Raw genomic sequence first — 72,089 nt, 5'->3', positions numbered from 1 at the left:
TATTATAAACCCTAAATAACACAAATGTGCTCAGAACTAGGAAGTGTTAGGAGGTGAGATGTCATGCCTTTTCCTCTCATGCATGGTATGTAAATTATAGACTATTACCATATGCCTTATGATACAAGGATGATAAGTAGGTTCTAGGATTTAAATATGTCATGATTGGCCATCTTTCTTAGTGATATTGGACTTGAGATCTTAATTGAGACTGATATACATTGTAGACATTATTGTCATAAGTATCATATTCAAAATTTTATCAAGTTGATAAGCTAGGACCCTATGGAGTAAAGACTTGAGATGTTATAACTTAGAAACTATACCAATGGATCCATAGTATGTTGTGATCTATTAGGATAGTTATCTTAGGTGGCCATTGTGAAAAGATGAATAAACACACACCCTTGTGTGTACTAATAATAACTATAGACATAAATTATTATCAATTTAGATAAAGACCTACTCGGTAGAGCTCGACATAATGTGAATGTAATAAGTTAATTGTTATACAAGTAGTATTAGATGGATAGGCTACAGTGAATGATGATTAAGATTAAGATATAATATATTGACTAATAGATATAATGGGTTTGCCTAATGACTGATTTTGGACCTATGCAGACATGATTATGAAAACATCTTGATTTCCTGGCATTAGTGATTTTAGAGACATATGCCTTATCATGTAATATCTCATAATGATAATGAGATAGTTTTAGTAATCAAACTATATTTAATTGAACCAAGTATACTAGTTGTGATGATTACATTTTGGTAGTTTTGGTCTAAGATATGTAATCGAAACTAATTTTCATGTTGGCTAATTTAGCAATATAGATTCAACATTTCATGATTTTGATAGGAAATAGATTATGATGGGACGCGAAATGTTAAATTGATTATGATGATTTATGATTAAATGTGATTTGTAGTTTTTGATATTTTAGCATTTTGAATGTTGTATTTGAAATTATTAAGTAAAGCAATTCCATTGGATTATGTTATAGGGATTTTGTAACATTTAAATTCATATGCATTTATGATATGCATTTTATATGACCTCCTTGGATTACTGACACTCGAGTTTAGTGTGCAAGAAGTGGAACCATGGAAATCTTTGGGGGAAACAAGGTCCAAACCTATGTGAACACAGTTTAGCCAAGGTGAATCTTTGGAAGATTCAAAAGCCTCATTGTGATGCATTTTATTTCATAAATCTAAGCTCAAAGATGCATCAGAGACATGTCATGATGATGTGGAATGTGCCTTTATGTGTCACTTCACACATGAATTTTGTGTGTTAATGACATGTCACCTAGGGTTTTGCTCATGGTAGTATCTTACCCTAAAACTAATTACCCTATTGATGATTAAGTAAACCCACTCGAGAAAGGATAGGATGGATCATTATCATAAGAAAATTCGAATTTATACTTGGCCAAGGTTTTGAAGGGTCATTAGGTGGTCCCAAAGTGCCTCTTGGGTGAAAATAAGCTACCCATATGATAGTATAACATGTTAGAGGCCTGATTTTGACCATATTAATGCCTAGATAGCCTAGGGGGCCCTTTTACCAATGCATTCTTCCACCAATTCGAAAAATGGAGTTCTCACATAAGGTCTTTCCCATGTTCCCATTAAGTCACAATTAGCAAACTTAGGGGGAGACAAGTTTGTAAAAGGAAGTGGCTGGGTGTTTTTTCCAAAATAGTTAGTGGAAAGCCTTTTTAGGGAGTCTTGGACAAACTAGTGGGGTGTTCACCCACTCTCTAAGTTTAGAGATAGTTAGGGTTTTGAAGGCAGGCAAAGGGAGCTCTTCATCAACTATCATTGCCTTTAGCTTGGACCAAGGTTGGTACTCAAACCATGATCATTTTGTCTTTGCATTACATAATGAATCTATAAGTATGGATTGTTGTTATGGGAGCATGTATTGTCATTGTATTCTTTGTGTTGTGTCGTTATTGTGTATTGTGTTTCATGATTTTTTTGGTTTCTTACCTTGATCTCCTTGTTTTGTTTGAATGTTGAAATTTTTTCATCGGTGTGAAGGCTTCACTCACCCTTGGGAGGGAAGAGAAGCCTTGGGTGAAGGGGTTAGTTGGCCTCAACATTGAAGTTGAGAGATTCTCCTCTTGGAGGGGGTTTTATTGTTCATGGAGTATGGGCTCTATTGAAGCCATATGCCTTGTTAATAACCTCGAAGAGGAATTTTTATTATGGAGGTATAAGTCTATTGATGTGATGAGGAGGATGTATTTTTTAGTCTTGAAGAGGCATTATGCAATTGCAGATGTATATGTGTATATGGATATGGCATTCTCCTCTTTGGAGAGCCCACCTTAACCCATTGTTTCATGATTCCAATGGTGAATCATTTTGTTAAACCTTGGAGGGTTTCATGAATGTATTGTGATATTAAGTTTTCCATGAATTGTGACATGTTGGAGTGTAACCCATTTGAGTCTTGTTTCCCTTTCTTCGTGGGTGGCTTCATAGAAGCCTAGGATGGGAGGTGAGCCTCGATGGTTCTTGTGTGTTAGATATATTGGTAGATTTGTGCTCAATGGATTCATAGCAGAAAGATTGGATTACTCATGGGTTGAAGTAACATGGAAAGAAACTTTCCATTAGTGGATAGTATTGTAATGGAGAAATCTCCATCTTGTTCATTTTTTGTGAGGTATGATTGCATGCTGGCAATATAGAAATTTGTAGAGATGTAATTGTATTATTGAATAATAATGTGCATCTACAAGTAATCAATGAATATTTGAATATCATTGGAGATATAGTTGGAATGTAGAGAGAAATCATTTCAAATAGAGTACCCATGGTATCTAATGATAATTTGAAGTCATCAAGTATATATGAATTGTATCCATTTTCAAGCATGAAATAGTATGAATAATATGAGGGGATTTTTTTTCAAGTATGTTGACCATGAAAAGAAATTTTCATAATGTAACTAGTTCAATGAGAATTACCACTTAAATTTTCATTTTAGAAGATAATATTGGAATTAGTAGATTTCAAATAGATTCAAATAGATCTATTAGTTCATACTTGATTGTGTCCAAAAGCATTGCATGTATCAAACCTATTGTTAGAGTGAATTTGATAGGTTATTGATTTGAATAAATACATTAGAATGTTAGAACAACATCGAACTATTGCAAAAACAAGACTTATGTCATTACCTTTGAATATAGATAGTCAGCTAAATAGAAATATAGCACGAAAGGAAATGCTAAAGCAAACAAGCCTATAAGTGGATACAAATTCTCTAGATTTTGTATGAGTAGTGAAAATCAACAATGTATTACAGACTAATAAAACATTCAGAGTGAATATGTCATAGAATCTACTATACAGAATATTACAAAAATAACATGGCCAACTAAGAAATAAGACTTAAATATACTGAACAAATGCCTAGGAGACTAAGACATAGCTAGCACTCAATATAATAATCCAAGTCAAATGTACTTAGTAATTCATGTGCCTAGAGGAGGGTTAAGTCTCTTAATCCAAAATAAATAAAATAAAATAAAATCCCTTACAATTCCTTCTCCTAAGGAAATCGACCCTCTTAAGTGAAAAGGAATCCAATTATATATATATATATATATATATATATATATATATATATATATATATATATATATATATATATATATATATATATATATATATATATATATATATATATATATATATATATATATATATATATATATATATATATATATATATATATATATATATATATATATATATATATATATATATATATATATATATATATATATATATATATATATATATATATATATATATAATAGTCAATGAGGAACGGACCCCTTTGGGTCGGTGGTCCCTTCCACACCCCACCTTTTTTGCATTTCTAGGCGATTTGTGCTCGTAGAAGGGTCCCCCACCAAAACCCACATCTACTCTCCATCTTGTCATGTACCACCACCTTAGGATATGTTGGAGAGCAGTGCCTAGATTAGGCCACCACCAATAGGAAGTATAAGGTTGGATAGGGGAAGGAAAAAGGGATTGGTGGGATGGAAATTTAAGGAGTTATGGAAGACAACATGTAGGTTTAGGAGTTTTAAACAATGGTTAGTAAGTAGAGAAGCTTAGTATAAGGAAATTAGGAAGGTAAGTTTGGGGATTAGTGTATGATACATAATTGTGATAGGAGATGTATTAAAATATTAGTTGTAGAGTCAGTCAATAATATGGTTGTTAGAAGTTAGGTTAAGGGAAGTTAGTTATTACTATGACATAGTAGATGGATGAACAAAGATTAAACCTAAGCCATTCAGAGAGTATGTATATATTATAATTAATTAATTATTAGAGGTATGTTCTTTGAAAGTCATTAAATTTTGTGGAGGGGGTTACTTAAGGTAGTTAAAATGAATGTTTAGAGTTGTTGGTTGGGGGTTAGGAAGCTAAGCGAAGTTATTAATGAGGAAGGGATGGTGGGGAGGTGTTTGTGGATTATGGCCTCATTTTAATGTACTACTAAATAAACAAATAAAAAAATCTTTCCTTTTTGTATAATCATTTTATTGTATAACTTACAGATAATCCATTTAATATATACTGAATTTGTTGAAATTCATGCTACATATTTAATAATGAATAGTCATTTTTAGGGTATTTAATATATGTTGGGAATTAGTTCCAAATTATATAAATATTTCTTTAGAGGTATGAGTGACCTTTAGATGCATCATATTTAAGTTGTTAGTGATTTGTAAGAAGAATGTAAATACATTATATGGCATTCAATGAAAATAAGTAACAATTACTATTGGTCTTTTATATATTAGACCTTATAAAGTATGATATAAATGCATCTAATTATGTCTATAAGGAAACTATATTCTCATATAATAAATATTTAAAACTAAATGTACATTCATAAGAACTCTTAGGGAGTAGGTTTTGTATAAAATAGGCAAGGTAGTTAGTAACTATCGAATAGATTTTATAATTCATATTTGTGTAATACACACACACACACACACACACACACACACACACACACACACACACACACATAGAGACATATCATTGAGTTTTCCCACTTGATTCATGATGCCAACTAGGCTTGATTAATCAACCAAACTTTCAAGGGTCACTTCAAATAGTGAATTATAGTGTGTTGTAACTGTAGTCATCAGTCGATGACCTTGTAGGTTGTGTGCTAAAGTCCTAAGAAATTATAACCTAATAGATTAGATGTAGTTCCATTTATGTTACCCAATTTGTCCTTCACATTTTAAAAAAAAATAAAAAATAAAAATTAAACATAAAAAATCAATTTTGGTTGTGTTTTTGCCTTGTAATTCTTAGGCATGACATCATGAACAAACATATTTATCTTCAATTGAGAAGATTCCATTAGGTCACAAGATCACCCAAAACCTTGGAGTTGATCCCAAAGACTAACTTTTCAAGAAAGGATTTTGAAAGGATTCATGTTGTTAAGCATCATACAAAAGGACAACTCAACAATAACTCAGATAATCTCTTCAGTGCTTAGCCTGCATACAAATTTTCAAATTTTCAAAATTTTGCAAAACTTGACTTAACAGTCATACCTCAAAATTTTAATAACTCACCCTAAGTTGATTGTTCTATTTTGAATCTAAAAACTAAATACTCCTGCTAAGTAGATCTATTGTTTTGTTTCACCTTCTTTGTTTGGTCTCCCTCAAAACTTGTTCATTCTCTCCTTTCATTCTTATTCTCCCTCTTTGTTCATTCTCCCCCTTTTTGACACGTATGTCATGGGTGGTACATGAATTATGTGTTTGTCCAAGAAAGATTTATGGACCTCCATTATGATCTTTCATGCTACATCCCAATTGTCACACGCTACCTCCAATGATTTGATCTGAATGGCCAACTTGGCAGCAAGGTTAACTAAACCTTCATGAGTAGAAAGATTGGAATCTTTTTTCATCAATGTTTTTCCATAGGCTAGTTCCTTGTATAACACTTCCATTTGAGTCAACATGGACTGGATGTTGATAAGTGTAGCCCTAATGTTGGTATCTTGTGCTTGTAAAGCTACTAACTAACCTTGTGCTTACAGTAAACATCTGAAATGAGACTAACCTTGAGCAAGAGATTACTAGAGAATGTTACCTATTTTCTTCAAATCTCCCTCTAGATGGTCAATGTGTCTTTACAATTCTTGTGTGAACAGGGAAACATCACAAAAATTGGTGTAAAGAGAGAAAATGTTCTCCAACATCTTTATACACTCAATTCTTGTTTCTAACTCAACCTGGTGTAGTGCAATAGCACTAGATATCTTTTCATCAACCTTTGTTTGAAATTTATTCTCATACCATTCCAATAATTTGGCATTAGTATCAAGGTCTTCATCATTTACATTTTCCACAATATTGGCCAACTGCTCAATGATTGGATTTGTTTCATCAGCTGTAGATAGGTTGAATGCATCAAGAAATATGTCTTTGATGTCATGAATTTCTTGTTTCTACCTATGCTTCCTTCTAAGCAGTTCTTAGTGTTTCTTCTTTGCTAGAGAGTCCTAAAATATGCTTATTTTGTCTATTGTGTTTAATGTCAAATGAAACTTTGGTAATTCAATCACCTCATATAAGTTGATGTCACCATAGCATGTCACCTAATCAACCTTAGATGTGTTAGGATTGGGTCTTGATGTTTTCAAAGGTGCAGCTTCTATACTTAGCCTATGAAGTACTTGACTAGGAATAGGATTAGCAATATCTTGTAGGATAACTAGTGTTTAAATTTCTTATTATTCCTTAGGTTTCATAGCCATGATTGAATCTTAAGTCCTATCCTTCTCTTTTTCTGTCAACCTTGTCTCACCATGTGCATGTGTAGTAGGTGAAGGATTTGCTTCCTAACCTGTTTGGACTAGTGTCCCTTCTTGCTCAATTATTGTGACTATAGGTAATGAAACATGTTATACCAATGTTTTGGCATGTGAAGGCATAATTTCCTTTCTTTGGTACACTAAAAGAGACATTGTAGGTTGCACCTCTATGGATTGAGTGGGGCAATAGATACTTTTGATGTTTTCTCTATTATAGATTGCAATTATGGCTTCTCAATCTCATCCACACTCACCAAAATAGGATGACTGCATAGTTGTGCCTTGGTGGTGGAATTAGTCAATATATTATGTATATCCTCCTCTATTAGAGGATTGATATTTTGAATAGTGTTGTCAAAGAAATCCTTAATCTTTACTATATCTATTTGAGGACTGGCACTCAACATATGTACTTTTGGTACATTCTAGTCTTTTTGTTTCTCTTCCTCAGTTGGTGCCTCTGTAGTGCCTTCCTCTTGTACTTCAATTATAGATTCATCATTTTTTACTTCAACTTCCTCTTGTTCATCTTCATCTTCACCTACTTCCTTAGGTGCTTCCTCAATAGCCTTTTGTGTTCTCATCACATAGATCACTTTCCATAACTGTGTGCTCTGCTGAAAAACTTCTTCAATTTTGTTCTGTAAAATATTGAAGACTAGGTATTTTGGAACAAATCTCCCCTTATACTTGTTAATAGCCTTTTTCATTATAGACTTATCCAAGTCTACCATCACCATTGCAAGTTTAGTCTCTCTAATATTTCTCTTAGTTGTCAAATTATACTACCACCTTTGCTCAACTCTATCATATAGAATCTTGGGTAAAGAGTTGGAAAGCTCAAAATTGGCATTTTCTTAAATGTTGTCATCATGGCATACACAGATTCCTCTACTTTATTCATCTCAATATTTTCAAGTTTATCAAACTCAACATGTATAAATCCACTTAAATCAACATTATTCTTGATATTTTAACACAAGTTGTCCAAATTAGAAGAGGGACTATGACACACCACTTTGAATTGGTTTTTATTGGCTAACCTAGTCCTTTCTTCATCTAATTCATCTAGAGCAATGTATTTCTCCTCTTAGGTTGTTCTTGTTGATTCTTCTCTATTGTAGAACTTTTTCTTTTACCTTTTTGTTTTTCAGCTTCCCTTGTCTTTTTTGTAATAGCCCTTGTGCTAGCCCTGGTGACACAGGTACTACTAGCTTTTGTTGTTCTAGCTTCACAACCTTCCTTGGTTTCTACATTGCAACTTCCTTTGCCTTTCTCTTCTTCTTCTCTACAGGTTTGGGTGCTTTACTAACTTCTTCTTCCTCAACACCTTCATCTTTTTCTACTTCTTCTTATTGATCTTCTCCCTAACCTTGGGTCGAGTGGGGGTTGAGTAGGTTGCTCATCTTCTTCATCATTATCATCTTCTTCTTCCTCTTCTCCCCATTCACCAAATTTCTATTTAAGCTTCTTCACCATTTTATTTTTCTTTCTGATTACTAAAGCTATCTTCAAATTTATAGTGATTTTATATTTGGCTTCCTCGTAATTTCCAAATGAGGTTGCACCCTTGTAAACTTCTACTAATAATGTTTTGTTGTCTCTTGATGCCTCATCCACATTGATTTCATAAGGTAGTGGCCTAAGCCATCTAACCCTAGGAACAAATGCTTGAACATAAGTAAAATCAGCATCAACAAGAAAACAAATATCATCATACTATTTTTCCACCAGTGATACAGGTATTCTCAATCTCTCCTTCATAGAATTCTTAAAGTCTTCAAAATAGATGGTCATAACTGACTCAAAATTATCACCAAGTTGCTCAATATACTCTCCAATTTTCACTGCAATAGATCCACTGGTCTTCCAAGAAACTTTTCCAAATGAAGGAAAAGTGTTTCACACATAAACGAATATGAAAACTAGTAATGAAATGAATTTTCATTATACACTCTTACTCTTTCTTATGGCTCCCAAGTTTTCTAATAATTGCTGGAGTTGTAACTTGATAAGGTCATAAGAATGATCCTTCTTCACTATCTTATATCCTAGATCCATAGCCATGCATGAGACATTGTTCAATCTACTAGATTGGAAGAATTTGTGAGCAATAATTCTCACTACAAATGCAATTAGGGGATCTAAGATTGTGTCAATTATAATCTCTTGTTTGTTCCATACATCCCTTATGTTCTTTTCAATGGTCTCCTTTGCATCACTTTGCATGGTCTTAGTTCTGTCTAGGTTAGGAAAACTTGTTACTCTCTAAATGATTCTTTTGGTAATTCTTGTAGGGCCATTTTCTAGCCATACAAAGTGATCATGTATTCTACCCAACACTATTTTAATCCACTCTATTTTGAATATGTTTGGTAAATCTGGGACACAGGTTAACCCTTTTCTCTCAACAATTTTGTTTTCTTCCTTCAACACTCCATTTTCACACAATTTCCCATACGATTCTCTTATTTCCAATCACCAATGCTTCCAACCTTACAAGTGTAGCAACATCTTACATCTTGTATCATTAACACCTTTGTATGCAATCTCAAGATTAGCTCTAAATGTTGGTTGTTTAACTTTATTTCTTATCAATTGAACATTCAAAACTTTATTTCCTTCTGTAGTGCCTCTCATGTTTTCAGTCTATGTCTTGTCTATTTTGATTCAAGAGATACTTGTTACTCTTATTATTTTGTACCTTATGATGACCCGAGGATCAAATGTTATAATTGGATTTAGTACCATAGATGCTTTATTTCTATACTGTTTAGTTTATCACATTTGCATGTTGATGCCATTTTGACATGACAGTAGATCAATGATGGTATTTGGTTCTATGATGTATTGGACCTATTTGTTGATTATGTTATGAGATGGATTCTATGCTATGGTTATTTACTTCATTCTTGTATCTTTATGCTTTCTGTGAATGTGAGTGATGTAAATGGATTAAATAGGTATTTTAATACGTGTTTCTTTGGCTATGATATTATTTACCATTGCACTTGATCGTGTGTTTTAGTGTGTAGGAATTATATCCCTAGCAGTGGCACATGGAGTTAGTGATTCAGCTATTCATATTTACCCATGTTATTCCTATATGGTCGACATACCCTTATTGTTATTATTTAGATCAAAACCTTACGATGATTAGTAAATCTAAACTCATTTGCATTATGTGATTAGACCAATGAGTGTGTCTGTGCATTTAGAAGTTCGCATTTTTTGCGAAAGTGTTTAGTGTTTTTCTATGTTTTTGGGGTTTTGGGGTTTTAATCTTTTCAGATTTAATTTTTGGCAGCTTTGCCTTAGGTGAAATCCCATTGCGGATAATAACCTATTTTTGTTTGGGAATAAGTATTCACCCAAAAAGTGAATAAGTATTGGAAAAGTGATTTCATAAATCACTTATCACAATTTGAAAATTGAAATTTGGAGAGCAATTTGGAAATCCTCTTCTGTAGGATTCTTGTTTTGTTCATTCTAGGAGCTATGAGCATGGGATCTTTGCGAGGTTGGTCTCATTGGATTCAGCTTGAGGAGTTCTTGCTTTGCCGTTAGTTTCAGCAGTTTTGGCAAATTGATTATTTTATCGTGCGGGTTTTAGTTTTTGCCCCTTTTTCCATCAGGTAGGGCCTTCCCATTTTATTGGTTTTACTTTGTTTTTGCTTCTATTTCTTGTAGTTGTATGTTAGGAGGATGAGAACTAGTGTTCCCCTCCATTTTTGTTTGTTGGTTCTGATCGGTTGGTTGGGTATGAACGTTTTCCCTATTTTTGAAATGGGGGTTTCAATTTTTGGGCCGTTATGCTAGCCATTTTTGCATATGGTGCCTGATTTCTTTTATTTTGTTTTTGAACCCAAAGGCCAAATGGGTTTTAAGTTTTGAATTTTTATAAAATTTGGGGTTTTTACCTCATTTTGCATGCCACCCTGTTTTCTCAGGTTTTCTTGGCACATTGTGGTTCGTGGACCTGGGTGATCCATTTGGATACTAGTTAGACCACTTTTGCATCTTGGGTTGCATTGGGATGCATGAGCATCCATCATCCCGATTATGTTTTGGTTGATTGACTTCTGTTTGCATTCTCATCCTATCCTTGTGCATGATCTTTGTGATGGTGATGCGCCACACATGTGTACATCCGTCGGGTGACCTGCGGGGTCCAATCTTCCATGGTACTTCTGGAAGTTGTGCTCATTAGGGTCAGGTTGGGAGTTTGCATGCCTATGGGCACTTATCGTTGGATGAGCATGGGTAGGGTAGGGTAGCATATGGAGGGGGCTTCTACCTTGTAGCCTGGTGATCATTGTGCCCAAAGGGTTGGTGAAGGAAGCTTTAATTAAGTGAAAATTAAATAAATATTGGGTGGTAATAATCTTAAGATAATAAAATATTTGGGGTACAAGAGCCTTTCCGTTGAGGGATGTTGAATTTGCACAAGTCCTAGCTTGGGCTTTTTGATGCCAAACAACTCTCCATGATGTTAGTCCCTACATAGTAAGCCCATTGAGGTGTCTAACCAGGACCTGTAGTTTATGCATTGTCTATGTCTTGGTTTCAGTCATCATACTACTTGGCATGAGTGTTAGCCATGGTTGTGGTGTTTTTGTGTGTTTTTGGTTGGATCACTATCTCCATCAGCATGACGAGTGTGGACCTGCGGGTGCCATGTGGTTGGGAGGCATAGCTACCTTCACCACTACTAGGGACCAATGTACAGAGACAGTCTATTGTCCTAGTACGACTATAGCTGGATGTGTCACTTGGTACTTCAATATACAGAGTATGCTTCTTGTGATTTATGCTCTCATTATGATGTTATCATGTTTAGATGATGTTAGTTTTAACGCATTCCTCATTATGATGATTAGCATGTAGTAGATGATGTTATCTGATTACAATTTTATCTTATGCTTACTACTAGCATGTTAAATTTTATTTACTTACATTGTAGCATGTTTAGTAGTGACGTCCCTATTATGACAACACCAATGATTTGATCGGTGGCTTGGGATGTTATGCGCAGGGGATGGCTAGGGCCCACGATGGTCCTATGATGCCATTGACACTTGAGAGGAACCATGTACTTAGTTGGTTATTTTGCTCATTGCAATGTTTACTATGTTATTGCGATGTTTCTTTCAGTTGAATGTGAGGTTTCCTTTCTGTACATTTCCCTTCTCTAGTTGGTAGATGGTTAGATTCTAGTGTTCTATCCTTCAGTTACTTTATTATTGTTCGAGTGCTCTCGCCTCAAAATGTGTATCCGATACTCCTCAGTGTGGAGCTTTTTCTGTGTGTTTGGCCTTTTTTGAGTTTCTTGAAGTGTTTTTGTTTTCTATGGGTGACTTTTGTTCAGCATTGTGTGACACTGTTAAAGTATCGCACGCCCATAGAAAGAATGTCGTACAATACTATAAAGTATCGCATGCATTACTAGAGAAGTATCATACAACACTGGAAGAGTGTCACACGGCTTCATGAAAAATGTCATGCGACACTTTTCCAGTATCACACGCCTTCTTGAGAAGTGTCACACACACTAAGGGAGAAGTGTCGCCCTCCCTTAGTAAAAAGTGTCGCATGCCCTTTGGTTAAAACCCGTGCGTGCCAATAGTGGGCACTTTTTGTAGTGTTTCAATAATTTTGAGAGTTGATCTAGATACCCTTTTGGGTGTTCTTCAAGCCTATGTTGTTGCATATTGAATTCAGGAGGTTTCTTTTGAAATTTAGTTTTTGGGTATTTGTTGTAGTCCTTCGAGGTTTAAAATATATCGTTTAAGTATAAGTTGATGTATACTTAAGATATATTTTAATATATGTGACGATTCATTTGAGATGGGTTTCAGACCTCTACGAGCTAAGGTGTAGATTCTAGGAAAAATTAGGGCTTCAGAAATTCAGACTTAGCCAAATTTCAGGGCTTTAGGATTTCAGACTTAGCCATTTCCCAAGAGTCAGCTTATGTCTTTTAGCTTGGTAGGTCTTTGTGGCTTTTGTGGTTGTGTTCTGGTTGGTAGTGGCATTTGGAGATCCGTTGGTGCTTGGTTTTCTTTCAGTCTTCCGTTGCGACCTTTTGGTTTGTGTAGGTTGTATCATGTGCACTTACACTTGTTTTAAAAAAAAATTGTTCTGGTTTGTTTTTCATCCTTTTTTCCAAGGATCTCCAGGTGGGGCATTACACCTTCCTTCCTAACAATAGTGGAAGAACTAGATGCCATTTAAAATATCTAGGGTTTGTAATAATTTAGATAGTGTAAATCGACACATGATAAATATCTTTGAATTTGATGATTGATGATGAGTATTAGTTGAATCTAGTTCACAAATGCTTGAATCCATTAGCTCAATTCACCTTTAGTTCTTCATGCTCTCTTCAGTCTTGAATGATTACAAATGAGTAAAAAATGGCCATATAGCCCTTGAAGCTTCACAATAAATGCTTATTTCTTGCATAGTTGTAAGCTTAGCTCCAATAGAAATTTTGACTCACTTGGTTTCCATGTAGTTTCTATCACACACTTGGAAAAAATAGTGATCTCAACCAACACTATCACTTATGATAGCTTGACATCAACTAAATTTTCACTCGACAACAACAGTAAAACTTTTCTTGCTCGATAGTAACATGAAAACTAACAAAACTTATAGATTTCTTCCAGGTTCTAACCAATACTTTGCATCTTACTTCATGCATATATGATCTTTTCATAACTGAATTCTTGAAATTGGTGTGTAATTTAACTTTGAAATATCAGTCCCACACATACCTCTAGATTGCCTGATTGGGGGTGGTGTGATCACTTGATCCATTGTATGAAGTGATCCCATCTAAACTTGATGTGTTGCAATCTTCCTTTCTCTTTCATGTCTTGTTCATCTCCACTTTGACATTCTCAACATCAACCTTTCCTTTTCCTTTTTTGAATTCACTGTTAGGTGCTTTTGACCTTGTTGGACAATTTTTTCTTATGTGACCAATCTTCAAATAGCTAAAACATGTAGTTTGACTCAACCATATATTGTAATCACTTCTAAAATGTGTTCTAATGCAATTTTCAACAACATGTTCATACTCTTGATAGTAGTCACAACTATACCTTGTATTTTAATCTCAATTATAAGAGTTGTGAGTATGGTTTACCTTGGCTTTCTTGTTTGATGATCAATAAGGCCTGGATATGCATTTATATGCTTTGTGTCCATACTTCTTACAGTTGTAGTAGTAACCTTCAAATATTTGTGTGTTCATGGACTTAGTCTTGAATTCATGTGTCTGATGTCCTTGCTTCTTGTACTTATGATAGTTATCCATGAATTTCTTCTTAGGGTTATGATTTGCATTATTGCTCCTGCAAAAATTTGTTGTATGACCTATCTTTCCATAGTTTTGACAAGTAGTATTGTTGTTCTTTCCTTTGTTGTTCCTTTATTCACCACTTTTAGATGATTCTCCTTCCTTGGTATTGGTCTAACCCAATCCAATAGTATCACTACTAGATCTAGGAGATCTCATCAATTGCTCAAAATACTTGATGGCTTTACTACATTTGTTGAAACTTTCAGCAAATTCCTTCAATATTTTAAGATCATTCCGCATTTGTTCATTCTATAACTTCAATGTTGTGATTTCAATGTCCTTACCATTCAATTCATGATTGGAAATCATTAGTTGATTCATTTATCAAGTTTCATGCTAGCAATATTTTGAACCTCTGATGTCTTCTCTTCTATTTTTTTGGTCAATATCAATTTGTCATCTTCAATCATGACTTTTCTTCTTTAGCTTTCTTTTTCTACTTGATCACCTCACATAGAAATACTGATTGGACTTCTTGTTCTATCTTAAGATTTTTGACCTCTTCAATTCGGGCATAATTCTATTTCATCAAATCTACAACCATTGCATCATATTCACTCAAGTTTCCATTTGCAAACAATTCAGCAGTGTTTACCTCTTTGTAGTGTGTGGCATTCTCTTCAATAGCTATATCTTTCTTTCTCTTTAATGAGAGCTTCAATTCATCTCTTGCTTCATTCAGTTGATGTGCAAGATGTATTTCAATCATCTTCTTCTCAATGAATTTTCCCAACTTGTAGACTTCCATCTTCAAGATCTTTCCTCAAAGCTACAAAGATTTCCTTTCTAGAGAACAAGGCTCTAATTTCCTTCAAAACTTTAACCCATAAAAACATTCACCACACATCCATCTCACAATTTGTATGTAAACTAAAATACCAAATTAAGCATATACATTCATAACATGAAAACAATAAGCATTCAACACATATATGATACAAGATATTCAGTTACCCAGAAACTCTCAAATGAGAAGGTAAAACTGGGGTGGGGATGACACCCAAAAATCTTCACTACTGCAGTAATAAAGTATATCCAATGAAGGCTGCAATGTTTGACATAAACTATGATCTACCTAGTGAAAGGTCTACCTTGTTAAAGGCTTACAAGATTGTTAGATCTTACTCTGTTAAAGGATTTCAACACCCTATTAGAAGTGTGCTTGATTTAAAGGACTTAAGCTTAAAATGAAATAAGCACCCTATTAAAGGATTTACAATAGTTTGTTAGGACTACTCTATCAAGAGACTTAACTGATTCACTTGTTAGAATGTCTTTGTAGACACCTAAATTTGATTACACTATTTTAGTAATCCTATTTAATTATCTCTAAAGGAATCATTAATTAAATTCCTATTTAATTAATCCTTTGCCATCCCCTAGCTGATTAATCCTATTAAATCATCTATAGTCCTAATTGATAAATCAAATAACTTATCATTTATCAATTAAATCCTATTCTTCTATCTAATTCCAAAATCACCATTTATTAAATAATTCTATTTGATAAATAAAGCCCTCAATATAATAACCCCTAGCCTCTTCCTAAATTCTCCATTTTAGTCTAATCCACCCCATCCACCAATACTAACCAAGCTTAGCCACTAACTCACCCACCCTCATGAATACCATCCACTTGCACATCTCTAACATCCTTAATCTAATCCTAAACCATCTCTAATCCCACCCCTTAACCTTGTCACATTCCCTAAGTAAGCTTAAGACTTTCCTAAGCCAAGCAAAGTCAACAATCTCAACTCCCTCCAAAATATCCCAACCACCCAACAATGAATGCTCTTACAAGGTCATAAAGCCTCTTACAAGCCCATTCATTGCTCTTAAAAGCCATTTATGAGGGTCTTTAAGGCCTTGAGCCTCCTTTGTTGATTCATCCATCCCCTTTCCTCCATCCACTCACCCTGTGACATGTGTCACTCTCTGATTGGTGCTAAACAAGCACAATCCATGTGCTCCCCTTTGAGTGCATCCTAGCCCTCCTTAAGATTTCATCTCTCCTTGCATCTTAACCCTCCATCCCTCAAGCCCTTAGCCTATAAATTGAATCCCCTCCCAAGCCATTTAATCACAACCTTTGAGCTAAAGTTATAATGCTAGTTTGAGAAACAAAGCCTTTAAACCATACCCTTATAATGCCAAATTGAGAGCTCACAAGGCTACCAATTTGCCATTACCCATCCCCACCATTGAAGAAAATTTGAAGCTTGACCATACATCCCAAATCCTATCAAATAGACTCATCCCTAAATCAAGTGACCATCCTCATTGGGAGAGTCATTCCATGGCTCATATTCTCATTTGAGAGTTTCACTTTGTCTATCTCATATGTTATGGGATTTATGCTAGTTAATGATTTTCTTTTTTAATAGATTAGTATTACTTGCTAACATATTTCTCATATATAGTATCAACAATGATCCCATGGTTAGCTCTCTCCTACTAGATAATAGATCACCTCTTTGCATATATCCTTGATCCTCTCTCATCAAATGTATCAATATTGTCCTCTAATCTCTTTCCTTTGTTCTACTCTAACTAATTTTACAATGTATCTCAATTCACAACTCCTTAGCCACAATGAATACTCTTTTTGTGCATGCAAACTTGACTCTTCGCTCCTTCCACACTTATAATCTTTTAGGATTTTTCCACCTTAAGAAGACTTAGGTGACTTAGGGTTAGGTACAAATCATTGATTTTGATTCACCCATTTTGCCAATTAAAACATCTCTTTAACTAATTGGTTGCATGCATTACATAGGGATTCTCAATTTTCCTTCAAAAATATCTTCTAGGATCATAAAAAATCCTAAAGTCAACTCAAAAATAGTTTACATAGTAGTTTTTACCATTACAAAAGACTATGTCCAAAACTTTTTGCTCGATGCCTGAAGCATCTGATGCTTGGCATCCACTATATCTTTAATGTTGTAACTCTACTTTTGAATGACTTGGCATCCATTAATCACTCAAAATTTGAATTATTGAACATCATCTATGTACTTACCAATTGAGTGTCTCAGCACTTACTACTTACTCAGTATATACTGAATAGCTTTTCACTTGACATACACTATCTAATGACTTATTCTTAGCGCACACTACTTGTTTAGCATGAAAAAAGAAAATGACTTGAGTGTATTATCACTCATATGTCAAAACCAATCTAAGATTAATAGAGTCAATGTTGGATCTCTGATCTACAACTCAGTTTGTTGAATGAGATTTTGTTGAATAACAATGATCACCTGGTTGTGATAGATAAGTCTTTTTTTTCCCTTATACTACTTGTAGCCTTCTTTAATTTGTACTCATATACTTAATCTTCTTGGTCTCATCATTGATTATATTGTATATAAAAAGATATATTTCATATATATACCAATCCAATAAATTACCTTCTAGAGTTGGCTACAATACAAAATTCATCATAATTCACTAAGTCAGCTCACTTCTATAACTTGGGTTTTGAAGAAAACTCAATGATGTTATGATATGAAAAAAAATTTCAACACTCAACAGACTCTGACACTTGATTGACATTGAAGCACAGCCTATACTTATCACTTCGAGTAGTAGGAACTCAGACAACACTGTATGACTCAATGGACACTAAGAAACTTGGTAGATGTTGAATTACTTAGTTGAAACTAAATGGTTTGGTCAACATTGAATTTAATTTTTTAACATTGTGAGCTTAGTAGACACTGATATGCTTGGTTAACACTACAAAGCTTGGTTAACACTAAGATCTTCATCACTTACACTGGATATCTTAGTAGACTCCGCTATGCTTGTGTAACACTATACATGGCCTTTGAAGCTCGATAGATATTGTATAACTTGGTAGCAATGAAAATAACTGATTAAGTATTAAGTCACTAATAGACAAATGATTTGACCATAAGGTCAATAATCTCCCCCTTTAGCATTAGTGAAAAAACACTTATCATACCAAAATTTTGAATGCTCAAAATAAAAGTAAAAAATCCCTCTGTCCACAATCTGGGTCTGCAACTTGATTTTGATTGATGTCTATTGCTATAGCTCGGTAACCTCTTACTCTATTTTTTTTAATTTTTCAAAAAATCTTTTGTAAACATATTTTCTATTATTTTTACTTGTGTTTCCTTTCATATTACAACTCCCCTTTACACATATATCTCCCCCATAAATATATCTAGAGTATGATAATATTCTCCCCCTTTTTGGCATAAATGCCAAAGATGCAAAATATTTACAAGTTGATACCAAAATGTGAAAAGCATTATTTATCTTCAAAATGATTGTCATTGTCTTGTCCCAATTCTCTTGCAATACCTTTGATGCATCCAAGGCTATCTGCACTTGTGCTGAAAGTTCCATCATATGATCAACTATGGAGAAATTATTATCATGGACCAATGTCTTTGCATGTTCAATATGTTTTTGTATTGCATCCATGTTGGGAAGGATCATGCCTTAAATATCTACAAGTTTGGCCCTTATCTTGGTTTCTTCCCTTAACAATTCTACCTGAAGATCTGTCAAGTACCTGATCTTCACAAAATGTGTAGAGCTACAACTAGGATCAAGTGATAATTGTTGTGTACTTGCCTTCATGTCCTCATCTATCTTGGATGGTTTATCCTTTATTTCCTTATTGGAGATATGTGTATCACTTAACTTTACAAACAAAGAAAAAACATTATTTACATATACTTCAAGTGTAATAAGAATTGTAGATAATTCTACTTGGTCAATAGCTATCTTGTGTATTACCTTCTCCAAAAATTTGTTTTTAAACTTTATTTCTACCCTCTATAGAAGTTTATCTTGCCCATTAAGCTCCTCATTATACTTGCAAACAACTTCAACAAGCTAATCCAAAATTGGTTGCTTCTCATCAAACTCAATACTTAGTACATCAATGAATATTCTTTTTATATCCTCAAGCACTTGATTTTTCTTTTTCCTTTCTTCTCTAAGTTTTTTTAAATTTAGCCCTCTTTTTCCATAACTCACCTAGGGTATCCATTTCTTTAGGAGTGAGGTTAGAGGTATCCCAATTTGGAATGACAATTTCCTCATCCAAATCAATTTCTTCTTCTTTACCCTTTCTATTAGAATAATAGAAGGAACAATTTATTTTCCTTTTCTCTAACTTCTATGCTTGGTTGAGGCTTAACCTCAATTGTCATTGCACTTGTTATGGATAAACTCAGTATAGAAATAATAGTTGAAATAGTAGAACCAACAAAAAGTGTAGGATTAATAACTTTAACAATAGGCATGTGTGAAATACCTTGTTGTAGCTCGGTAATGCCTAATGCTGGAATGATTGGAGTCTACTGCTCAGTAGATGAAGTGATGGAAACTCCACTCATCTTAGAACTCAGTAATGTTTCTCCAAAGATTGTTTGAGTGCTTGGTGATGCAGATTTTACCTCAACCAACTTGATAGAAGCCTTCCTTGATTTGGGTTTCACTAAGGCTTTTCTTAAAGAATGAGGAAGAGAGGCCATAACCTCTGCTGCTATCTTATCTACATCATATTCTTGAATACTCTAAATCTCAAGAAGATCATCTTCTATAGCTTCTTGATCCTCTTCCTCTTCAGCATCATCTCCTTCTATATTTTCTATTTCCTCATCATTTATTTTTACATCCTCTTCTTCATCCTCCTCTTCATCATCTTTATCATCAATCTTAGCAACTTGATCATTGGGTTTGTTCATCCCATAGATTTTCTTGTATGCAACAATATTTGATTTCACAATAGATTCTATGTCTTTTGATAGGATCAAGAATACATTAAATCTAGGGATAAGCTTGTGTTCATTAGCCTTAAATGATTCCTTCACTTCCTTATTAAAAAGACTTGACATAAGCTATCTGAGAATTTGTTCTTTGATGTCTTGGGAAACTTTCAATGCATTGTCCCATTGTGGTACAACTACCTTTAGTAATAGTAAGTCATCAAGAACCTTTGATCTTATCTCATCAAGGGAATACTTCCACTTAGCCATCTTTACCACTAGGGCATCCTCAATTTGTTTATGCTCTTCCTTTGTTCTAGTTTCATATGTTAAAAATCTGAAATGACCTATACCTCCACCTTCTTCAAGTCTTTTCAATCTTTTCTCAAAGGTGGGGGGAAAATATTTTGAATTTGATCTTATCATCATCATCATCATCATCTCCCAATTTTAGTTTCTTTCTGGATTTTGATGATCTTTTTGTGAATATGCAAGGGAAGACTTTGTAGGTTTAGTTATAATGACCTTACCTTTCTTCTTGGGAGGCTCCTCCTCTTCAGGTTCTTCTTCCTCTACATTCTCTTCTTCTCCTTCTTCTTCCACTAGGTCATCACCTTTTCCTTCTATTAGCATGAGATGAGAACTAGATGATTTAGTGTTCTTCAATATCTTCTCCACTTTCTTTCTTCATCTCTTCACTGCTTGGGGAAGCTTGATTTCCAATTCAATTCTATTCTTTTCTTCCTCATAGGTTCCAAAATATGGAGCCTTGGGATCTATTGGCTCATTCAAGAGAGCCTCAATTATGTCTTTAGTGTCATCAATATTGACCTCATATCCCAAAGGTTTGACCAATGCCACTCTAGGCCTAACTACTTAGATATGAATCTTGTCACATTGAACAAGAAAACATATATCCTACTCATAATCCTATATCAACTTCCTTGGTATTTTGAATCTTCCTTAAAGTTTCTCTTTGAAGAGCTCAAAATAGCCATCCATTATAATTTCAAAAATTTCTCCCATCTCTGCTATAAATGTATTTATCTGATCAAATAACATTGGTGTATCCTTCTTGCACACCACTAATTCCTTTTGAAGGGAAAAAATTTGCACATAGAAAAATAAACAGGTTAATAGAGAATCAAACTTACATGGATTATTCTTTGAGACTCAGATACTTTTCATGTTCTTGTTGAATTGGCTCAAATGTAGCTCGGTAAGGTCAAAGGATAGATTATTCTTGACCACCTTGTAAGCCAAGTCAAAAAATCTATAGGAAATGATGTTTAGTAAGATTGAGTTGTATATCTTGTGTGCAATAACATGTATGTCAAACTTAATTTCCATGTTAGTTACTTTGGTCAACTTCATGCCTCTACAATCCCACTTGGCAAGAGTCCTCATAGCTAATTCAAACAAACCTAGGGTTTTCATGGTCTTTGCCTTGTTCAGCATTGGCAACCCAGTAATTCTATGTATCATACAAATGCATGTCATGGACTTGGCTGAGGATGAACCTAATCCACTTCCCTTGGAAATCCATTGACATATGTAAAACATGTGTTAAAACCTTCATTCCATATGTTTGTACTCGGGTTTCAAGACACCATCAACACAAAACTCATTATATGGCTAGTTCATCTCTAGGGTTCCCAATTCTTAAATTGAACAGTGATAAAATGATCAAATGTCATGAATAAGGAGTACCTTTTGAGGAATCTATGATTTTACACTAGAAGGGCCAAGTGCTTTTGCAACTACTAGACTCAACTTAAATGTGGGAGCCTTGCAATCAACTTCTTGAACCAACATCTCTGAACCCTTTTTCACCTTGCTACTAGAAGATATCATTCACTCAGTTAAATTTTGAATGTGGAAGTAAACTTCAACAATTGCTGCTTTAAATCGCTCAAGGGCTCTGAATTTCTCTTCTCTCTTAGTTTTAAAATTTTTTGGTGAAATGATTCAATCAATTTTCTCCTTTTAACAAAATTTAGTCTTTATGATTACCATTAATGCATCATGCAAATGTTCACTCGATGACAAGTTGTCCTCCACTTGGTTTGGTCTTTGATGCTTAGAAGAAACCTTCAATTCAGTAAGGCCTAATGACTTGGTAAGAACTACCAACTCAAAGAGAACTTCAAACTTAGTAGGGTCAGCACCACTCAATATTAACTTGGTACTTGGTAGAGTCACCAACTTGGCATTTGAATCCAAAACTTGGTGAGGTTATGTAACCTAACCTTTCTCAATAAGGTCTTGTGACCTAACCTTGCTCGGTAAGGTCTTCAGTTGTCATATTAACTCGATGATCCTTGTGCTTCTTGAATGTTGATATGGATCTTTTTCTCGCTAACTAGAACTGATGTTAGACATCCACTTCTGAATCAAAATTCCAATAATCTCCAAACTAAACTAGGTTGAAATGGTTGAGTCTCCCAACTCATTAAATTTGGTGTCAACACTTTCATTACTATGATTTACATCCTTAGGTGATTTTCTTACCCATTGATGCCTCATCTGGCTTCTGATATTGTCAACCTTAGCTTTCTTTTCATCTTCAATTCTTCCTCTGTCCATACAACTCTTGGCAAGATGTCCAAGTTTTGTACATACAAAACATCTCTTTCTTGTGTCTCTCTTCCTTGTGTGATGTTTTATGCAATTTTCTCCAATATGTCCAAACTCGCCACAATAGTGACATATACACCATGTATTGTAATCCCAACCAAATATAGCTTTGACAATTTGTTTTGCTAGGTTCCATTTCTTGGTTTTTCACTCTAAAGATTTATGTCCTTGTTTGTTGCAATTGTGACATTTTCCTTCAAAGTTAGGTTTCTTTGTGCATTCACTTTATCTATGTCTTGGTTTGTTGCAATTGTAACACTTTCCATTGAATTGTGATTTACCATTGCTCCGACACTTGTTTGATGTATGTCCTATCTTTCCATAATGATTACATGTAGGTCTTTTGTTCTTTTGAGCTTCTTGTTGAGATGATTCACCTTCTTCTATGTATCCTAATCTACCTTTTCCTTTGTGTCTAAATTAAGTTTTCTCATTCAATTAATTCATGATTTTATGAGATTTCATCATCCTCTCATTGGTTTCCTTCTCTATATTGAGGTCATTTTGCAATCTTTCATTCTCTGTCCTCAAGTTGATAAGCTCTTGATTTGCATCATTGAGTTGATCAATCATATCTATTTCCTAAAGAAATAGTTGATTAGTTTCATTGTCCTTTTATTCTATTTCTTATTTTGCTTTGTCCTTTTGTTCCATGATTTCACATAATCTGATTGATTGAATTTCTTGTTCTCTTTTCAACTTTTTGACTTCTTAATGAAGAGTAAGATTCTTTTCAAGTAGAATTGTGATTGCTCCATCAAATTCATCTAAATTTCTTTCTTGATAAATGTCTTCAATTCTTTATTCAGTGTAGAGATTGTCATTCATCTGTGCTACAAGATCTTTTCTTCTCTTCAAGGATTGAGAGAGCTACTCCTTCACTTTCTTGAGTTGATCCATGGTCAATTACATATCCAAATTTTCATTTTCAATAGCTTTCTCCAGTCTATAGACTTCCATTGTCTTTGATCTTTTCTGAAGTTGCTAAACTTCTAATGTGAGAACCAATTATTCGGAATGTAGTATAGACTAGGTGACTAAAAGGGGGCGGGGGGTGAATCAAGAACCAATAAAACTTATACTTTAATTCACCAATTAAACATTCACCATATAATATGATCTAATTGCATGTATGAAAGACTAAAAGAAATAAAATATTTATAACACTTTGACAGAATATTTGGTAATCGAAAAACCTTCCAAATAGAAAGTAAAACTAGGGTGGGGGTGATACCACAAGCATTATTACTATAGTATAAAGTTAGCCTATTAAAGCTTACAATTGATCACTTCTTATGATCTACCCTATTAGGAGCAATAAGGACCATTAGGTCCACCTTGTGAAAGGATTTACAACATACAATGAAGTATGCACTCTGTTAGGAGATTTGGAATGAGACTACTAAGTCCACCTTATTAAAGGATTGACTAATGTACATGTTAGGATGAATCAATGGTTGATCTCTGATCTACAACTGAGTTTGTTGAATGAAATTCCTTTGAATAACAACAATCACCTAGTTGTGATAGATAAGTCTCCACTTTTCCTTATACTACTTGTAGCCTTCTTTAATTCAGACTAATCTACTTAGTCTGCTTGATCTCATCATTGATTACATTGGATATGAAAAGATATATTTCATATATATACCAATCCAATAAATTACCTTCTAGAGTCAGCTACAATACCAAATTCATCATAATTCACTAAGTTGACTCACTCCTATAGCTTAGGTTCTAAAGAAAACTTGGTGATGTTCTAACACTCAAAAAACATTGTCAACACTCAACAAACTCTAGCATGTGGTTGACATTGAAGCACAATCTATACTAATCACTTGGAGTAGTAGGAACTTAGTTAATATTGTATGACTCAGTGAACACTGAGAAACTTGATAGATGTTGAATTACTCAATTGACACTACATGGTTTGGTCAACACTAAATTCACTTTGTTAACACTGCGAGCTCGGTAGACACTGATATACTTGGTTAACACTACATAGCTCAGTTAATACTAAGATCTTCATCACTTACACTAGAAATCTTGGTAGACTCTTCTATGCTTGGGTAACACTGTACATTGTCTTTGAAGCTCAGTAGACATTGAAGAACTCAGCACCAATGTAACTAACTGACTAAGTGTTAAGTCACCAATAGACAATTGATTTGACCATAAGGTCAACAATGCATGCACATATTGTGATGAAGAGTTGACTATTGTCCCCCATGTGGGAAAAAAATGTGTTTTATTTTATTTTTAAATAAGGGAAATGCTTTTATGTGTGTAACTTAGGATAAGGGATGAGTGGGGAATTTTATTTAATGAAAAGGGGGACACGTTCTTTTAACTAAATATGAACTTAGGATAAAGTGGTCAAAATATAGGTTATAATCATATAAATTGATTTTAGCAATTTGGCTTAGGTAAATAATTGATTAATTTATCAAAAATATTGAGAAGGGGGGTAATAATCTAGATGGACATTTTTAGGTGATTACACTTAGAATCTCATTTTGGGATAACTCCTATAGAAGGGGAGGTTCTTTTCCAACACAATATGTCAAAGTTTTGGTGGGGTCCTTGCATATATCTAATTTCTTCATCTCTTCTCCTCTTGTAGTTTTGGTCCTTAATGCACTTGTGAGTAATTTATTGATTAGTTATTGAGTCTTTTGTTTGAAAGTCAACATTTTATGTCATCTTTGAAAACTGTTGAAAGAAATCTTAAACTCTTTTCTGAAGCTGTCTACTAGAATTTTGAGAGTTTAAGTAATATGCTACACAATAAAAGATAATTTAAGTCTAAATATAGATTCAATAAGAATAACCTTCATGCCTTGGTAGCATTGATCATTTCTCAATTTTCCCAAAAACCAACAAATCTTATTAAATAAACCAAAACAAATCATATATTGTGATCTTTGTTTGTATTCTTGACATTACTAGAAATGCATTCAAACTAAAATTTTTGAAATTCGATATATCCAATTGAAAAACTTGGCAAAGCTCTTAAACAAAATATTTTAAACAATTTTGGAAATACAGAATTGAAAGACAATGTGTGAAATGTCTTTAGGTATGCCACATAATAAACAAGGTGCAAGGTTCAAATTAATGACAAGTTTTTTAAGTGAACATTTTGGTTTATTTTGTTGGACAAACAATTTTTAAATCCTTGGACCCTGAATTACTATCATAGTTAACATTCCATACTTTGTTCAAAATGGTTAAAGACACTAGGACTATGAGATATGATTCTATATAGATAGATAGCTTTAGGTTTCAAGGGGGATGTTGTCTTCCCACTTCAAAATTTCAAGCTCATTAGTATCAAATAATAAACTCTAAATTAACTTACTAATTAAACTTTAATTAAAATAATAAGATATAATTAATGTGGACCTTTATCAATGAGGCTCTAAAGGTTGATCTTTTCCTTCTTGATCAAAATAAGGTGAATTGGGATTCTCTCGAGAATGGGTAATACAATATAAACTTTGAAAGTGCATCAAAAGGAAACTTGGGGCCCAATGGTGCTAGTTGCATTATCCATTATTAGAATGATAAACACACACTCTCTCTCTCTCTCTCTCTCATAAAAACCAACAAAGCTACCCATATCTAGGGTAGTGTGACATTGAGTGAAATCAAATTCAAATCTAAAAGTAAAGAAACTACATCTAGAAGGGGACTCAATGATCATTGTATATGCTATCAAAATTTAATATATTCTTAACTAGAAATTTCAAAATTGAGTGGATAATATTTGAAGATTTTCAAATATCTTAGTTTTATCAAGAAGGTAACAGAAAGGTCAATGATTTGACCAAGGTAGTAGCAAATGAATATTGTTAAAGTCCTTGTCATCATATGACAAAAGATTGGGGTAATATTTAGGTAGTTGTAAAGGACATCAAAATAGAATCTCTTGTAATTATGAAGCATTAATACATTGGACACTGCCATAACCACCTTTAACTCATGTGATTGAGGTGATCATAATTGTGAGGACAACTAAGAAATCAATGTTAATCCTTATCAAATCCTTGTACACATGGAATTTCGATGAGATGACCCCCACACTATAAAATTTAATTCTATTAGTATATAGGATACTTCCTATGGAATTTGTCACCAAGAAGTGTCTTGTTTAGGTCAACAAATAGTTCATCCTATCAACATTTTGGTCGAAAAGATAGGAATGGTCCTATCCAAGTTGAGATCTTTTTTTTTGCAATAACTAGAATTAAATTTTACATGCAACAAGGTGAATGAAAAAGATGGTATATGAGAAGTGAAAAATGGGGGCAACCAGTAGTTCTCATGGCTGATTACTATGCCTTTTGTAAATGGATAGAAAGCAAACATTTACAATCATAGAAAAACAAATTGATTCAGTATTACTTTCATTCAACATGGGTGTTCATTCTGGATTGCATGGGAACTCCAAGCTTAAATTCTATGTCGATAAATCTAATAACTAGAAGTAATTTTATAGTCCTCCCATGTTGACAAAGTTGCACCTAATGACTTAAAAATCATACACCAAGGCTTGATTCCCAAGCTAAAAGTACAAAATAGTCAAAGTTAACTTTTTTTTACAAGCTTAGATTTTCCCCTTAGTTTGTGATGTTTAAGAGTGGCCAAGTTGCACCAGCTGTAAACAAATTAGGAGAGAGTTGTAAAAATTTGAAGAAGAAAGAGAAAGAGAGGGAGGGATTGCCCTCATTCAAGTGGATGTTCCAAAGGATATTAAAGGTTTTCACAAATGGATGGAGCACTATGCTCATTTTCTCAACTGTGACTCTCTTGGACGATTAACTTATTTTTATGCAACCATTACAGAGACTCTTTGGTTATACCCCATGGTTTTTCAAGTAATTTCATCTTATTTGATATTTAATTGTACTTATTTAACATCTGATTGAGATCTAGAAACTAAGAATACTTATTATTATAAACTTTGAAAAACTAATGTCTCTGAAATCCTTATCTTGTTTAAAGAATGCAAGTAATGTTATTATATTCTTCTTTGACATCTAGATAACAAACCTTATATAGAATCCATAAAAGAAACAAAACCTATTGTGCTTGTGCTAACTTAGAAAAAGTGAATCTTCCTAAATATAGACCCTCTATATCCATGGACTAGTGTATAGAATTAAAGAAAAAACTAAATTTCTTTTTGGGATCTTGAGTGGATCATACTATGTCATCTAATGGGAAAAAATAGACAACTCTTAGTCTTAATTACCTAGAAATTTTGATTTATTTTTTCCAAAATGGAACAAATACAAAAGAATAGAAGCATGAAATTATTCTCTTTATATTTTAATAATCACATAAGCATCACAATTTCAAAGTTGTATACTTGAAGCATATGCAAACAACTTAAGTACAACCACAATTTTCTTTAAATTATCAAATACCATTCAATTCTTACCATGGATTGTAATAGTAACTATGCCCTAAGAGTAGCTATGTTGGGGTGGTTAACCCATCTTATATCCACAAAATTTTTATTTTTTTTGTGTTCTCATCTCAGTTATGTTAATTTACTAGAGTATATTTTTATTATCAATTGTTAACTCTGTTAGCAGATATGACAATCCATTTTGTATCTATGCATGTATAATATCTAATAAGTTCTTTCTTTGTATCTATTCATGTATGTTGCATTTTTTTTTCATGTACATCCAAAATGTGCAATTATAGATGATAAATCTGAATTATTTGATAGAATGTCTCTAAACTATTGAAAATAGATTGATACAAGTATGATAAATGTGTTTCAATCATTATTTTGTCACTGATGTCAAACCTACTACTTGTTGTAAGACAATTTCTTATATAATTTAAGTACTATCATTTATTTGATTGATGAAGAGGATTTGATCAAATAAGGTAACAATAGCACCTAGAGGAAAGGTTGAGTTATGAAAAGGAGTACAAGAATCAGTTAAGATAGTGATATTATACTGCAATGATAATCTAATTAAGGTTGCAAAGGTTGGTTACAATGATTAAGTTTAGAAGAACAAGTTAAACAAATTTTGTCTACCAAGCTTGACAATTTGCATAGTAAGTGTTGAGCAAAGTTAGTGCAAGTAGAGCAAAAAATTAGTTGGAGCCTAGAAAACTCAATTTTAGTATAAGCTAAGTAAAGTTTAGTTGATGTTGAGCACCAATAAACTTTAGTTCATGCTGAGTGATTTAACAGTGGATGTCGAGCAATGTAGTATGTGTCAAGCATCAAAAGCTAGTTAATGTCAAGTGACAACATTATGAGAAAGATTGAGACTTTGATGAATCTGAGCTGACAAGTTTGATTTCTTGGATTGTGTGAACTGTATGGAAGATAAGGTTGATGAGCTGGTGGCACAAAATTAATGATGAACCACCTTAAGGCAAATTCAAAGAGGATTGAATGAGAAGTTTCTAGAAGGGAATGAAATGAAATAAGGGGTAGATTCATTGAATGCTACCTAATTTGACCTAATACTAAAATGGACGATGGAGGATGAATGGAAAATAATCTTAATTCTTCATTTATAGAGATGGCTGGTCAGAAACAAGGGTTGTCATGTGCAAGAACCTAAGGAAGACAAGGAGTCTAGGGTATTGCTTCATTCAATGACCTAAGAGAAGAGACTACATTGGAAAACAAAGCAAGAAGGCTTAAGGGTATGGATGCTTGAAGGAATAACAAGCTATTAGAGTTGAAGTTTGTGAAAGCCAAGAAGAATGGAGGACTAAAATAGAGATCTATAATCTGCAACTGTGTTGTAAGTTGTTATCAGATCAAGCCTTACTGTTGCTCTCTAATCATTGTATCAAACTAGGATATATCCTTTGGATTAAGGTTGAACTAATAGTCATTTGTAAATCCTTTAACCGGGTAACATTCCAAGTGAATGATCTAAAGTCCTCTAACAAGGCTCACTCCAAATAGGGTGATTGAAATCCTTTAACCAGGTCACATTTAACAATCTGCATTGTAACCTTTACTAGGGTTGGCCTTTCACAAGGCATCACTTCAAAAGAGTGAGAATGAGTAGCATGTTACTAGTGATTTTTTCCCAAATTGGGTTTCCATATTAAATCATTATGTCAAATGTGTTATTGAATTTTTTTTGTTTCATGTTTACATTTCTACAAATTGATTTGATAGTAACCTACAAGTTTAAGTGATTGCATAATCTAATGGATGCATGCATTATGAAAATGTTTTATGGGTTCACTAAGCTGAGAAAAGTTTTAATTATACATCTGGACCTTGGATAACTTATTCACCCCCACTCTCAGTTATTCTAAAGAATTCCAACATAAACAATGTTATATGGATTGAATATATCAATAAGTCTAAATTTGGTGTTCTTTTATAATGATCTATTAAAGGTAGATGTGTGTAGGTCAACTCCCTCTGTGAATGACCTTGATTCTACAAGCTAAAGTCCTAGAAGAATAGAGAGATGATCATAACATTTATAATCTTGTCGTAACCACTAAAATTTTTATTGTTAATTAACCCAATTGTAGTTATGTCATATTTTCAGGATGCATAACAAGTTGGAAGAAATGCCATCTCATGGAATGATTGATGTGTTAATGATCAATGTCACCTTTGAACTTGCAAGGTACAAGTTCTAGTTATATGGAGATGGTATGTTTTGACAATTGAAACAACAATCATTTTTCCTTACTATCATTAGAAAGATTATGAGTACAGATGAACTTGAAAGGTGTTATCACATTTGTATCTTTGGTGGCACTAACATGGCTTTGAGAGGGATATGATGGAAAAAGATGTTAGAAATTTGTGTTCCACAAGCCAAATGGATTATTTGGGGCACCTCTTAGAGAATGCGACTAAGGAAGGTCTTGTGTGCTATAAAGTTGGTATTGGGAACAAAATATGTATTATTTGATCACCATAAAAGGGTGAATTTGATCATGGTTTCCATATCTTTAGCATTGATCTTATCCATTTGGGTGCTCAAGGTGATGACAAAAATTCTTTACAAGAAGTTGGTAAAAGGCTAAAGATTGCCTTCTGGGTGAAATTGATGATGTCTTAGAAAATATTGATGAAAATATGGGTGTAACTCTCCCAAAGGATTCTTATATGGTGGGTAGGAAACGAGAAGGTGGTTAGGTACCAAATCATCCACTACCTTGACCCAAAAATTATTCCATGGAGAAGGATAATTGTGGTCTTAGCATATATTTCCTAAAATTAATATGTGGCTTTCAAAAAGAGATATGAGAATGGTGGCTCCAAAGTTACATCCAAGAAGAAGGATTGATGAGATAAAAAAGAGAAGGCTTGGAAGTGACCTTAGATAGTGGAGAGGAGGAGGCACTTATATAGAGATGAGGAAAGAAAAAACTATTTTAGGAAGGTTCTTCAAAATCCTTTGAGGATCTAATGCATCATGTTCTTAATTATCTAATAATTGTGAAGGGAATAATATTCTTACCAACTTAATCTTCAAAGAATTGGGTGTGTAATTTTTTATATTTTTAATTTTACATCTTATCTAGTGTGGTAGACATTTTCTTCCATGTTTCCTAATGTGCTTTTTATTGATATTGTTTATGAAAGACTTTCATTGGAAAAAAAATCCTAAGAGGAAACTATTATCTTCTTTAAAAATTTGGAGGTTCTCATACTAGAGCATATCATTGACAACATTAGTATTAAACACTAAGATGCACCCAAGCTTCAACATCTCACATAAACCTACAATAAGATTTGGATGTTTAGATAATAGACAATTTGAATCTATCTTAGAAAATTCAATTACCAAGGACATCTTTCTTGTTTAATTATGAGCACCATATTTTGTATTCAAAGATCCTCCTATCTTCCTATAATTTACTCTACCTCCTCCTCCTCCTCAATTATTATTATTAAAGTGTACATGATTGTAAAGGGTTTCACGACTTCATAAGATGAAGACTCCCAAAGAGATCTCACAATTTGATATCTTTTATCAATTGACAATTTGAAGGATGGATTTGAAATATATCGAAGGATGATTATATAATAACCTTCTATAAAAAACCCTCCCATGTTTCAAGCCCATGCAATTACACTTCACTTGAAATAGACACCTCCTCTTTCTCTATGACCAAAAACAATTTTTAAACTCCAAGAAACTAGTACATAGAGAACATAATTCCAGTGGTATCTTGGGATTTAAAAATTTAGGATGTCAAGAAAATTTGCTTTCATAGAAGATTTATTAAATAAATTTTTCAATGAAAGGTCATCAATAATGAAGGTTTCATTAGGTGCACATGTGCAAATATGTCCTTTATTGGTGTGAGTTGGCAACATAAGACTTTTCTTTTTTAACTATCTTTTTACAGCTAAAGGATACTTGGTCTAGTTCTTTAGAATATTCCTCCAAAATAAATATCATTTTTCCTCAATTACCATGTGATTACTCATTATCTAGCTCAACCATAAATTGTAATAGTCATTGATCTTGGGATGAAGAGACATGCCAAAGATTGATATAAAAAGGGGAAGTAGAGTGTCTTCATGAAAGCTTTCAATAATTTGTAGCCTACCATTAAAGAGGTTATTTTCATTGTGGACAATAAATTTTTGAGTTCATTTATGCACCTGCAATCGCACCACTATAGGGTTTTAAAATCCAATTTTTGAGAGAACTCATGTTACTAGGTCACTAATGAAAATGGTGAAGATATTTGTAAAGCCTTTTTGTGAATTTAAAATCTCTAATTTTTTTATTATCCTACCAACTTTTGCACATCTCATTCCAAATTCATCCACCACTCTGATCCATTGGAGGTTGCTCTTGAGTTCATTCAAGTTCCTTGTAATGTCCTCACTAGTAGGGTTAGCTCGAGAAAAGAAATAATTGCAAAAGAAAAGTTAAAACTAAAAAATAACAAGCTTAACTATGGAATTTAGGTATAAATTCTACCCCACTTCTAACCCTAAACCTTAATAACATCTCTAGATCAAGTTCTCTAATCCTTAGTCATTCTATTATCTTCTCTAGAGTGTACCCCCTAAGGTTTCTTCTTCAAAGGTAAATTCCCTATCCAAGGCCTTATCACATATGCATATGTTGATTCATGATAATATTTGGCACTATTATATCCATCTAATCTAGTCATTCATATAGGGTTATACTAACCTCTCACACTAATGCTGTTAGGCATTCATATGGTAGTTCTATTAACTTCCACACTATTACTATGAGGTTATACTAATCCCATTTCAATCATTCATATAGAGACAATGTTAATACCTACAATCGCACTTAGTCATTCATTCAAAGATGAACACAATCTCTATACTAGAAACATGAGATTTCTTTACCTCGTTAAGCCATTATAGAGATGACCCAAATTTCTACACTAGTACTCAACCATTCATATAGAGATAACTATAGTTGCTATGTTGGCCACATAGAAAGTTTCATCCATTACTATTTATATTCAATCCATGATATAATATCAATAATTATTAAATATCACCATTTTAAATTAATATATGTTTCCTTTGTTTAACAAATATAACATCAAAAGATCACTCTTTTGAATTCATAATATTTTACCCATTTATAAATATATATTTTATGGGTGTGTCTACACACACATACCCATTTAACTTATTAATAATATGAAAATAGGTTTTAAATGTATAAATTACCTTTCTTACCTCATAGATTTCGGTCCAAGATGCCTTAATCACTTCCCACATTAGAAGGGGAAGCTATGTATTTGTCTTTATTCAAATTATCCCTTCCTTCACATGAATGTGTAATGTCCCCACTAGTGAGGTCAATAATACCTACAAAACCAATGTTATAATTTATACAATAATAAAATATATTTCACTATTCTACCCTCTATACTAACCCAACCTTAAATATTTATCCACATTGGGATCAATAACCCTCTTGAGGATCCTTGGATCCCTGGTTACTTCTTCATCTTCTATGAAGTGCTCCCTTTAAGGTCCTTCCTAAAAGAGACATTCTCTATCCAGAGCCCTTGACACATATGCATATGTTAAAATCTACATAATATTTTGGCCTTATAACCATATTAAGATCATTCTCTTCTCTAAAAAGGGACACCCTTGATCTTAAACCATTCACCATTAAGTCATGTGTGTTATCCATTTTGAGTTACATCTTTGCATATGTATATGTATATGCATAAGTTATCCACAAGTATAATTCATTAATATAAATAAGTGTATAAACATAATTAAACAAATGTAATCCATAAACATGTCTTTCATTACCTTCCTCTTTTCTTGGTCCATGTGGCTCTATCATTAGTTGAATCTTCAATGAATTAGTCCTCCTAGATTATCTCAACTTTATATTTTCTTTCGAAAAAAATTCATTTTCCAAGTATTTAAGGAAAAGATAAAATATACCTTTTATTTCTTATTTTCCAAGAGTCACAACCTTTCATAATACAAATCCTTTGAGAAGTCACAATACTTCATGGTCATAATCCTTTTGAAAAGGCACAACACTTCATAATTAAAATCCTTTGGAAATGTCTCAATACTTTATAATTACAACATTTTTGAAGAGTTGCAACTATTCATAATTATGACCCTTTTTAAAGTTCATGTCCTTTCAATATCATAGATACCTTTTGAAATGTCCCTTTACTGATTTTATATGATATCTCAAGCCTCTAATCAGATCTTTAAGATTAAACAACCAATATTTCAAAGATCCACCAATTTCTTAATAAACCCCAAATCGGGTATGTCAGAAATAGCGCCAAAAACTTCACAACTTCACATATTATTAATAAATTTGAAAGTGGAAATTTTTTATAAAAATTTAAGCAGAATAATAGCCTAAAAAATGACATTTTCATATCTGTATAACATTTACACAACAGCTCCCAAACAGAGGACAAAAACAATGCTCATCAAGCTCCCAAAAACAACACAAAATAGCCGAAAACACCACAAAAGAACTGATAATATATCATAGAAGTATAATCATGACCAAATACATATATTCAGATCTATTTTAACATCTAAATGTCTGATATACAGTAGCAACCCAAACTGCTATGAAATACTCAACTAGAAACACCAAAAACTTACAAAAAAACACACCCGAAAACCCACAAATCTACACTGTTCGGCACAAAGGCAAACTCTGCATGAGCATGCACATGGAATGGCTTTAAAATCACATCCTTATACTTCTTGGAAATCTACAAACCCCCATTCTTGGGTCTCCTTCTCCACAGGTTTGGCAGCCTCTGAAGAACAAAAAAGAAATGAGCAAAAATCAAGTTCTGGAATGAGCCCAAAATGCCTCCAAACTCCTTAAAAGAGGGCATAACCCTAACTCAAGTCCAAGAGGGGTTAATAAAACATATTTTAATAATAATTTTCATTTATTAGTCCATTAGCTTCCAAATATTATCACCTTTTTCCGAAACTTCATCTGCCTTAGCAAAGATTATTATTTTTTAATTATTTGAAAAGGGGACATGACAAGTCCTCCCCTTCCAAATATTGCTTGTCCTCTAGCAATGGCTGAAAAATAAACCAATCAACCCACCTAGATCCCAAATGTAGTCATGTCATGAACTATACTATTGTCAATTAACACATGCTCCTGCAATATCCTCTGCAATATAACCAAGAGGAATCCATAATCAAACTGACAATTACAGCTCAACCAAACTCCAAAATCACAACTTCCACAGTCAGAAACCCACGAGACACAAACTCTTAGAACATCAAAACCCAAGTAAAGTGGACAAATCAAACTACCAACATAGTAAATACCATCAACGCATTCCACTGGCCTATACAAAATGTACAATCCAACTCTACAACAATGGTGAACGCTCTCGAATGAAACTGTACCAAGTATGGAGAATCCACACATTGTACAACTCCTGTAGTCAACACAACTCTGCAAATCATTGGCCACTATCTCATAACCATAACTCCCATGCACCCTTGATGGTGAAAAGCCATCACAAGATAAACAACAAGAAATGGAACCCAAACCAAATTTGCCTGCCATTAACTCCTCAACACAAGGATCAAATGCTAATTGATGTACATACCCTACAATATAATGTTGATAAAAAAAACCAACCTCAGTCAACAGCTCACCATGAACCAGTGATACAACCCACTGTGACTGATCACCAGCTAAGTCAGGAGATGTTATAGCCAAAGGAGTAGAATCAATAACAACACCCGCTAGAGCATCACTCCAAAACTCATACTCTAAGTCATGTATTATCAAACTGTCAACTGTAGAACCTATTGCCATGTCATGCCCATCACAACTCTCATCCTGAGGCATCAAACTATCCCATAACTAATGATAAGCACTAGGAACCAAAGTACATCTCTGTATCATCATCTCATCAACATGGTCATCAAAGGTAAATTGATGAGCATACCTCACAATGTAATGTTGATAGAATGTGCCAATCTCAGTCAGTGGCACAGACTGCAATCCAAATGTAACTAACTGCAATTGATCACTAACCAAGTTGGAACTGACTACTACCTTTGAAGACATCACCAAGGGAGTAGTATTACTAGTAGGAACCATGCCAACTGTCGGCTCACCAACATCACACATGTTTTTTGGTACAACATCTCTAGTCTTTGTGTCGTTACTACTAGAGGTCATCACCATGTCCAGCATACCACAATAATCTGCTACAACACCCAACTCAACTGAACCTGACTCTAGTGGGGACAAACCCGATATGCCAATGTTAGTATCAAGGATGGATGCATTCCCATCTCTACTGTCTTTGACAATCTCAACCATGGACATCCTCAGATCGCCAGAAACCACAGCTTGTGACTATACAAAATCTGGTAAAGACTGTAGTTTCTCTAACTCCATGGTCACCTTAGCCAAATGAAACTATGACTCCTTGAAAGCCAACTGTGTACTCTCAAAAATCTCAGAAGTCACCTCAAGTTGCTGAGTAAGCTCACTCACCTCATCTTCCTTGGCCAAGAATGCATCATATGTTGTACTACCCCACTCCATAAGATAATCTCTGTCGACTACCAATTGCATATAATCTTGTCTCAGAATCCAGATAGCCTCCCATAAAGAGTGGAACTCTGTCAAGGAAAGATAACTGCCTCCCTAGTCATCACTAGTAGGAGAACCCCATCCATAAACTGCTAACAATTGACAGGCAACATCAAAATGTTGGCAAGCAATAGCAATGTCTCGCTCACTAACTCTCAACTGACTAGCCACATGATGGCACTGGCTAGACTATATCCTACAAACCTCCTCTAACACACTGTCTAAAGGAGTATCCTCAAGGTTACTGATCTCTAGAGTATTACCATCCATATCATGTGAATCAACTCTAAAGCTCATATCAACATACGGAGTATCAAAAACTGTAGCACTGCTATCCAACTCCTTTGTACCAAAAGAAACCACCAAGGAAACTAAGTCTTCAAAACTGCCCATTGCATCCTCCTGGATGTCATCAATGCCAATATGATCCTAAGAATCATTTGTGCACACTGCCAAATATGAAAGATCATCAACACATTCTAGCAAAAATGGTCAACTGGATATATGAACAAAGCCCAACACCGATGTATAAAAACTAATACCAACATCAGATAAGCTCCTGGCACAAGAAAAGACAACACCATGTAATCTACTAATCAAATCCATGATAGCACCCAAACAATCATTGCTACCAAAAAGTGTTAAAGTTTTCCAGTCAACTGAATCCCAAATGCCAATATAACAATCTCGAGTCCATATCCGTAAACTATAATCAGCTAGTAACTCAAGCAAACTCCTCACTGAGTAATATGACCAATACCAACTAACTCCACATACCTATCTGACATTGTCCCTGTATCCTAGATGTGAATGCAAGATGAACTCGCAACATTATCAACGATCACATATGATCTACCGTTCACAAAAAGTTGAGTATCAGGATTGCAAGATGAAACTAAACTCAACTCCATGCCATGCTTATCCCCATGTCTCTCCCAGTCTTGTAATGCCAATGGAGTATTCACCAAAGAAGCTCGAGTGTCCTCAAGCTCATGAGAAAGCCTATCAACTTCCTCCTCCTTCCTCCTCAAGGCATCTGAATAGTCTTCGACAAGGCTAAGAAGATGGTCACGATCTGATAGAAGATGTAAATAACTCAACTTCATCATTCCCATTCCTTCCCTAATCGCTTGTAAGTCAACACAAGAAGACTTTTTCTGAACTCCCTTATGTCTACCCTATAACTGAATCATTCGAATGTGATCTTCTATCATATCCCGCATCCTGTCATGATGAGATAATGAAGTCACAATACTATCTTTGTTCACCTTCAACTGGCTGGACAAATCATGTGAAGTACTACCTACCTCAACCTCATGTGACGAAGCATCTAACTGTGCTTGGTACTTTTTCTTAGCAAAGTCATGAATGCTCAATGTCTGCTCATCTCTATCAGGTATCTCACCATCATGCACAACAACATCCTCATAATCATCATCTAAACCCACTACCCTGTAGTCACTGCCTATTGTAACTATACCATCTCGAATACCTGTGACATCACCCTTTGATGACCTATATATAATTGTCTCAATTTGAGTATCAAGTTGACCGTTACTATCAATCTACGTAATATCCTTTCCCACTACCTCCTGTGGTGGAGTAGAATTTGAGACCTCTATCTGGCTATAAGCTAGTTTCTCAAACTCCTCATGCAAGTTCTTAGTAATTGTGTCATGTGCCCTATGAGAAAATCTGCCAAATAGAAATCTAATCAACTTATCCACCTTAGCTAGGTCGGACAACATGTCATTCATCATACAGTGGTGCTCAGCCAATTGTTCAGACATGTCATGGCTTATTTTCTTAAGTTTATCTCGAATGTCTAAATAACCATCCTTTCTACTGTTCTGACTCCGAATATCAATTGTCCAAGATCGTGTCCTCTGAGAATTTTTACTATACCTATCCATTTTGGATAAAGTAGAGTTTAACCCCAATAGGTTATAACTTCTTCAAACACCAAGAATCTTTATACTTTAGTTGTTTGACATTTCGTCAAACACTTTGCAAGCAAGGGGTCGTATGACTGATATAATTTTTCAGATTGCTTGGATGTCTTGGAAGAATTTCTTTGCCATCTCATCTGGATCAGCCATACTTTTTCCTTGTTTGGATTTTGTACTTTTACTTTCAACTAGAGGTTTGATAAAAAAAAATTCATTCTTTTCTCACTGCAAATATCCCTTTTCTCTTTCACTTAGTTGCATGCAACCATAAATTTTGACATGTAGCTGATTAGAAGCAACATGCAACCACCAAAATCACCAAGAACTAACATGAAAATCACTAGAAGTAGCATGCAACCATAAATTTTGACATGCATCTGATTAGAAGCAACATGCAACCATAAATTATGACATGCAAGATTTGGGTAGTTGTCAAAACTGACATGCAAACTTTTTGCAAACCCTCAGGCTGGCAAGATCATAGCTCTGATACACTAAAATGTCCCTTTACTTATTTTATATGATATCTCAAGCCTCTAATCAGATCTTTAAGATCAAACAACCAATATTTCAAGGATCCACCAATTTCTCAATAAACCCCAAATCGGGTATGTCAGAAATAGTGCCAAAAACTTCACAACTTCACATATTATTAATAAATCTAAAAGCGGAAAATTTTTATAGAAATTTCAGCAGCATAATAGCCTACAAAATGACATTTCTAGATCTATATAACATTTACACAAAGCTCCCAAACGGAGGACAAAAACAATGCTCATCAAGCTCCCGAAAACAACACAAAATAGCCGAAAACACCACAAAAGCACTGATAATCTATCATATAGGTATAATCATGACAAAATAAATATATTCATCTCTATTTTAACATCTAAATGTCTGATATAAACAGCATCCCAAACTGATATGAAATACTCAACCAGAAACACGAAAAACTTACAAAAAACACACCGAAAACCCACAAATCTGCACTGTTCAGCACAAAGGCAAACTCTGCATGAGCATGCACATGGAATGTCTTTAAACTCCCATTCTTAGCCTTCCTAAAAACCTTCAAACTCCCATTCTTGGGTCTCCTTCTCCATAGTTTTGGCAGCCTCTGAAGAACAACAAAGAAATGAGCAAAAATCAAGTTCTGGAATGAGCCCAAAATGCCTCCAAACCCCTTAAAAGAGGGCATAACCCTAACTCACGTCCAAGAGGGGTTAAAAAATATTTTAATAATAATTTTCATTTATTAGTCCATTAGCTTCCAAAGATTATCGCCTTTTTCCAAAACTTCATCTTTTTGGGCCTGCCTGCCTTAGCAAAGGTTATTATTTTTAATTATTTGAAAAGGGGACATGACACCTTTTTAGAAAGTTACTTCCATAATTTCTTCATAGTGCTTTCCTCTTCCATTTTTCCTTTTTGAACTTCTATAGTATCATCTTTCTTTCTCTTTAAAATGAACTCTCCTCCCTTTTATACCTTAATTTTAAAGAGTCGCATTTTTTCATTACATCTCTTGACTTTTGATTAGATTTAGTTATTTTATATTATATTAGTTATTTACTTTTCTATTTTATATATATTATCATTTATCATTAAATCTTATTTAGAAAGATAACATATTTTCTACAATATTCTCTTGTATTTAATTTAATTAATTAATCTATTCATTGTAAATTTATTATTACTTAATTTTTTTAAATATTATACTAAATATTATTTTATTAATAATATATTATATATGTAATTCTTATTTCTTATTTCTATACTTGAATATGATTTTATTCTCATTATTTATTTAATTATTATAAAAATTATATCTTAAAATGAGGACATGACAAAATGGGAGATATTATACCCTTCTTCTTAACTTATTTTATGCCATATAAATTATTTGTTCATTAATTGATTTTCTTCTTTAATCATGCAAGACTTATTGTTTGATGGTCATTTTTTATGATCTTCAAAACTATATTTAACATGCAACATTCAATAGACTCTTGGATGCTTCCCTCCTTCATAAGTTACACATATGAAGAGTGAATGGCCCATTGTTTTTATATATATTATCCTTCCCCCTTCTAAGACCATCTATGAATGCTCCTTAATACATTTCCAAGGTAGGTGATGTTTTATAGATCCATGACGGTCTATGGAACCCCTTAGCATCTTCATTTAATATATTTTAGACATAATTATTCATTTTGTGGGTTTATTATAAATTTGATATGATCTTACATCAAGTGATTTAATTATAGGTTGTTATTGAGATCCCATGATGATGATGATCTTATGTCTATTTCATGATGTGACTGTAATGATGATGATTTAATTGAAAAACTATGATGCAAGATATGATGAAGAGATTAATATTGCAAATGGACCAGGATGTGTGCAAACCACAAACATGTCTACGTGGCAATGTAGCATTTGCAAGTCTGCAGATGTACAAGTTGACACTGAAGTGTTATGAAATTCCAACTTGCTTTGATAACACTTGAATCATGAGCCCATCTGCATGAGATTCATACTATGCACATTATACCCTTGCATTCATTTGGCCTTTTTCTTCTTGACTCTCTCAATTGTTTTCTCAATCTCCTTGGACATATTCTACATGCATGTATATTTTTGAGCTCACAACCATATTTAAACTCTTAATCTCTCTAACCATTAGTGTTGCTAACATGTTGGCTCCTTCATCCCTATTTGGGGCTCCTATCTTGTTGAAGGGAGTGTCTTCACTCTATTCTGTTATTTCTTGCATATCAATCATCTTCATCTATTTCTCTTATTATTATCAGATATAAATTATTTTTCATAAAGGTTATGTATTACTAAGTCTATGTCTACTTGACTATTATGGAGGTGAAAAAATTGAAGCAAGGACTTTCCTAAGGAAAGTCTCTAAATAGCCCCAACCATTTTTTTTGTGTGTCTAAAGGTTCGTAGAAGGAAAAACTTTGTGGATTAATTCATTAATGATTGAATCAAGTCCCCTTTCATGTCGCATATTTGTTGTTTTTGTTGCACAATAACATAGCTATTATTTAGTTTTCTTTTATTTTCCTATTTTATATCCTAATTTAGTAATTCATTATTTTGTGCAAAAACAAAATCATTGTTTGTTATATTCTATTCATATGGGATGTGCACACATCATTTTATCATCCCTCACTCATGCTATTGTCCATGACTCACATTGGTGCTTCATGTAGTGAGCTTGCAGAGTCTAGTGTCTATTCTATGTAGTCAAGATATTTATTTATAATAGATTAGACATTTTTACCGATTGGTTTACCTCACTAATCAGTGTTCAGTATAACTAGTAAGTTTCTACCCACCTAGTATTGGGAGACTTGAAATCTTCCAACCATTAAGAGTAAGCTTTCTCTCCCCATTGTCTCTTAGTCCAAGTATAGACCCCCACTAGATGGTGTGAGATCAATTAAATCAAGAAGGTTTGGATATTCTCATAAAAGAAAGTGCAATAGGGAATGAATCTAGCCAACCAGGGATAACTTTAAGCAAACCCCCTTTGGAAAAAAGTATAAAATATTTGCAAATCAAATATTAGTTGAGGGGGAATTTTTTAATTTTTATTGACTAATTTTTTGTTTAAAGTAGGAATTTTTTAAATTTTATTGCCAATTTTTTATCAATCATATGAAAAGTCTATAATATCATGGTGAATCTTTTATTATTGAAAAAATTTGTAGATTGAAGTACACATACCTAGAAACCATGATTTTATTATTATTATATTGAGCCTAATTAATTATTAAACTTGAAAGTTAAATTTAGCCTACTTTTATCATTACACTTTCCCTCCAAATTATTGAATGGTGGTCTGGGGAAAGCACCCTTATTATTTATAATCAATGGATGATCCTAAATCAATGAACTAAATCTTATTTTGGGCCAAACTTTTAAAAAGATACCAAGTTTTAAAGAAAATCCCTGCAATAAATATGTGCGTCCCCAATCAAATCTATTTTGGGCCAAAGGGAGAAAGGATAAAAGGTTTCATGGAAAGTCTCTAGAATAGAACACATGTCATATCTACTACTCAACATGTAACTAAACTTAAATGCTTACCAAATATTGGTGAATATGACTAGATCAATTAAGATAATCACTAGAAATTGTAGGAAAAAATATTTAATTTATGGCATGAAAAAACTAGATTCTATTGATGAAGTCATCACTAAAATGCAAATACAAGTATGTATAATTATTGGCGATCAGTGTAAGAATGAGACCCAATTTTTGTAAAGTGTAGTTGATATAGCCACTCCAAAAGTGAAAAAGAAATAGCTAAATATGGGTTCCTTGATGAATGAGATTAGTCAATTGGCAAATATTGGCCACTAAAGTTATCCTTGTAGCCAACCCTCCATCTTTCTCCTCTAGAGTCAAGACAAAAATAAATTCATTGGTTGATATGTAAGGAAGATGTGGAGAACAGGACCAAACAAACCTTATATGATACAAAAGCCAAGTTTCCCAAGGATGTCAATTGGGTCATAAACATTAGTAACAAGAATAATCTCCCTAGAGTCCAAGCTAGAGTTTACCATGGAAAGAGTGGAATAACTAGATATCCACCGTAGTAAAAAAGTTATCCTTAAATCCCAAAAAGGTATATACCTCCAGAAAAATCCCTAGGAACCAATGCAATAACACTATTGAAAATGTCAAATACTAGGAGCACACTCAAGCATGTAATTGATAAAAATCTTAGTCTCTTAAATACCAAAGATATACCAAAAATGAAAGGTGACCGAATCATGAATATCCTTTTTGTCGAGGGAGGATATTCACCCTTGTACATTCCAAGAGAGAATAATCATTAAGGAGATTAGAAAAAGTTAGCATCAATGGGTTTGATTAACCTAGATTCTACCAACACTTTCCCAATTAGTTTAATCTTATCTTTGATCTTTATTGTGGCCAATTTTAGAAGAATTGTTGAAAGGACCTTTCTTAAGGGGTTGAATCTACAAGCCTAAAACCTAAGAAGAATATTTTCCTTTACTGGAATGTAACACCTCATTGACCATGTTTTTAAAAATAATATCATCTTATAAGACTTTAGAATCACTTGGACCTCACAAATTAGAGACCCTAGGAGATGCTTATTGATTTTTTAAACATTGTAAAGATTGAATATTTTGAACAATTCCCTACTCCTACATAACATCCATGCTCATGAAAGTAGCCCCACAAGTCACATCAACTACCATCTCTTATTCCAAGGATAAAGTTTCCAACTTCTCAAAGAAATTAAAGCCATCATACCTATCCCTATAAGTCCTCTTTTGACCCCTAACCTTAGTATGAGGCTTAGTAGACGTAAAACCATCCTTATCTGAGACACCATACATCATAGTAGTTTCTCCTTTTCATGTTTATCCACTTTCAAAGTTGGAAGAGAAGGAAAATTGTTAGCATCAACAACTTTATTTACCCTAGGACATTGTCATTCCCATACTTGTGAAAAATTAATTCAATACCAAAAAGGGAGAGTCTGCTAATCTAATAGTTGAACCCAAGATGAAGAGCCTAAATAATTTTTGAATGAATTTGGCAAGGGATTAATCACATCAATCTCTACACAAATATGAGCAAAAATAATTATCTTTTTATCAAAGGTTTTTTCAAGTCTCTCTAGTCAAGTTCCTAAGCCAAGCAATAATCTTCTACATACTATCATTTGTCCAAAATTCTAGTAAAAGCCACAAGAGACAAACTCAAACAAGAACCCTTGTGAAAAAATTTTCCGCTAAATTGAAGCCCACATGCTTGATTTTAATAAACAAGCCTACTTGATTATAAAAGTAACCCCATCCTAAACTGCCTAATTCCTATTAGTCAGATTTTAAAAATTAACCATGAAATAACTATTCACAACCAACATAATCTCTGAATCATCCTCAACTTGCAAAAAATGACTCATCATAGATTCCGACATTGATAATAGATATAGATCCCAATAAATTTACATATTAGAAAATAATTGCTCAAATAAGAGACATCCTCAATAACTAAATCTGATGAAATGACAAAAAGTGGACATTCCTAATTCCTTGACAAATATGCATTCATTTTCTTAGGTTGGGGACCCTCGCCCATCTAAAACGAAACCCTTGCCCATCCAAAACAAGTATGATGGCCACTTCCAAACTTGAAGATGAAATATTAGATTTACAAGAAGTAATTTTAATTAATTGTAATATTAGATAATTAGTTATTGAAATTAAATATTTTTTCATGCATGGATATCTAAAATGCACATCTAAAAATATAAAGACATCAATTTGAAAATATTTTATTTATTTAAATTTTATTTGAAATTATTAGAAATAATTTAATTTACTACTTATTTTAGAAAATATATATTTTTAATACTATATTATACTAGGCAACTAGACAAATAGTTTATATTAGAAAGATACATAAAGAAGATATAGAAGATATATAAACTTCTTACTTTTCTTTTTGAAATTAAAGATGTTTCTAAATTTTTCTAATGTGAATATTAGAAACATATTTTTTTAGATATGTTAAAGAGAAGATTTTAAAAAGCTTATAGAAAACTAAGATGTTTCTAAGGGGAAATAATTCATTACTAAGGCTTAATATGTGATGAAGGATGTTGAAATTTTTATTATTATTCTTCGAATATATATGTGTGTATATGTATATATGTGTATATATATACACACACATATATAATATATTATAAGTCTATGTATAATTAAACCCTACCTATGATCAAATTAATACAATAATGAAAGACTTTAATCTAATTGAAACCCAATAAAAAATGAACCTTAACTATAACCCTAATTATGTTTTGACCATTATTACTAAGTGATTTACAACTCTCTCCCTACTTGAACTCTACATTATTTTAACCTTGATTACAACCATATCGCTAACCCCAATCCTAATATTCACTCTATCCAAACCCTAATAAAATCCTAATTCAAACCCCCACCAAAGTATAATTAGAACCGTTATCCATAGGATTAATGTTAATTTTAACCTTTAAGTATACTTCTAATCCTTCCCTGAACAATGCCCTACTCCTAAACATGGTATAAATCACAACTCTAAACTTTATCCTTACCCTAACTATATCTCATCCATAATCATGATTAAACCCCAACTCTAATCTTACTTTTAAAATGAAATCTAGACCTTATTCCTAACTATAATCCTAAATTATAAATCTTAATTATAAACCTAATTATAAAGAAAAATCGTAAAACTAACACTAAACTCTAATTCTAAACTAAAAGCTAAGTCCTAATCCTATTATAAACCCTAACCTTAAACATAATAATCATGATGTAAAAGTGCACCCTTATTCTTATCCTAACAATAACCCTAAATCCTAATGTTAAATATGTATACATGTTTAGACTACTAAATATTAATGTTGATTAAATGGTTACCCCTCATTCTAGATGTTAAACTCAATTCCTAACCTTTATTACTAAACCCTAATCATAACACAAACCCTAGATTAAAAAAATAATCATAGTCATGGCATGAGGCTAATCCTTTCTCCTACATTACTATCAAATTATAATATTAGCCATGATGTTAACCCTGACCATAATCATAATTTTAACTTTAATCCCTAAACCCTAATATTAACCCTAATACAAACTAAAACCATTACCATGTTCTAATCATAAAATAAACCCTTACCCTAACCATAATCCTAAATCCAACTCTAATCTTACTAGTAACCCTAACCATTGAATACAAGCTAAACCCAAATCCCAACTATTTTCTAAATTAAGAATAAATCTAAATATAAAAAAGATGAATAATTTAGAACCAAAACCTAACCCTGCCCTTAGTAGAATTTAAATCATAACCCTAACCAAACCCTACTGCAAACCTAATTGTATTCCTAACCTAAACCATGATTGTAATGATAATTCTATGCCTTGTACTAGCCATACTCAAAACCTTAACTATAACCATGACATATACCATAGAACATTAATCATTTTCTAAAACCTAAACCTAAACCTTAATCTTATGTCTAACCTAAATACCCACTTTAGCCCTAACCATGAATTAATTCTAGACCCTAACTCTAGCCAAAGTCATATTTACTAAATGCTAAACCATAATCATAATTGTTAAAGCCTAATTGTAAATGGTAAACCATAGACCTAAGTTCATATCGAACCATGTTATAAATGAAACCCTTACCCTAATTATTTTAGTTGATTCAACATATTACATTAAATCTTAGTAGTAAACCATAATGCTAACCCTAACCCTAACCATAATCATAAACTAAATCAAATCGCAACCATAAGGCTAATCCAAGATTTAATCCTAACCTTGACCCTAACCCAAACCCAAACCATTTCCCTAACCAAATCTCAATCTTTATCCTTAACCTAATTATATTTCCAATCCTAACCAAATAAATGTAAACCAAAATAAATTAAAAATAAATCTAGAAATCAAACACTAACCTTAATGACAAGGATAGATATAATATAAAATGTACCTCTGTAAGCAAGCTTAACCATGACATAAGTTGTAACCCTAAATGCTACCCCTAATGACGTAAATGGATTAAATGTATTACACACACTATACGTGCTACTAGCTAATATATACCTTATATTTAAAGTACATGTATCGAGACGTTTAATTTTTCATCATAAAGTGTATATTAGCTAGTTAATATATAACTCGTCCTTACCGTTAGTGATGAAAAACTAAATCAGCTTGGAACTATTTTACTAATATAATCCATCTGAAGCTTAAAATGGCGAGCAAACTTTCCTTCATTCTGCATTCTGCCATATCACAGACAACCAAACTTCAATTTTACAGACCAAAAAAGCAATGCAATGTCATTTAAAAGAAGAAACAACCTGAATTATATCACCCAGAAAGCCACCTGAATGAGCTCCATGAGAAAATGGACATCCTTGGTGTAGAGTTCAGCTCAGAGATGTCTAACAGCATGATGGACGTCTTCTGTAAGTGGATTTTCTTCTCCACCAATGGAAAATTTGTTTCTTCTTATCTCTTCAAAATGCTCTCTGGGACTGGGAGTCGCCATTGCTAAGTGGAGAATTCAAAGGTCCTATCAAACCCAACAAATTAGACAAATGTGTTGGTGCAGTATTTAAAATCCTGTTGAATCCAACAAATTGGATATCATTATAATTATTTGAAAATTAAATGAAGGCGATGTATTGCATGAGACCGGCAATACCTTCTTGCATGATATGCTCCAGGATAAAAACTTCCAAATCTTTAAAGAAGACGAGAGTTTCCTTTCAGAATTTTTTCCACTTGAAGACTCTCTTACGCTATATCATCCTGGATGTTATCATCCTGGAAGACATCAAAGTTCTTCTACTTGGGGTTCCTCTAGCAGGGGAAGCAGGAAGAGTGTTGGGACATCATATGGGCCAGCTAAGTCGCCAGCGCAATTTTCACTTGATTTTGCAAAAGGATGGGAGAATAGATTGCAAATTTTTAGACAAGCAATTGACAATATGAAAGACTCCACCCCCAATTCTTTGAAGATTAAGCTGGTGAAAATGTTATTCCCTTCAGAATCATCAGATAAAGAGCAGCCAGAAAGCAGTTCAGGCCTCAATCTCCTGAAGGTGACTGGGGATGCCTGCCTCAAAATGCTCATTGTTTCAGAAGTTCTGGGCGCCAAAGAAAGATGTAAAATGTGGCAATTTAAACTGGAGAATTTGCTGGGTGATGAAGTTTTAGAATTGGGGAAATGCTTTGGCAGAGGTTTATCAAGCGCTAAACCTCCGTCTTCTTCCGGTGATGGTGCTGATGAATGTGATTTAGAGATGCTCAGGGCCATTGCAGGAGCAGCCACTTTGAAGTTCTTCACAACCAAAGACTAAAGCTGTCAACCTATTTTTGAGTTACAACCATGTTGTGTAGAGGCATGCGAAACATATAAGTTAACTGTCAATATCTGTCCATTACATAAAAGTTATCTAAAGATTTTAGTGTTAAAATGATGTTGTGCGAGGCATATAAGCCGCCTCTTCATAAATTTATGAAGGAAAGTTTGCTCGCCATTTTAAGCTTCAGACGGATTATATAAATAAAATAGTTCAACGCAGATTTTTTTTTCATCACTATCCGTAAGGACGGGTAAAATACAAAATAGATGTATACACTCTCTCTCACACGTCTCTTTTTTTTATGGACTCAATTATATGAACCTAATGACATGTATATTATCAAAATAAAATTTATATTATCTACATTTGGAAATTAAATTCTACATACATAATATAATACTTTCTATATAATTCTATTTCAAAATGAATATATATTTTAGTTGTAAAATAGAAAATAGATTTATGTGTATTTTAAAATGTGTATATATTTAAATGTGTGATTTAATAGATAATTATATTTTACATTTCATTAATTAAGATTAAATATTTTTCTATTGAATATTGAATAAGATCTTCTAATTTGTCTTTAAATTTTTTGACTAGTTGAAAATCAATTTTGTAGTTGAAATATTTGAAACTCCAATAAATATATATCATATATAGTCAAATACAAACTTATCAACAACAAATTGATATCTAAAATCTTACCAATATTCAACATAATCAACACCAAATCGAACAACAATATAGCTTTAACTTGCACAGAATTCCAATTTACAAGATTAAATGTGAGATCACTTGTAAGAGAGAATATAGACTTCAAACTACTTCGAATATAGACTTCAAACTACTTTGAAAAGTAATGAACTAAGTTAAATTTAGATGTGCAGACAACAAATCAATCTAAAAAAGGTAATTAAGGATTTTCTAAGGAATAAACTTTCCAAGATTGTGTAAAACTTAAATAAAATCAAATACAAACCTGGAGGCAAACATTGCAAATACAAACCTGGAGGCAAACATTGCAACTACAAATATTATCAATGATAAATAAATCTTCTTGTCGATTTTAAAAAATTACCATCGACATACCACTGTGACTGAATGTCCGGCCATGTTCAAGATGACTTACTATAAATAGTAAGTATGCCCAAAGTTGCCTCAGAACCCCTCAGAAAGACCTGCAACTGAAACTGTCTAGGCCAAATAGCCTCTAAGCCCCTTTAATGTCCTAGTTAGCCTATGGGACTATGGGGAAATAGGCTAACGACAAAATCATGCTATGAATGCTAGAAAGGGGACATTACAGTTCGCCCTTCCCAAAATTGCTTGTCCTCAAACAATTTCAGCTCTGGATGCTGCAATATCTGCTCATTTTCCCAAGTAGCATCCTCAACAGGTAGGTTCCTCCACTTCACTAGATACTCCCTGATAGTCCTCTTGCGAAGCACCCTCTCCCTGGAGTCAAGTATGGCCTCGGGAACCAAGATAAGCTTCCCCTCATCATCAAGAGGTGGCAATACTACTTAAGGCACCACATTGTGACCCAATGCCTTCTTAAGGTGTGACACATGAAACACATTATGCACTTTACTGTCTGTAGGAAACTCCAACTCATAAGCTACTTCGCCCACTCTCCTGATTACTTTGAACAGTTCATAGTAGCGTGGTTCCAATTTCTCTGCTCCACTCTTCTTGAGAGAGGACTGTCTATACGGCTGTAACATGAGGTACACCATATCTCCCACCTCAAAAGACCTCTCAACCCTGTGCTGATCAACATATTGCTTCTGCTGATTTTGTGCCTTTTGCAAATTTTCCTTTAAGGATCGCATAATGTCCTGACACTCCTGCAAAGTATCCTTGGCCTTAGTCACCCTGTTGTCCCCAAATAACAAATCCAAAAAATTAGGAGCATCATACACGTATAGTGCCATAAAAGGGGACATTTGAATAGACATATGGAAAGAGGTATTATAGAAGTACTCCCCTAGATGTAGCCACTTCACCTAAGCCTTCTGCTCTCCTGCAATGTAGTTTCGAAGGTACCCCTCAACCCATTTGCTCACTATCTCTATCTGCCCATCAGTTTGGGGGTGGTAGCTGGTACTCGGAGTGAGCTTTGTTCCACATAACCTAAACAACTCCTGCCAAAAGTGGCTCATAAATCTGTTGTCTTTGTCACTGACTATGCTTCGTGTTATCCCATGTAGTTTGAATACCTCTCGAAAAAATAGTTTTGCTGTTTGTGCTGCTGAATATGTAGACAAAATTGCAAAGAAATGTGCAAATTTCGTCAATCTGTCTACCACAACAAAGATACAATCTCGACCCTGTGCCTTAGGGAGGCCTGTGATAAAATTCATGGAAATGCTATCCCACTTCTTCTCTGGTATGGGTAGGGGCTGTAGTAAACCACCCAGAAAAGAATGTTCCTGTTTGTTTTGCTGACACACAGGGCATTCCCTAACAAACTGAAGCACCTCTGATTTGAGTCCTTTCCAAGTGAAGCGCTCTCTCACCTGCTGATATGTCTTAAAGAATCTAGGATGTCCTGCCATTGGTGAATCATGAAATGCCCTCAAAATCTTCTACTTCATAGCAGACCCAGGTACTAAATAAATCCTTTCTTTGTAGATGATCAGATCATTTAAGACAGTGTATCGACTATCTTGAATAGCTCCCTCAATAATGCTAGATGCCCAACTATCCTTAGCATATTCTGCCAAGATCATCTCTCTCCAATCATCCATGACTATCCCAATAGCAAGCAAATGAGGCCTTCTAGATAAAGCATCTACAACAATATTTTTCTTCCCTTTGACATAGGTTATGTCAAAATCATAGGCCTATAATTTACTCACCCATTTCTGTTGCATTTCATTAAGGTCCTTTTGTCCAAGGAAATGTTTCAAGCTATTATGATCTGTTTTTACTGTGAATCGGCTTCCCACTAAGTACTGCCTGGACTTAGCTAGCGCGTGCATGATTGCTAGCATCTCTTTGTCGTAGATGCTGTAGGTTCTCTCCACACCTTGTAATTTTCTACTCTCATATGCGATGAGATGTTTGTCTTGCATGAGAACCGCTCCTAGGCCCTCTCCCAAGGCATACCACTGCAGCTCAAAGGGCCTGGTGAAATCTGGAATGGCTAAAATAAGACATGTACTCATCAGCTCCTTAAACCTGTCAAAACAATCCTGAGCCCTCTCTGACCACTTGAAACTATCTTTCCGTGTCAAATCTATAAGTGGTGTTGCTATCTGTGAAAATTCCTTCACAAATCTGCGGTAGAACCCACAAAGCCAGACAAATCCCTTGAGTTGTGAAGTGTTCCTCGGTGGTGGCCAATCCAGAATGGCCCTGATCTTGGCTGGGTCAACCCGAACACTTCCTGCACTAATAATATGCCCTAGATAGAGCAACTCTGTCATCCCAAACTCACATTTACTCATCTTGGCATATAATGACTCCCTCTCTAGAATACTGAGCACTGTATCAATATGCTTCAAATGTTCCTCCCAAGTACGGTTGTATATCAGTATATCATCAAAAAATATCAACACAAACTTCCTCAACTGATCTCTGAACACTATTCATACAGGACTGGAAAGTGGCAGGGGAATTTGTCAACCCAAAGGGCATGACTAAGAACTCAAAATGTCCATAGTGGCATCTAAAAGCTGTCTTCTCCACATCCACCTCTCTAACCCGTATTTGATGGTAGCCGAATCTCAAATCAATCTTGGAGAACTAGCATGCACCATGCAATTCATCAATAAGCTCATCGATGCGCGGGATAGGGTATCGGTTCTTGATTGTCTTCTTGTTTAGCTCCCTATAATCAATGCACATCCTCATTGTACCATCCTTCTTCTTCACCAATACTACTGAAGAAGCGAAAGGACTTTTTCTTGGCCCTATGTGCCCCATGTCAATCAACTCCTTAATTGCCTTTTCTATTTCATCCTTATATCTCTTCGAATGGTGTTAAGGTGTGATGATAACAGGCTTAGCCACTTCCTCTAATTCAATAACATGCTCGATTCCCCTATGCGGGGGTCTCCCTAGAAGTATCTCACCAAACACCTTAGTATGTTTGGTTATTATTTTTTGTACATCAGGTGGATACTCTAGTTTATGCTGCTCTGTCATCTCAGGCATTACTCTAAACTCTGCTGCCCATTGCACCTGATCATGTCTAAAGAAACTCTGCATCCACTTGAGTGACACCACTCGAAGTCTGCCATCTGACAAATCTCTGAGCACTATCTTCTTACCATTTGCCTCAAACCTCATTTCCATTTTCTCAAGGTTAAATGTGAACTCTACCAGAGACTTCATCCTGTTCATCCCAAGCACCATATCCTGATCACCAATGTTGACCACAAAGAAATCTCCTATCATGTCATAATCTCCCAAACGAAGCTGCAAGTTGGAGATTTTCTTAGTACATTCAATTTTGAAGCCATCGGCAACCATCACCTTAAATCCCCTATGCTCCTCGGTATGTAGCCCTCTGCGTGTCACAAACTTCTCATCAATGAAGTTATGTGTCGCCCCTATATCAATAATTGCCACAACTCTCTATCCATCCAAGGTTCCCCTAACTCTGAAAGTTACGGTCTCCTGTATACTTGACAACTGAGCTATCGTGCTATCACCGCGTGCTTCCTCCTGTGAAGAACTATCATCATCTCCATCTGATTCAGATGACTGCTCTAAATCTCCATATACTGACTCTTGGGCTGAAAAGTACTCCATCTGCTTAGCTTTTGCTTTCAATGGACACTTATGTGACAAATCTCAAGGCTCCCTGCAATGAAAACAAAGCTTCTTCTTCCTGAGATCATTAAGTGTCTCATTGTTCAACCTCTTACTTTCCTCCTTAGCAGGCTGAACCTCTTTATGAAAAGGTTTCTTGTCCTTATCTTTCCTTGAAGGGAAACTCTTTGCCTGGAATTTATTTTTCGAAGATGAAGAGGAATCCATGTCACAAGCTTTCTTAATGGCTTCCTACAAAGTGGGAGGGTTGAGAGCTTTAATCCACCCTCTCAATGGATCAGCTAACCCATCCATAAATAGAACTAGTATCCTCCGTTCAGATACATCTGTTACTAACACTGCAAGTTTCTGAAACTCTAAAATGTATGTTTCCAATGAGCCCCACTATTTAAGCTGAGCTAACTCCTTGAAATGGAGTTCTGGATCCTTCCTATCAAAATGTTCAATCAGCCTCTCTGTAAACTCCACATATGAGGTAATGTGTGCATGTCCCATAGTGACCATACCATGATGCCACCACTCATGTGCTAACCCATCCAGATGAATTGTTGCGTACTTAATAGCTTCTTCCTCGGGCATAAGGTTCAATTGAAAGTATGTGTCAAGCTTTTGAACCCAAGCTCTTGCTGTAGACTTTCCTGAGCCATCATAATATGGTAACTCAAGTCTCCCTACTTTCTTCTGTAGCTCATAGCTCTGGTTCCTGTCATGTCCACATGGCATATGTTTCATCCGCACATCCATATACTCCCTAAAGGTAATTGCATCATTAAAATCTGGCTCTCTGGCTTCCCAATCTCTCCTCAACTGGTCCTATATATCAGTAATCTGGGGCTCTAGTACGAGCTGCTCTGGAGCTCTAGGAGGAAATGTAGGAATCATGGGCCTTGAACTCACTGTCCTAGCTCGCTGGGGTGCATGACCGAAATTGTTCCCAACTTGTTCATCTCCATTATGTGTCCCATCCTGATCATTTCCATTCTAATTGTTACCATTCTGATTATTTCTTCCACCCATGTTAGCATTCAACCCCATTTGACGAGCCATCATCTGCATCATAAGATCCAATCTCTGATTCTGTTCCTGTGCCCTTTGTTCTGCTACTCGCTGACCCTGTACCAAGGTCTCTAATAACTGTAAGAATCTTTCCTCTCCAGGCTCTGGACCGGCATTCCCGCCTCCACCTAATCTTGTATTCCTGTCATCTCGGTCATCCATATTGCTGTCTTGATCAAAGAATACCTCCGTTGTGTCTGTATGACTGGATTCTATACCCCCCTGTACGGATGAACTAGACTGTTTGCTTTGCAGGTCTGAACTCCTACTTTGTCTTGCTCTGGTATTGCAAAAATTATAAGGCCCCTGTCGCATGCTCAAACATAAATGCTCTGATTTTAGTGTTTTGACATTTCATCAAACACTTTCCCCTCTATCTGCCAGTTCCAAATTTTCTATAAGACCTCCACAGGATGGCAGGACTTATAGCTCTGATACCACTGTAATATCCTCCCCTGATTTGAACTTTGACTTGCAGAAATTTAACTTAAGGAATATTGTCAAACACTTTGTATGCAAACTCATAAAGCTAATTTCCTCAATAAATTGCTTTCCAATGAGCAGATTTACGAACAACTATGAAGTGACATTAAAATGCATAATACACATCATAACATTTTCACAAACACTTGGTACACATTCAATAGTATATGAAAAATCTGGAAACTCTTTCAATCTGCTAATAAAGGGTGATTTTTAAATGTAGATGTGCACTTACAGCTGCCTTAAAGGCTGCAACAACTATTCAAACTTGTATTCAACAATTATTATGCAAAATATCAAAATTTGACAGAAGAAACCTAGAATTAGTGGCCGTAGTATTTTGTAGATGTAGTCGGCCAGCCCTCCAAACTTCTAATCAGCTGAAAAAACAAGTAAACTTGATACCAACACTATTCACGCCGTACTGTAGCAAAATATTGTTCATGCCGACTGTAGAAAAAACTAACTTCAGATCTGCACCTCAAACCCTTGTAAATTTCTTTATGCAAATGCCCCAAATGAAACCCAGTGTGTTTCCTGAAGTGAAAACACCCTTGATCCTCCTGACTGTGTCTTCCAACAGCGAAGAGAATGCTAGCAAAGAGGGATTTCGTCCTCCAAGCCCGATAATCAAATATCCAGCAACATAATATTAATCTTCATCCAAGCATACAAAAGAAAAGCTCTTCCATTTCTTTTATAGTGTTCTCACAAGAGCTCAATCCTTCGTTTTCTCAATGTGGGATAAAACATAACTCCCTTTATGTACCTTATGTCTCCAATGTGTTATAAAAATAAAGGAAACTCTTTTAATTTAAATATTTCCCACAAACTATAGTCTATGCATTAATAAAGTTAAATATTTAAATTTAACTTTATAAAATGGCTTTATCAATGCATAACAAATCTTATCAATGATAAATAAATCTTCTTGTCGATTTTAAACAATTACCATCGACATACCACTGTGACTAAATGTTTGGCCATGTCCAAGATGACTTACTATAAATAGTAAGTATGCCCAAAGTTGCCTCAGAACCCCTCAGAAAGACTTGCAACTGAAACTGTCTAGGCCAGATGGCCTCTAAGCCCCTTTAATGTCCTAGTTAGCCTACGAGACTGTGGGGAAATAGGCTAACGACAACATCATGCTATGAATGCTAGAAAGGGGACATTACAGTCCGCCCTTCCCAAAATTGCTTGTCCTCAAACAATTTCAGGTTTGGATGCTGCAATATCTGCTCATTTTCCCAAGTAGCATCCTCAACAGGTAGGTTCCTCCACTTCACTAGATACTCCCTGATAGTCCTCCTGCGAAGCACCCTCTCTCTGGAGTCAAGTATGGCCTCAAGAACCAAGATAAGCTTCCCCTCATCATCAAGAGGTGGCAATACTACTGAAGGCACCACATTGTGACCCAATGCCTTCTTAAGGCGTGACACATGGAACACATTATGCACTTTATTGTCTGCAGGCAACTCCAACTCATAAGCTACTTCGCCCACTCTCCTGATTACTTTGAACGGTCCATAGTAGCGTGGTTTCAATTTCTCTGCTCCACTCTTCTTGAGAGAGGACTGTCTATACGGCTGTAACATGAGGTACACCATATCTCCCACCTCAAAAGACCTCTCAACCCTGTGCTGATCAGCATATTGCTTCTGCTGATTTTGTACCTTTTGCAAATTTTCCTACAAGGATCGCATAATGTCCTCACACTCCTGCAAAGTATCCTTGGCCTTAGGCACCCTGTTGTCCCCAAATAACAAATCCAAAAAATTAGGAGCATCATACCCGTACAGTGCCATAAAAGGGGACATTTGAATAGACATATGGAAAGAGGTATTATAGCAGTACTCCCCTAGATGTAGCCACTTCACCCAGGCCTTCTGCTCTCCTGCAATGTAGTTTCGAAGGTACCCCTCAACCCATTTGTTCACTATCTCTATCTGCCCATCAGTTTGGGGGTGGTAGCTGGTACTCAGAGTGAGCTCTGTTCCACATAACCTGAACAACTCCTACCAAAAGTGGCTCATAAATCTGGTGTCTTTGTCACTGACTATGCTCCGTGGTATCCCATGTAGTCTGAATACCTCTCAAAAAAATAGTTCTGCTATTTGTGCTGCTGAATATGTAGACAAAATTGCAAAGAAATGTGCAAATTTTGTCAATCTGTCTACCACAACAAAGATACAATCCCGACCCTGTGCCTTGGGGAGGCCTGTGATAAAATCCATGGAAATGCTATCCCACTTCTTCTTTGGTATGGGTAGGGGCTGTAGTAAACCACCCGGAAAAGAATGTTCCTGTTTGTTTTGCTGACACACAGGGCATTCCCTAACAAACTGAAGCACCTCTTATTTGAGTCCTTTCCAAGTGAAGCGCTCTCTCAACTGCTGATATGTCTTAAAGAATCTGGGATGTCCTACCATTGGTGAATCATGAAATGCCCTCAAAATTTTCTGCTTCATAGCAGACCTGGGTACTAAATAAATCCTTTCCTTGTAGATGATCGGATCATTTACGACAGTTATCGACTATCTTGAATAGCTCCCTCAATAATGCTAGATGCCCAACTATCCTTAGCATATTCTGCCAAGATCATCTCTCTCTAATCATCCATGACTATCCCAACAGCAAGCAAATGAGGCCTTCTAGATAAAGCATCTGCAACAATATTTTTCTTCCCTTTGACATAGGCTATGTCAAAATCATAGGCCTATAATTTACTCACCCATTTTTGTTGCCTGTCATTAAGGTCCTTCTGTCCAAAGAAATGTTTCAAGCTATTATGATCTGTTTTTATTGTGAATCGGCTTCCCACTAAGTACTGCCTGGACTTAGCTAGCGCATGCATGATTGCTAGCATCTCTTTGTCGTAGATGCTATAGGTTCTCTCAACACCTCATAATTTTCTACTCTCATATGCGATGGGATGTTTTTCTTGCATGAGAACAGCTCCTATGCTCTCTCTCAAGGCATCACACTGCAGCTCAAAGGGCCTGGTGAAATCTGGAATGGCTAAAATAGGACATGTACTCATCAGCTCCTTAAACCTGTCAAAACAATCCTGAGCCCTCTCTGACCACTTGAAACTATCTTTCCGTGTCAAATCTATAGTTGGTGTTGCTATCTGTGAAAATCCCTTCACAAATCTACGGTAGAACCCACAAAGCCTGAGAAATTCCTTGAGTTGTGAAGTGTTCCTCGGTGGTGGCCAATCCAGAATGGCCCTGATCTTGTCTGGGTCAACCCGAACACTTCCTGCACTAATAATATGCCCTAGATAGAGAAACTCTGTCATCCCAAACTCACATTTACTCATCTTGGCATATAATAACTCCCTCTCTAGAATACTGAGCACTGTATCAATATGCTTCAAATGTTCCTCCCAAGTACGGTTGTATATCAGTATATCATCAAAAAATATCAACACAAACTTCCTCAACTGATCTCTGAACACTCTATTCATACAGGACTGGAAAGTGGCAGGGGAATTTGTCAACACAAAGGGCATGACTAAGAACTCAAAATGTCCATAGTGGCATCTAAAAGCTATCTTCTCCACATCCACCTCTCTAACCCATATTTGATGGTAGCCGGATCTCAAATCAATCTTGGAGAAGTAGCATGCACCATGCAATTCATCAATAAGCTCATCGATGCGCAGGATAGGGTATCGGTTCTTGGTTGTCTTCTTGTTTAGCTCCCTATAATCAATGCACATCCTCATTGTACCATCCTTCTTCTTCACCAATACTACTGAAGAAGCGAAAGGACTTTTTCTTGGCCGTATGTGCCCCATGTCAATCAACTCCTTAATTGCCTTTTCTATTTCATCCTTATATCTCTTCGGATGGCAGTAAGGTGTGATGATAACTGGCTTAACCCCTTCCTCTAATTCAATAACATGCTCAATTCCCCTATGTGGGGGTCTCCCTGGAGGTATCTCACCAAACACCTTAGTATGTTTGGTTATTATTTTTTGTACATCAGGTGGATACTCTAGTTTATGCTGCTCTGTCATCTCAGGCATTACTCTAAACTCTGCTGCCCATTGCACCTGATCATGTCTAAAGAAACTCTGCATCCACTTGAGTGACACCACTCGAAGTCTCCCATCTGACAAACCTCTGAGCACTATCTTCTTACCATTTTCCTCAAACGTCATTTCCATTTTCTCAAGGTTAAATGTGAACTCTACCAGAGACTTCATCCAGTTCATCCCAAGCACCATATCCTGATCACCAATGTTGACCACAAAGAAATCTCCTATCATGTCATAATCTCCCAAATGAAGCTGCAAGTTGGAGATTTTCTTGGTACATTCAATTTTGAAGCCATCGGCAACCATCACCTTAAATCCCCTATGCTCCTCTGCATGTAGCCCTCTGCGTGTCACAAACTTCTCATCAATGAAGTTATGTGTCACCCCTGTATCAATGAGTGCCACAACTCTCTGTCCATCCAAGGTTCCCCTAACTCTGAAAGTGACAGCCTCCTTTATACTTGACAATTGAGCTATCGTGCTATCACCGCGTGCTTCCTCCTATGAAGAACTATCATCATCTCCATCTGATTCAGATGACTGCTCTGAATCTCCATCTACTGACTCTTAGGCTGAAAAGTACTCCATCTGCTTAGCTTTTGCTTTCAATGGACACTTATGTGACAAATCCCAAGGCTCCCTGCAATGAAAACAAAGCTTCTTCTTCCTGAGATCATTAAGTGTCTCATTGCCCAACCTCTTACTTTCCTCCTTAGCAGGCTGAACCTCTTTATGAAAAGGTTTCTTGTCCTTATCTTTCCTTGAAGGGAAACTCTTTGCCTGGAATTTATTTTTTGAAGATGAAGAGGAATCCATGTCACAAGCTTTCTTAATGGCTTCCTACAAAGTGGGAGGGTTGAGAGCTTTAATCCACCCTCTCAATGGATCAGCTAACCCATCCATAAATAGAACTAGTATCCTCCGTTCAGATACATCTGTTACTAACACTGCAAGTTTCTGAAACTCTAAAATGTATGTTTCCAATGAGCCCCACTATTTAAGCTGAGCTAACTCCTTGAAATGGAGTTCTGGATCCTTCCTATCAAAATGTTCAATCAGCCTCTCTGTAAACTCCACATATGAGGTAATGTGTGCATGTCCCATAGTGACCATACCATGATGCCACCACTCATGTGCTAACCCATCCAGATGAATTGTTGCGTACTTAATAGCTTCTTCCTCGGGCATAAGGTTCAATTGAAAGTATGTGTCAAGCTTTTGAACCCAAGCTCTTGCTGTAGACTTTCCTGAGCCATCATAATATGGTAACTCAAGTCTCCCTACTTTCTTCTGTAGCTCATAGCTCTGGTTCCTGTCATGTCCACATGGCATATGTTTCATCCGCACATCCATATACTCCCTAAAGGTAATTGCAGTAGTAAAATTTGGCCCTCCGGCTTCCCAATCTCTCCTCAACTGGTCCTGTATATCAATAATCTGGGGCTCTAGTACAAGCTGCTCTGGAGCTCTAGGAGGAAATGTAGGAATCATGGGCCTTGAACTCACTGTCCTAGCTCGCTGGGGTGCATGACCAAAATTGTTCCCAACTTTTTCATCTCCATTATGTGTCCCATCCTGATCATTTCCATTTTGATTGTTACCATTCTGATTATTTCCTCCACCCATGTTAGCATTCAACCCCATTTGACGAGCCATCATCTACATCATAAGATCTAGTCTCTGATTATGTTCCTGTGCCCTTTGTTCTGCTACTCGCTGACCCTGTACCAAGGTCTCTAATAACTGTAAGAATCTTTCCTCTCCAGGCTCTGGACCAGCATTCCCGCCTCCACCTAATCTTGTATTCCTGTCATCTCGATCACCCATATTGCTGTCTTGATCAAAGAATACCTTCGTTGTGTCTGTATGACTGGATTCTATACCCCCCTGTATGGATGAACTAGACTATTTGCTTTGCAGGTTTGAACTCCTACTTTGTCTTGCTTTGGTATTGCAAAAATTATAAGGCCCCTGTCGCATGCTCAAACATAAATGCTCTGATTTTAGTGTTTTGACATTTCATCAAATACTTTCCCCTCTATCCGCCAGTTCCAAATTTCCTATAAGACCTCCACAGGATGGCAGGACTTATAGCTCTGATACCACTGTAATATCCTCCCCTGATTTGAACTTTGACTTGCAGAAATTTAACTTAAGGAATATTGTCAAACACTTTGTATGCAAACTCATAAAGCTGATTTCCTCAATAAATTGCTTTCCAATGAGCAGATTTATGAACAACTATGAAGTGACATTAAAATGCATAATACACATCATAACATTTTCACAAACACTTGGTACACATTCAATAGTATATGAAAAATCTGGAAACTCTTTCAATATGCTAATAAAGGGTGATTTTTAAATGTAGATGTGCAGTTATAGCTGCCTTAAAGGCTGCAACAACTATTCAAACTTGTATTCAACAATTATTATGCAAAATATCAAAATTTGATAGAAGAAACCTAGAATTAGTGGCCGTAGTATTTTGTAGATGTATTCAGCCAGCCCTCCAAACTTCTAATCAGCCAGAAAAACAAGTAAACTTGATACCAACACTGTTCACGCCGTACTGTAGAAAAATACTATTCATGCCGACTGTAGCAAAAACTAACTTCAGATCTGCACCTCAAACCTTTGTAAATTTCTTTATGCAAACGCCCCAAATGAAACCCAGTGTGTTTCCTGAAGTGAAAACACCCTTGATCCTCCTGATTGTGTCTTCCAACAGCGAAGAGAATGCTAGCAAAGAGGGATTTCGTCCTCCAAGCCCGATAATCAAATATCCAGCAACATAACATTAATCTTCATCCAAGCATACAAAATAAAAGCTCTTCCATTTCTTTTATAGTGTTCTCACAAGAGCTCAATCCTTCATTTTCTCAATGTGGGATAAAACATAACTCCCTTTATGTACCTTATGTCTCCAATGTGTTATAAAAATAAAGGGAACTCTTTTAATTTAAATATTTCCCACAAACTATAGTCTATGCATTAATAAAGTTAAATATTTAAATTTAACTTTATAAAATGGCTTTATCAATGCATAAAAAATCTTATCAATGATAAATAAATCTTCTTGTCGATTTTAAACAATTACCATCGACATACCACTGTGACTGAATGTCCGGCCATGTCCAAGATGACTTACTATAAATAGTAAGTATGCCCAAAGTTGCCTCAGAACCCCTCAAAAAGACCTGCAACTGAAACTATCTAGGCCAAATGGCCTCTAAGCCCCTTTAATGTCCTAGTTAGCCTACGGGACTATGGGGAAATAGGCTAACGACAACATCATGCTATGAATGCTAGAAAGGGGACATTACATGATGGCATCTTCATCTCTTAAGAAAAATATGCAGGCAGATCTTGGAGAGATTAAAAATGCAGAACAGTAAGGCAACCCCCACACCAACAACAGTAGGTCTAAAGTTGAGCAATGAAGACTCTAACAAGAGAGTAGATCCGACACTATATAAGAGTATGGTTGGAGGTTTAATGTATTTGACTACAACTCAGCTAGACTTGATGCATGTAGTAAGTCTAATTTTCAAATTTGTGGAAACACCAAAGGATTCCCATTGGCAAGAGGGAAAAAGAATCCTAAGGTATGTGAAAGGTACCAAGAGATTTGGGATTTTGTATACTACAGCAAATGAATTTAAGTTGATAGGTTATACTGATAGTGATTGGGTTGGAAGTATAGATGATAGGAAGAGCACTTCTAGATATCTATTTCATATGGGATCGGGTGCAATTTCATGAGCATGCAAGAAGCAACCTATTGTTTCTCAATCTACAAAAGAGGCTGAGTATATAGCAGCAAATGTAGCAGCATGTCAGGCTATTTGGTTAAGGAGGATCTTGAAAAATTTGAATGAAAGGCAAGAGGATGGAACCACAATTTATTGTGACAACATCTCATCAATTGCATTGTCCAAGAATACAGTCTTCCATGGTAGAAGCAAGTATATTGAGATCAGATATCACTTCATCAAAGAGTTGGTGGAGAATGGGGATTTTAAAATGGAATTTTGTAAGTCTGAGCAGTAGCTAGCAGACATTTTCACAAAGCCATTAGACATTGGAACTTTTGTACACCTAAGAGAGTATCTTGGTGTAGTTAATGTGGATTAGTAGTGATCCTTATTTTGTTTGGCTTAGGACAAAGGGGGGGGGGGGGGGTGTTGGAATTTAATGTGGTGGTTCTCTTGCCCTTGGAGCCAAATGGCCACCTACCACCTGACGGATTGTAGAAAGTTCAAAAAATTTATTTCCAGTAGGTGAGTTTGAAAAATGAGAGGGAAAAATGTTTTAGCTTTGAAGAAAAAAAATGAATGATTAGATTCATTCGACTAGACAGAGAGTGAGAGCCATTTTTTTGAAGAGATTAAAAGTTGCAAAGAAAAGAAGTGATCAACAGATCCAGCCGTCAAAGTGCAAAAATAGAAGGAAGTTCATTTCGTGCCTGCAGATGCACGTATTTCTTCTTTGGTCATTTTGTAAGTTTTTAGTTTATTGGTTTCAACCTGAGAAACAGTGATTGCTCTAGGTGTTATTGTATGCAGCCATTAGAGCTGCAAGTTTGGAGTTTAAAGTTTGAAGCTTTATTAGTTTAAAGTTTTAGGGTTATTTTAAGGTTTTCCTGTTGAAGATGAATGCTCCTAGATTTTGTAATGTTTTAATTCAAAGTTGAGTAGAAAGAAAGTAGACATACACAAATCCATTGCTCTTCCCTTATTTGTTGCATTTGAGAAGATTATTGTTGAATATTTTAAGTTTTGACTCTCTAGTTTTAATAGTGAAATTATTCATGTTATAAACCTAGTCACTTGGCTTGGCCTTTTCTCTATAGTTGAAGTCGATTTCACTCGGCATCCATTGGTGCCAAGTTTCCCTTTGAGTGCCAAGCTCACTTGACTCCCTCCTGCCACTCGACTCCTTAAGGTGCCAAGCAAAACTGTCACTCGGCACCTTCACGTGCCAAGCATTTTTAAAAAAAAATTTGTCATTTATTTTTCACATAATGAAGTTGAGGCCAAACTCTTAATGGTCTCCAAAAAATTAGTGGCGAAAGTCTCATTTTCAAGAACATTGGATTTGATTTCTGCTACCAAATTCTATACAGTTTAATCAAAAAGTTTAGGATGAGAATGGGCAAGTTAATAGATGCCATTTATGCCTTTTCCAGATGAAGCTGTAGCGAAGGCTGTGGATGAAATATTTTTGTAGGACATAAGGGCACTATCAAGGCTGGTGATCTGCAGATTTTGATTAATATCTCCTAGTCTTCCACTCTAACATTTACCATCATAGTGGTAATGCTTTTCTCTTTTCAGTTTTCTGTGATGGTCATGTACTGAAGGTCTTTTATGGTAATGTGTTGTGTAGTGGATGATCGCAGGTAGGGGTATTGTCCACTCTAAAATTCCAGCTGGAGCAAGAGTTGTGGGTTAATCTTGCTGCCAAAGACAAGATGTGAGTGCCTTCTTATAACCTCAATATTCTTAGCATATCAAGTAACCACTTTTCCTTTAAAATGAATATTTTCATGTAACTTATAAAACTATTTCTTTTTTATGACCTGGTCAGGATTGAGGGTAAGTATCAAGAACTTGAAGGGAAAGACATACCCAAAGTTGAAAGAGATGGAGTGAAGGCAATTGCTATAGCAAGAGAAGCTCTGGGCATCGAATCTCCTATCTATACGAGAACTCCCACTATGTATTTGGATTTCACAATGGAGGCAGAATTTGTGCTTCATCAGGTGAATACAGAGAGTTGGAATGCATTTGTGTACATACATTTGGTGCCCCAATTTCATCTATGGTGGGTGCTCATCACACCCTTTTATTGAGCAGTGGAGATGGGTTGAGTGTGTGGAATAACAATGTGAATAACAAGCCATGTAGATTCATTGTAATTGGAGGGTAGCCATTAAATGAACCAGTAGTCCAACATGGGCCCTTTTTGAGGAACAACAGACAAGAGATAGTGCAAACAATTTAAGATAATCATTTGGGAAGAAATGGATTTGAGAGAACCAATGCATGGCATTCCCGGATTGGTCAAACATGATTTCTTTATCTTTCAAAACCTGGGACTTAAAAATTTGGGATTTTTACAAACCTTCGTTTAGCCAAATCAAGGTTTTCTAAATTTTCATTTCGATTTTTGGAAAACATTTTTATGCGTAAGCTTGGAGTTGAAGGAAAATTTCAAAAGGTAGTCCAATCTATTGTTTTTACTCTCTGTAAAAAAACATAACCATGTTTTGATTTTCAATTCCTACTTACTATAGGAAGCTGGATAACTTAGTTTTGAGGTAAAATTGGAAGTCCGGTATGCTAATTCCATTTTGCCAATTTTGAAACAAATGCAAAAAATTTCAAATCCAAATTTTGAAAAAGCCAATTTCATCTTCCAAGAACTAAACGAACCTTAAATGATTGACTCAAATGCAACTTTGAAGGTCTAGTAACACCAATGGTAGGAATATTGTCTATAATTACATCGTTTTCTTGCCTTAATTTTGAAAGGGGTCAAACATGAAACCACCAAAAGAAAAAATGGGCACCATGCTTCTTTTAGTTATTTTCCCTGACTACCCTAATGTCACATCTTCTTCTATAAATTGCATATTCATTAACCCTCTCTGGACTTTACTCATATTCATCTTAACAAATCAACCCTAATCATTCCAAGCATTAAAAGATCTCCCTTGATTTTATTGACATCTGTTCTTCACAAAGTCCATGCTCTCCAAGTTTGGATGTTACACATTCCTAGAATAGAAGATAAGAACAAAAACCAAGTTACTTCAATTAATGTTTCAAACCGGTAAGTTCCACATGCACATAAGCACAACCAATGCTAGATTTGTGTATAAATAGATCTAAATGTGCTCCTTTCCTCGTCAAGCTGAGAAACATAGCTTGTACATCAACAATGGAGTTCTTGCAACAAATGATAATCCTCTTTGGCCTTGTTTTCCTTGTTGCCCAAAATGGTGTAATTGGAGAGATGGAGGGTGAGAATGGTGAGCCTACTATTGATGGGTTTGAAGTGGAGATCAGAGAAAGCTTGCTGAGGGTGATGGACTTTTTGCAAAAGGCACACAATGCCAACACTCATGTGGAGCAATGCAGATTATCAATTGAAAGTGCTATGGATTCTATGCCATGGGTCCAAATTCTTGTGCTTAATAATAGTTATTATCCTACCATCAGAAGACTGGACACAATTAGAAATACATTATTCAACTGCTCCGAGTTTTAGTTGTCAGAAGATGTAATGCAACAATCTTTTCTTTTTTTCTTCCTTTTTTGTATGGATATTCAATCTCTACCATTTTTTTTAAATGTCTAACTTGGTTTTGTATGGTAGATTTATATTCCAGAGGAAGTGCTGGATTTCTCACACCAAACTTCTAAACATGTTGATAAGACAAACACTTTAGTTGGTGATCTACACGATCTCTGGAAACGAAACTATAATAACATGTCTTCTTTATCTAACAATATGGTCTTTACATATGAATACAACAACGACTCATTCTTATTCCAAGATTTGTTTTAAACTTCTTAGACATGCCATATAGAGTCAAGATTCTTTCAAAAATAAACAATAATTTAAAAGGATTGAATTTTTTTTTTTTCAAAGAGTTTCCTTTTAAAATGTTTATATTTTTAAGAAATACAAATTTAGAAGTAATTTTTCCATTTGAAATATCTGAAGTACAGTAATAGATCATTTGTATTATAGGATATGTTTGTAATTTATTTTAGTAATATTATATAGTTAATTTTTTTAGTTCATTATTAACAACTAAACTAATATAAATATCTTACTAGTGTCTATCTAATTTAAAGTGAACAAATATCAATTTAGTTATTTTATTTTTGTAAAGATTATTTTTATTTATTTCTGAATTATTTTGTCTATATCTTTTTAATAGATTTTTTTTTTTTCGATTCTTAGTTTACATATCATATGTTAATTGTTAAGTAATAATATTTTGGCATGTGATGATGGAGTAAAGAATGTGACTCTCCAACATCTGATAATAGATCAAAGAATATGATCAAAATGTTGATACATACAATCAAATTTAGATAACACTAAATAATATACATGATTAGGTTAAAAGACTAACAATGCTTATTTCATTACAGCTCATTGCTTCCATGAACATTGTTTTGTTGATGGTACAAAATGTCCATATACAAGGTGTGGTGAGGGAAGACAACTTCCATATTGTGCCATAGGTTTTGTAACTGGTGTTACAGGTGGTTTGGGGGGAATGTCCTACACAGTAATAAGCAATGAAGATAACCCAACTAATATTAGGCCAAGAACATTGCGATATGGAGTGAATATTGCCCACACCCACTAATAGGGAGTGTGGATCACTTTCTCTCATGATATGACAATTGAACTTAAAGATGAGTTATGGGTTTTCAACCATACTACAATTGATGGTAGAGGCACTCATATCATCCTTATAGGGGAACCCATGGTTCTTGGACGTTCTGATAATATTATTCTCCACAATTTTTAGATCAATGGTGTACATAATAGTGATATAGTTCATATCTTCTTGGGCACAAAACATGTGTGGGTTGATGATGTAACCTCACTTGATGCAAAACTAGGGTTGATTTCTGTTGTTCAAGGGGCCACTGATGTCACCATCTCTAATTGTTACCTTTCCAATAGAAACTTCAACATGTTGTTGGGAGCTTCAGATAGTGATGTCATTGATCAAAAGCTCAAAGTTACAATGTATAGAAATTGGTTTAGGGATTCAAAACAACGTATGCCTCATTGCAGGTAAGATAGAGATAATTAAGACATTTGATTTCTTTGAATGAAAGATGATATTAAAAAATATAGCATTTTGTGGGTGTGATTTTATTTATTCTTATTTCATTTTGTTGATCATCTTAAAAGTTGGATGGCCTATAATAAGTTGTATCAAAATTTTATTACTTTTATTTGAAGGAGGTGTAATGGTTGCATCTTGAATTAAAATATAGTGAAATGATTAAACTTTGTAGTAAGATATACCTTAAATTGCATCTAAATAAGTTTGATATATATAGGTAGAAAAGTATATTGTAAATAATATGTTGTATGTTTTGTGTAGGTGGGGATTTTGTCATGTTGTGAACAATTACTATAGAAATTGGGAGTATTATGCCATTGGAGGACGAGTGCATGCTAAGATCTATTCAGAAAGTAATGTGTTTCTTGCTAGAAAGAGAAGGAAGATCACTCCATGGTACAATGGCCATGGTGGTGCTTTAGACACAACATCTGCAATTCAATCTAATGGTGATCTCTTTCTCAATGGTGCTACATTTCATTAGTTCCTTGATTATGGAACATTGAATTGCCCTCGTTATAGGTATCATGCGAAGTATCCTCCTATCCTTCCAACATGGAAGATTGAAAGCTTTGTCAAAATGTGTGCCGGAGCTCTATATGGTAAAAGGATTAATTATTGTAAACACATGAGATAGAGGAGCTCTTTTCGATCATCATTATTACTACTCTTATTATATTATTCTTAAAACTCCATTGTTTTCCTTCTGTAATAGGGAAACTATTTGATATTATTCATCTCTTGTTCTCATTTATTTACTCATCAGGTTCAACAATGACAAATAATAAACTAATGAGTGAGAATATAGAGGACCTCTTTAAGACTTATTATTAATTGTTCTTAAAATTCTACTATTTTCATTGTGTAATAGTCACATATTTAATCAATTTGATAGTATTATTATTTATTATCATCCATCTTTAGCTCATCTATTTAGTATTGGGTTTGGAAATGAGAACCTTTTTAACATAGATGAGTAAGAATATAAAGAAGGCATTTATGACATTATTATTATTTGTTCTTAAACTCCTATTGGTTTCCTTGTGTAATAGTCACATTTTAAAATAATTTAAAAGTATTCTTATTAGATATTATTCATCTTGTTAGCTTGTTTATTCAATCATCCATTATTTCTCACAAGCGAGAATACATATGTATATCTATGCAAATCTACATTTTCAATAAAATACTTTAATTAAATATAATGCTAATATTTTTAATTTTTGTTTATGTTTTAAAATAAAATTTACTTATTTCAAAATTTATTTTAATTTATAACATATTTTCTCATAGTTTAAATAATTGTTAAATGAGGAAGATTTATAAAGTTGGAAAAAATAATTGAAATAGCATTATTATTTAACAATTATATGATTTATGTTTTTTATTGAGAATTATTGTTTATACATCTTTTCTAATTTTGATCATTTTACTAATTTTGAGTTGTTGTATTTCTTTTAATTTTTAATTTAATAGATTTAATTTAATTTTTTTAATTTAATCTATAATTTAAATATTCAATTAACTTTTAAAAATTAATCCTAAAAGTTTTAACCATTTAAAAATAATTTTTTAATTATAATATTGTATACATTATTATTCTTCTATAATATTTTCTACTACATTACTTATTTTTATATTATACTTCACTATTTAACAATTTTCTACTCGACTTATTTCTTTCATTTAGATGTGATTGATGTTTATTAAATACATGATATCTAATAATATCAATTATAAATTAGAATGACAAAATAATATTGTCATTTATTTTCTCTCATGAAATTCCAATTTCCAAAGTAACTTTTTCATTAAATAATGATTATGGATCTCATGAATAAGTATAGGGATATAAGGAGAAATAGCAATGCCCATCATTAGTGCACTATTAGAAAAAGTGAGATGTTTAATTTGGATGCTTTGGTTACTATGTTTGTATTTGTCCTAGGTAAATGCTATTGCAATCACTTCAATATAAATACAGAGATAACATTATAAATTATTTTTTATTATAATATATTTTATATACTTCAATATATTACAATAATTATTATTATTATTAAATTTTTTATTTTAAATAAAATCATTATAAATAACTTTATTATTTATAATTTAAAAAAAAAATTCTTGACTTCTCACTTAGATAGAATTTGTTAAGCACCCAAAGGTGAGAAAGTTATCATTTCAAAGTATCACCTATACCTATTATTAGATGTCCCAATAACTACAGACTCGAATGTCTAGTAGTAGTGTATAAATGAACATATTATGAATGGGAAAAAGTTAAAAAATTATAATGAGCTCTTTGCACATGTGAAACTTTTTAACATACTTTTTAGTTATTCTTTTTATAATTACTTTTTAGTTATACTTTTTATAATTATAATTGTATAACTTCTTTAAAATTGATACTTAGAAAGCTGGATGCACAAGAAATGCTTAATTATTATCCATGAACTCAAATGTCTAATAGTAGTGCACAAATGAACAGATTATAAATGAAAAAAAAATTTAAAAATAATGAGCTCTTAGTACATGTGAAACTTTTTAATGGAATTTTTAGTTATACTTTTTAATTGTATATTTTTTTACTCCTCTAAAATAGATAGTTAAAAAATTGAATGCACAAGAAATGTAGTATAATTCTCCTTCAAAGTGCATTATTATTCCAAAAATTATATTGATAAAACAAGGGGGTTTTGTTCCTGGTTGAGAAATAACTAAGGGGGCTATAATAGCTCATGAGACCCTTCATACCATCAAAGAACATAATATTGCAGCCTTTGTTGCTAAATTAGATATGTTGAAGGCATACAATAAACTGAATTGGTCTTTTCTTCTTCTATTCCTTCATCAGTTTTGTTTTTCTCCTAGGTGGTGTAAACGGATTAAAGCTTGCATTTCAAGTGCACATTTTGTATTCTCATTAATGGTGCATCACTAGGTTTCTTTGCATCTTCCCAAGGAGTTCGTCAAGGCGACTCTCTTTCTCCATTCTTGCTTATCATAATGGAAAAGGCCTTCGATAGACTTATTAACTCCTTCAATCAAAAAGGGTTGTGGAAAGGCATCAATATTAAGGGTGCATCTTTGTCCATAACCCATTCTCTTTTTGCTAACATACTTTACTCTTTGGATCATCTCAATATCAAGAAGTACAAAGTATGATGAAAGCCATTGATTTATATACACAAGTTTTAGAATAATGTATCAATGCAACTAAATCTAAAATTTATGTTTTTAATACATCCCAACTGGTTACTCGAAGAATAATCCATCTTCTTGGAAATCTATGATTGATCACATCAAAACTAGAATTAGTGTTTGGAAGGTTCACTAGTTATCTCTCTCAGATAGAATTTTGCTTATCAAAATTGTTCTGTCTTCCATTCGTAATTATTAATTCTCCATCTTATAAGCCCCCAAAAGTATCATCTCTCAAATTGAAACTTTAATCCACACCTTTCTTTGGCTAGATAGTATGAATGGATAGAAGAAAATACCTCTAATTTCTATTCATGCCATGTCAACCTCTTTCAAAAAAAGAGGTGTTAGACTTCCCAACATTACTAATAGGAATAGGGCTTTTGGAGGTAAACCTTTTTAGAAAATGTATGACAAATCCTCTGTCAAATGGTGTCGCCTTTTACAAGATAAATATTTAGATAACTTGGATCCTTCCAAAGTTCTTACAGTCCCAAACCTGCCAAAGGGCTCTGTCATTTGGGATTTCATGATGGCTTCTCGAGAAGTTATTATTTCATTCATATCATCGGAAGTGAGCAATGGGGATAGTGTCAATTTTTGGTTTGAATCATGGAATGAGTCCCCCCCACCCACATCCTCACCCACCCGCCACCCCCTGCCCCCACCCAAGATGCCACTATCAATTCTTTAAAGGATTTCTCAAACATAGTGATTCAAGCTTAGGGGACATATTTTTCTAATTTTGTCTCAGCTATACATAGATTCACAGGGCTAGTCATTTGGAAAGACCCCTCAATTCTTCCTATATCCCACAATTAGGCTACTTCCTTCAAACAAGTATTAGTTGAAAGGAATGTTTTTATGTCTAATCAACCAGATTGTCTCTTCTAGGTTCCAGCTAAAGATGGTGAATTATAATTTATTAAACGAGTGAACCCACAATAATGGGTTCCACTTTAGTG

General features: G+C 34.5%; 1 pseudogene; it reads left to right on the top strand.

Moving 5' to 3' along the window:
• Positions 1 to 48,771: 48,771 nt before the first annotated feature.
• LOC149540575 (pirin-like protein) lies at positions 48,772 to 65,042 on the top strand (annotated as a pseudogene).
• The last annotated feature ends 7,047 nt before the right edge of the window (positions 65,043 to 72,089 follow it).

Source organism: Cupressus sempervirens, chromosome 9, assembly GCF_028749045.1.
Source record: "Cupressus sempervirens isolate cs-2001-9-10 chromosome 9, ASM2874904v1, whole genome shotgun sequence".
NCBI classification, from domain to species: Eukaryota; Viridiplantae; Streptophyta; class Pinopsida; order Cupressales; family Cupressaceae; genus Cupressus; species Cupressus sempervirens.
This window is presented reverse-complemented; position numbering and strand designations above follow the sequence as displayed.